At 55.2% G+C, this 60,355-nt stretch overlaps 4 protein-coding genes and 1 non-coding gene across 11 annotated transcripts; 3 read left to right on the top strand and 2 right to left on the bottom strand.

The window, feature by feature from the left end:
• Positions 1 to 2,713: 2,713 nt before the first annotated feature.
• On the bottom strand, positions 2,714 to 4,609 carry INSL3 (insulin like 3). Of its 2 annotated transcripts, XM_027038327.2 has the most exons (3): positions 4,382 to 4,609; positions 3,431 to 3,517; positions 2,714 to 3,273 (listed from the first exon to the last, which is right to left on the bottom strand). In XM_027038327.2, exons 1-3 carry the CDS (start codon positions 4,572 to 4,574, stop codon positions 3,071 to 3,073), a joined length of 483 nt encoding a protein of 160 aa, XP_026894128.1. In that variant the 5' UTR covers positions 4,575 to 4,609; the 3' UTR covers positions 2,714 to 3,070. The 2 variants fall into 2 exon arrangements, with proteins under 2 accessions (XP_026894128.1, XP_026894129.1); XM_027038328.2 differs by lacking the exon at positions 3,431 to 3,517 and having other exon boundaries at positions 4,382 to 4,608.
• Positions 4,610 to 8,136: 3,527 nt separating this feature from the next.
• On the bottom strand, positions 8,137 to 23,606 carry JAK3 (Janus kinase 3). Of its 3 annotated transcripts, none has more exons than XM_027038330.2 (24): positions 23,239 to 23,596; positions 20,816 to 21,008; positions 20,242 to 20,365; positions 19,297 to 19,408; positions 18,958 to 19,103; positions 18,314 to 18,608; positions 17,617 to 17,739; positions 17,359 to 17,516; positions 16,798 to 16,909; positions 16,356 to 16,542; positions 15,490 to 15,617; positions 15,190 to 15,321; positions 14,381 to 14,465; positions 13,837 to 13,964; positions 13,052 to 13,184; positions 12,825 to 12,976; positions 12,555 to 12,705; positions 11,806 to 11,945; positions 11,545 to 11,734; positions 11,147 to 11,271; positions 10,709 to 10,881; positions 10,166 to 10,283; positions 9,739 to 9,849; positions 8,137 to 8,838 (listed from the first exon to the last, which is right to left on the bottom strand). In XM_027038330.2, the coding sequence occupies exons 2-24, from the start codon at positions 20,997 to 20,999 to the stop codon at positions 8,725 to 8,727; spliced, it is 3,321 nt and encodes a 1,106-aa protein (XP_026894131.1). In that variant the 5' UTR covers positions 21,000 to 21,008; positions 23,239 to 23,596; the 3' UTR covers positions 8,137 to 8,724. The 3 variants fall into 3 exon arrangements, 2 of the variants coding, with proteins under 2 accessions (XP_026894131.1, XP_026894130.1); XM_027038329.2 differs by having other exon boundaries at positions 20,816 to 21,012; positions 23,239 to 23,594; XR_003413698.2 differs by lacking the exons at positions 8,137 to 8,838; positions 9,739 to 9,849; positions 10,166 to 10,283 and having other exon boundaries at positions 10,744 to 10,881; positions 11,147 to 11,291; positions 20,816 to 21,012; positions 23,239 to 23,606.
• Positions 23,607 to 34,345: 10,739 nt separating this feature from the next.
• Positions 34,346 to 37,793, top strand: RPL18A (ribosomal protein L18a). The gene is made up of 5 exons (XM_015065591.3): positions 34,346 to 34,503; positions 35,800 to 35,979; positions 36,601 to 36,730; positions 37,307 to 37,416; positions 37,636 to 37,793. The coding sequence occupies exons 1-5, from the start codon at positions 34,486 to 34,488 to the stop codon at positions 37,726 to 37,728; spliced, it is 531 nt and encodes a 176-aa protein (XP_014921077.1). The 5' UTR covers positions 34,346 to 34,485; the 3' UTR covers positions 37,729 to 37,793.
• LOC113593622 (small nucleolar RNA SNORA68) lies at positions 37,073 to 37,205 on the top strand. The gene has a single exon (XR_003413900.1). It is a non-coding gene; the product is annotated as a small nucleolar RNA SNORA68 (small nucleolar RNA).
• A 3,993-nt stretch (positions 37,794 to 41,786) lies between the features above and the next one.
• Positions 41,787 to 56,817, top strand: SLC5A5 (solute carrier family 5 member 5). 4 transcript variants are annotated; one of them, XM_027038333.2, is made up of 15 exons: positions 41,787 to 43,816; positions 44,622 to 44,687; positions 45,076 to 45,127; positions 45,319 to 45,386; positions 45,955 to 46,070; positions 46,444 to 46,584; positions 46,666 to 46,795; positions 47,678 to 47,766; positions 48,369 to 48,481; positions 48,576 to 48,646; positions 49,078 to 49,164; positions 49,241 to 49,434; positions 52,986 to 53,110; positions 53,846 to 53,961; positions 55,083 to 56,817. In XM_027038333.2, the coding sequence occupies exons 1-15, from the start codon at positions 42,785 to 42,787 to the stop codon at positions 55,245 to 55,247; spliced, it is 2,565 nt and encodes an 854-aa protein (XP_026894134.1). In that variant the 5' UTR covers positions 41,787 to 42,784; the 3' UTR covers positions 55,248 to 56,817. The 4 variants fall into 4 exon arrangements, with proteins under 4 accessions (XP_026894134.1, XP_026894136.1, XP_026894132.1 ...); XM_027038331.2 differs by having other exon boundaries at positions 41,789 to 43,816; positions 45,916 to 46,070; XM_027038335.2 differs by lacking the exon at positions 53,846 to 53,961 and having other exon boundaries at positions 45,916 to 46,070; positions 55,083 to 55,213.
• Positions 56,818 to 60,355: the final 3,538 nt, after the last annotated feature.

Raw genomic sequence — 60,355 nt, 5'->3', positions numbered from 1 at the left:
CAAGCCCTTGGATGTCTCTGAGCTCTGGGGACCCAAGACCGGCCCCCACCCCAGTATGTTGGATTGGGGAGATCCAAGCAGAAGAGTGATACCCCCCCACCCCAGCCCTGCTGGCTCTGGGCAGATGTCGGGGGGCTTGGACTTTGTAGGCTGCGGAGCTGTGCTTGGGAGGGAGGAAGGGGGTACCTCGGCAGAGTGAGGACTGGGGAGTGGGCCCTCCGGGAATAAAATGTTTTGTGAGGACCTGAGTTTTAGGGGTTTTGTTGTTTTTAAAGCGGTTTGCAAGTTTTAACTGAGACCAGTCTACGATCTGTACAAGTCACGTTTGCAGTAGAAAACACACCAGCAAAAATGACTTGGATGAACAGGAGCTCCTGTCAACAGGTCTGACGTCATCCTGCTCCTGCTCACGTACCCTTGATGGTTCCCTATCACCCTCAGCTCATGTCACCCCACCCAGACTGGATCTCACCGCCAGCTGGACAGCACGCTCGGGGGCGGGGGGGGGGGGGGAGGCACAGGGGTGAGACTGCTCCTGGCTGCGGGCCTCCTGCTTCCGGCAAGGCTCTTTCCAAACACCACCCAGCCCCTCTCCTCCCCAGACGCCCCTCCCACTAGGATCGTGGCTCCGCTGTCCTCTGTCCCACTTCCTGCTCTCCCTTCTTTAAGGATTTGTGCGCCTCCTGTATGCTGCACACCTTGCCCTATATTCCTGCTGCCGGTGCTGTGTTGGCAGATACCCACCCTGTAGTGAGAAAACAAACCTGTGAACAAATAGGAAGTTACCGGAAGTGGTAGGAACTTGGAGAAGTCAAGCAGGTGGACACACAGGGATGGGAAAGAGTATTAGCTGAGAGATCAGGAGACTGGAGCTGGGACCTGCGGAAGGAGGACATGGCCCTGGGAGGAACCGGGAGAAGGGTGTTCTAGGCAGAGGGCACAGCATGTGCAAAGGCCCTGCGGTGGGACAATCCGGAAATGTTCAAGTTGCAGCGAAAAGGCTGTGGCTAGAGGTAGGTGAGTAAGGACGATATGGAGTAAGGAGGGACGCGAAGTCACGGGCTGGCCACATGGGGACTCGTGGGCTGGGGTGAGGAGAGAGGGTGTTGTTTTGAGAGTGATGGTACCTTTGAGCAATGAAAGGACATGATTGTTTTTTAAGTTTTAAGAAGCCCTATGGCTGCCATAGGGACTGCTGGGAAGGGGGGTGACAGTACCATCCAGGCAAGGGAAGGCAGGCCCGGATGACACAGGGACTGCAGGGATTTCTAACCTGTAGGTCAGACCTCATCCTGCCCCTGCTCACACACCTGTGGCTCCCCATTGCCCCCGGGAGAGAGTCCTGCTCCCCTGCTGCCCCGGATTGAGCAGGATACAGCCCCCCGGAACCTTAGAATATGGCCTTTTTTGGAAATAGGGTCTTTGCAGATATAATTAAGGTAAGGATCAAGGTAAGATCATCCTGGATTAGGAATGGGGTGGGTCCCAAATCCAATGAAGGTGTTTTTATAAGAGAAATGAACACAGACATGGAAAAGAAGGCCACGTGAAGACAGAGACAGAGGGGCTCCTGGGGGGCTCAGTCAGTTAACCGTCCGACTCTTGATCTCAGCTCAGGTCGTGATCTCACAGTTCATGAGTTCAAGCCCCACATCGGGCTCTGGGCTGGCAGTGCAGAGCCTGCTTGGGATTCTCTCTCCCTTTCTCTCTGCCCCTCCCCTTCTCTCTCTCAAATAAAAATAAACATCGTTTTTTAAAAAGACAGAGGGGCACCTGGGTGACTCAAGTGTCCCACTTCAGCTCAGGTCACGGTCTCAAGGTTCATGGGTTCCAGCCTCGCACTGGGCTCTGTGCTGACGGCTCAGAGCCCGGAGCCTGCTTCGGATTCTGTGTCTCCTCTCTCTGCCCCTCCTCCGCTCGTTCTCTCTCTCTCTCTCTCTCTCTCTCTCTCTCAAAACTAAATAAACCGAACAGAAACCACCCGGCCACACCTCGACTGCTGTCTCTGGCTCCTAGAACCATGAAGGAAGAAATTTCTACTATTTTAAGACTCCCGGTTTCTGCTAATTTGTTATGGCAGATGTAGGGAAGTAAGACACATGCGACAACTGGATCGCGTAGTCAAATGCTTGGTCGTTTTCACTCCGGAGGCCTATCGTACTATTTCCATCTCAGGGTGACTGGAGGTTGCAGGTGAGAAAAATGGTCAGAGTCGGATCAGTCAGTGGCCACTGTGACTCATTCCGGCGTCCATATGTTTGTCCGCTCTTAAGTGGACGCTAGGTGACATGAAGCCCGCCCCCCTCACGGGTCTTGACAGATAACCTGGATTCAAATCCTGCTCTTGGCCACTGCCTCTGTGTCTGATCTTGGCAAACAGCCATCTCCCCCGGGCCTCAGTTTTCCCTTTTTTTTTTTTTTTTTTTTACTGTTTATTTATTTTGAGAGAGAGAGAGAGCGCATGCGTGCATCTCAGGGCTGATTCTACCAACCTGACCCAAAATCAGGGGTCGGATGCTTAGCCCACGAGCCACCCAGGTGCCCCTTGTTTTCCCACTTCGCATTGTGATGATTCACAAGTTGCTGTCACGCTCCTGAAAGTGATGGGTGGGTCCCCGTGGGTCCCCGGCTGCCGGGGTACGACCCACCCACGCAAGGGCTGACCCAGGCTTGTCCCTTTTTCCTTGAGAAAAATGCAAAAGGCTGCTTCGGATTCTGCAGGAGCTTCATTTATTTACTATTAGGGAGACAACAACGAGGGTCGGTGTCACAGATACGGGGTGGGTGGTGCCTGGGGCTCCTCAGAGGTGAGAACATTTGGCCCTCAGAGTCTGGCATCCCCGTGAAACCAAGGACCCTCCAGGCCAGGGTTGAGGTGCGATCTTTTTTTTTTTCTTTTTTTTTTTTTTTTGCAGTTGGTCCCCCAGAGGAAGGTGGCCCGGGGGAGGCGGTGAGTGCTGGGAGGTGATCCGCCCCGTCCTCCCAGATGGGGCTTTATGGTGCTCCAGGGCCCCGCCAGACCTGACCCCAGGGGGGTCTCTGGATCCTCTGAGGCCACACCCAGGCGGGTTCAGTGAGGACACAGGGTCAACAGGTGCTGCCGGGTGCAGCCACTGAGGCAGCAGAAATGTGCAGGGTTGGCGGCGGCTGCCCGGCGGGGGCGGTGACGGCGAGAGGCCTGGGGCAGGGGCTGTGGCACGACAACCAGCGTGGGGTCCCCATCGGCCGCCAGCCCGTGGAGATGTCGTCCTTCCAGCCACTGCAGCAGCTCACCTGGGGACGGAACAGAATTCAGCACGGACAGGGGACCCTAGAGGACCCCTCCTCAATACGTGCAGACAGCTGCACGCTCACGTTGTGCCGTGACCCACCAGACACTCAGGATGTGCACAATTAGAAAGGGAGCGACTGTTAAGTGCCTACTGTATACCGAGCACGGACATAATCCCCCATCCAGGTGTGCGCACTCTCGAGCCGCGCTCACGGGTCCCCGGTTGTGCACGTTTCCACGAGCCACCTACCACACAGACGCGCAGACGCTTCACAAAGCCGAAGACAGCAGAGGTGACATGTGACATAGACGTGTGCACCTGTGTGCAGGCTCACATGGACACACGCACACACGGGCACACAGCCTCGTACCCCTTCCCAGTCTCCCCCTATGGGTGCCCGCCTGCATCTGGGTCGCAAAGACGCACACATCAGGACACACACGTGTGACGCACATGGGCACACAAATCTGTTTTCCACCCTCCGCACCAGGGCCCCCAGTAGGATGAGAAGAGCGAGCGCTGGCCTCAGTGCGCAATTCAAGCGGGAGCCTAAACACTCAACAATGAAGATCAATCCTCTTTTAATGCACTGTTTTTAAAAAACCTAGGGGCGCCTGGGTGGCTCAGTCGGTTAAGCGGCCGACTTCGGCTCGGGTCATGATCTCGCAGTCCGTGAGTTCGAGCCCCGCGTGGGGCTCTGGGCTGACCGCTCAGAGCCTGGAGCCTATTTCGGATTCTGTGTCTCCCTCTCTCTCTGACCCTCCCCCATTCATGCTCTGTCTCTCTCTGTCTCAAAAATAAATAAACGTTAAAAAAATAATAATAAAAAAACCTCAAGTAACGCCCCAAATCGCGAAGATCAAAACGCTGGGATTGTAAATAAGGCAGGCTCTGACCGTGCGCTTGTAAGACTCCGCCTCGCTCGCATCGCACTGATTCCTGCCCGGCAGGGGACGCATCCTTGGCGAATTTGCACACACCGGTGGGCAAGTGGACCCCCGGGACGCGCGTTGCAAACCACCCGCCTGCCCCCGCCCCGACGCCAGCGCCCGCGTGCACCTGCCCCAGCTAGAAACCCCGGAGCGCAATCGTCGCGCGGCTCCACTCACGGTCCCCGCCAGCCACTCGCCGCCCGTCTTCGGAGGACCAGCGCGGGCCGCCACACACCCGCACCAGCGCGCGCACCAAGTGGTGGCCGCACAGCTTCTCTGGGGCTTCCGGAGCAGGCGCGGGGCCCAGCGCGAGCGCCAGACCGGTGCCCAGCAGCACCAGTGCCCAGGTGAGTGGGCGGCGGGGGTCCATGGCGGCAGGAGTCCGGCCTCAGCGGGGATCCCTTCTTATAGGCGGCCAGCCAGCCCCAGCTGGGGGACCTTGGATGGGGGACAGAACGTTCCGCGGGATGGCTCAGGGAGAAGGTCAAGGGTGGGGTGAGTGCAAGTGTAGTGTAAGCCCCAGCAGGTGTGTCCCTCCTCCACTCCCCCCCCCCACCCCAGTAATCTCTATGCCCCAAGTGGGGCTCCAACTCAAGACCCAGAGATCAAGAGTCACGTGCTCCACCGCCTGAGCCAGGCTTTGGTATAGTATCTGACTTAAACTTTTGATGGCCCATCTTCAAAGGTGGCTATCTGGGGGCGCCTGGGTGGCTCAGTCGGTTAAGTGACTTCAGCTCAGGTCATGATCTCACAGTTGGTGGGTTCCAGCCCTGCGTGAGGCTCTGTGCTGACAGCTCAGAGCCTGGAGCCTGCTTTGGATTCTGTGTCTCCCTCTCTCTCTCTCTCTGCCCCTCCCCAGCTTGTGCACATGCTCACTCTCTCCCTCTCTCTCTCAAAAATAAACTTAAAAAAAAAAAATGATGGCTCTCTGGAATAAACCGATTTGCCAGCCACCCGACTAGAGAAAGAACCAGGCTGCCTCCCCCCCCCCCCCCGCCCCGTTTCTTCCCCTCCTGGGGCTTTAAATTCCCACTCGTATGTTTTGTTTTGTTTTTTAATTTCTTTTTAAAAGTTTATTTATTTTTGAGAGACAAAGAGCGCAAGCCAGAGAGGGGCAGAGAGAGAGGGAGAGACAGAACCCGAAGCAGGCTCCGGGCTCTGAGCTGTTAGCACAGAGCCCGACACGGGGCTTGAACTCACAGACTGCGAGATCACGACCTGGGCCGAAATCAAGAGTCAGACACTTAACCGACTGAGCCACCCAGGCACCACCCCACCCCTGCCCCCGCACCCCCCACTACTCGTATGTTTTAAGTTTACCAAGAAACAATGGGCCCTGGAAACCCTGGGCTCCCATCCTGGACCCAATAAGAGCAGAGGCCCAGCCAGTGAACAAGCAGCTCTCAGTCCCCCCTTGCCCCTCTCATTATGTGGCCCTGGGCGCCCTGGGTGATCTCCAGGTCTGGTAAGTGAGAAACCTTTATTTTTTTTCAGTTTCCCGATGGGTGTCCGGAGGAAGGGCGTCTTGTAAGCAGAACCACAAAGGCCAGTCCAACCACGACACTAGTCATCGATCAGCTGAGCCCTAACTAGTGCAAAACACCCCCTCATTTCCTATGCGTGAGCCCCACTCCCCTTCGTGATGGTGTCTGGAGGGGGTCGCTTCGGGAGGGGGTTAGGTCGCGGAGGCCAGGGGGGTGGGGGTCCCATCCCGGGGTTGGTGCTGCCGAAGGAGGGGCCGTGAGAGGATGTGCCCCCACGCCCCCTCCCTGTCCACGCGGGGACACAGCCAGAAGGCAGCCATCTGGAAGCCGGAGGGCCCGCCCTCGGCCGACCCCTGGCACCCTGATGCACCCTGGTCTCAACCGTCCAGCCTCCGGAGCTGCGGGAAGGAAGCGTCTGTCGGGGAAGCCGCCTGGTATTGTGCCACAGCAGCCTGGACGCGCCGAGCTGGGGCCCGAGACGGCCGGAGGAAGGAGTCTGTACCAGGACACCTACGCGGCCACGCACAGGGACTCAGGCCGCCATGTGGGGGGAAGCGAGCCCTGTGCTCCGAACATTAAACTCCCGCTCTCTGTCTTAAATCCACCCAGAAAGAGTGAGCCGGGGAAACCCTAGGCCCCCAGCCTGGACCCCAGTGACAGCAGAGCCCTAAGCCTGAGTTTGCACTCTGTTCCTACAGGTGACCTCCATGTGTGGCCTGAGGCCGTGTACCATGGGTGTTGCCGAAGGGCATCTCGCCATTGTAGGAAGAACCCCAAGAGTGGTTGTAACCTCCACACTGGTTACCGATCAGCTGGATCTGCATGAGACAGTGAGGGGCCCTCCCCCTGGGCCAGGGCCGTGGGCGTAGCTCCCCCAGGAGGAGCAATGGGGGAGCAGTCTTTTTAAACACAACCACCACCACCACCATTTTATTTATTTAAAGAAAAAAAATTTTTTAATGTTTATTTTTGAGAGAGAGAGAGCGTGAGTGGGGCAGGGGCAGAGAGAGACGGAGACACAGAATCCGAAGCAGGCTCCAGGCTCTGAGCTGTCAGCCCAGAGCCCAACACAGGGCTCGAATGCACGAACTTCGAGATCATGACCTGAGCCGAAGTCAGACGCTTAACTGAGCCACTCAGGCGCCCCTTTATTACTGTATAAATAAGGACCCCGAGGCTCAGAGAGGGGACCGCCACACTTGCCCATGGTCATAGGAGGCTGGGCCTGGGGCTGGGGCTGTTGGCCGGCTCTGTCTCTCCCTTTGGGCTGGGCAGGGACTGGTGGGCCCAGAATGAAGTTGGCTGTGTTTGCTCGCCATCTGCTTGGTGGCAGCCTGGTGCCCAGGAGGACTTAGGACCGCGTTTTACCAAGGAGGGCAAAGAAGCAGAGACAGAAGAGGGCCCGGGCTGAGAACCATATCTTGCTTGAGCCCAAGCAGATGGCTTTCCCGGGGCTAAGACAGCAGGTGAGACAGAGAGAGAGAGAGACAGAAGAGAGACACTGTGTCTCTCCTGCCCTTTCTGAGTCTGTCTCTCTCTCTCTCCTTCTCTCTGTGCCTCTTCATATCTCCCGGTAGTCCCGACGGAGACTTGCTTGGCCCCCACTGATGTTAGACCCCCTCCTCATAGCCTAGCCCTCCCAGCCCAACCTTGCCCTCTGACCCCCCCACCCAGAGCAAACTGTTCTCTCCACCAGGAGGCCGTAATCAGCTTCTCAGGACAGAGCCAAGGCCAGCAGCTGGAGCTTTCCATCCCCCAGCCCTAACCACATTCCTCCCCAGCTTACAGCCTCCCATAACGCCCCATCACCCCAAGTCCAGCAACTAAACCATTCTTCTCACTGAACTTTATTCATTCAACAAACATTCCCAGAATCCCCTTTGTGGCTCCCCCCCCCCCCCCCCCGCCCAACAGCCCAGCCCCCAGGGAGCCTCTGGGTGAGAGGACACAGATCTGGACAGACACCCCAGCCCTAGGATCAGAGGGAGAGTGATCGGCCGGTGAGAAGTGGTGGGAACATATGCCAGGGAAGGCTGCAGGGAGGGGATAGCTGGGGTTTTGAGAGATAAATACGTTTTCCAGGGGGCAAAAGTGGCAGAAAAGACTGCAGGCAGGGGAGAAGTGGGGGTGGGGGCGGGGGTTACTTAGCCTGCCCAAGATGCTTTCTCACAAGGCTCTGGAAACCGTACAGCAGGAGGCCAGCACCATTAATCTTCCCATTATACAGGAGACCCAGAAAGGGGAGGCAACTTGCCTGCCATCACACAGCAAGTGAGTGGCAGAACCGTGGGCTCTTAACCTCTGTCCTCTGAGCCTCCTCACTCTCACCATGTTGTTCCCTCTGCCGAGAATACCTTTCCTTCCCTTAGCTGCTGCAAGTCTCCAGGATCATCAACTGTGTGACCCTCCGGTCAGGACAGAAAGGGCCCCGGTGTGCAAGTGGGCCAAAAAAGGGCCCCAGTGTGCAAGTGGGCCAACATGAAACCTGACACGCTCTGGTACATTTAGGGTGGACTGTGATCCCAGCCTTCCTGGCCCCCAAAAGCAAATTTCCAACCAGGGCAGCTGCTCTTGTCTGTGGCTCGCTCCAGCACAAGAGGGAGGGGGGACAGAAGCCTGGGATCATATATTTAAAGCTATGCCACGTCCTCGCTGCGCCAGGAAGCCCAGGACCAAATCCGAGAGGGTAGGGAGATGGGAGGGGCTTCAGTCTGGTTCCTCAATTCCCGTGGCAAGGCACAGCCGGCCACGCCCCCAACCGAGGGATTCATCTTGAACCTTTTCAAGTTGCTGAGGCCACAAGACGGTTGTTGCCCCCCAACAGGGGTGGGTAGCCCTCCCAAAGGCAAAGTCATTGCCCCGTGGGGATCTCTGTGAAGCAGGAAGCCCAGAGAGTGGCAACTTCCTGCCGAAGGTCACACGGCCAATCCACAAAGACCAGAACCCAGAGGTGTGCATGCAGCGTGCCGGAGAGAGAAAAAGGAAATGCGTGGGGCTCTCCCTGCGGACAAGCAGGGCAGGCATGAGTCTCACGCTCTATGCTACCCCCCGGCTTCCACTCCACAGTGTATCCAGCTGGGGGCCCAGGGCACTGAATGTTGGCCGGTCTTGCGGGCTCGGGGCCCAGCACAGCTTCATGAGCTCATGAACCTGAGGGGGTGCGAGGAGACAACAGGATCATACATGCAACTCCTATTCACCGTTTTAAAATGTAAATTCACCTCCATCCCTCCTCTGCTCCAAAGCCTCCCATGTCTCCCTACAGAACTTCGAACAAAATCTCATCCCCTCCCCTGTCTCCCTCCATCACCTGGTCTCTTGTTTCCTGCAGCCGCATCTGCCCCCATCTCGTTATTTAAATGCACCAAACTCATTCCCACCTCAGGGCCTTTGTGCCTGCTGTGTCCTCCACCGATAATGCCCTCTCCCGGCTCTCCCCAGGGGTGGGCTCCTCCTCCTCCTCTTTCAGGATCGCCCCCTCTAAGAGGCCCTCCCGGACTTATCACCCACCCTCATGTCCCCCTGTTCCTCTTTCCAGACACTGATAACCACCAGAATGTTCTTGTTAGCCTCTGCTGGTTACCAAGAGGACAGGGTAGTATCTGTTCTGTCCTCTGCTGGGTCCCCAGCACCCCAGCACAAAGCCCAGCACACAGTCAGCACTCAGTAAACATTTGGGGCCTGGGCAGATCAATTTACGGATGACCAGCCTCACGTCATACACTTCCGCAAAAGTTGTGATGATCAACTGTAAGAGTCATTAACGTTTATGGACTCTAAACTGAGTACGGGAGAGGTGTTGACTTGCTTGACCTTCCCCCACCCCATAAGGCATTGTTACTCCCGTTTTGGAGATAGGTAAACTGAGGATCTGAGAGTATTTGTGACTTGGCATACAGCCACAGAACAGCCAGAATCCCCTTCAGCTTCAGGCCCCAGGGTATGCGCTCAATCAAAAGGCAGCCATGGGTGGGGAAGTCCAAAGGGGCCAGCTGGCTGGTCCGGGGAAAATCTAGAGTGGGAAACTGAGGCAGGCCCTCCAGCGCTCACCTCACCGGGGCAGGCAGGAGGCACGGGCAGCCTCTGGCCCTCAGCCAGCAGCTCCAGGAGGCGGCAGAGGGCGGGGACGTCTCGCTCCCATCCCATCATCCGGAGGAACTCCTAGGGCCAAAGGGAGCACCCGTGGTGGGGGAGGAGCCGCCCGAGACTGGGGCCAAGGGGCAGCCATAGTGAAGGCAGGGAGAGAATCACCCTCTCTCCCTCTGTAAGGGAGAAGGAAGGGTCATCTGTGATGGAGGCAGAGGGGGCTGCCAGTGGTAGTGGGGGTCAGCCATAGTGGAGACGTCCTCCCCATTATAGACGGCCTATATAACGCTGGGACCAGTGACTGAGCAAATAGGGCACAAACAGGGCAGGGACGGGCCAGGAAGGGATGAGGGAGAGGAGAGTTACTGGGGATCCAGGGGCGCTGACTCACGGCTGAGGGGCTGCAATTCTTGTTGCCGTAGGTGAAAAGCTCATACAGGACGACCCCGAAGCTCCAGACGTCCGACTGACGCGAGAAGATGTTGTCAGAGAGGGACTCTGGGGCGTACCTGGAGCGGGGGGACAAGGAGGTCTTGGGATGCGAGAGTGAGGCAGAGGACGGGAGAGGGGACAGCCTTGGGCTAGGGGAGCTGGTCAGTTGTAGGCGGGGTCATTCCCCCCCCCCCCCCCGCAATGTAGGAGGTCATTCCCGGCTCCGGGGGGAGGAGCCAGGACGGTGGGAGGGGCGGGGCCAGGACTGTGAAAACCCCGGAGGGATCAGGGGAGAGGGAGAAGCGGGAGGCCTGGGCGGGGTCAGGACGGGGCCCAGGCTCCAGGGGGAGGGGCGGGGCCGATGCCGAGGGGGCGGGCCGGTGCGCTAGGAGGAGGGGCCAGGACGGCGGCAAGGGCGGGGCCGCGGCCGGCCCCCGAAGGCCGGAGCGAGGTGGGGGCCAGAGCAGTAGGGAGGAGAGGTAGGCCGGGGCGGGATCCCCACCAGAAGATGGGGCTCTGGCCGGGCTCGCGGACCACGTAGTAGTCTTTGTCGAGCGGCAGCAGCTTGGCGAGGCCAAAGTCGGCGATCTTGACGTGCGTCTCGCTCTCCACCAGGATGTTACGGGCCGCCAGGTCGCGGTGCACGCAGCGGCGGGAGCCCAGGTACTCCATGCCCTGCGGGCGACCACGAGGTGCGGACCCCAGCATAAGCCGCAGGGGCCCCAAGCCTGACCTGGGATCCAATCCCGCAGACCCCAAGCCTGACCCTACCCTGGACCCATCCTGCACTCCAGCGCTGACCCTAGCCCTAACTCAACCGCTTCTCCGACCGGACCTGGGCTGCAAACTTCAACCTGCAGCCTTCCCCGCGACTCCACGCACACCCCCACCCGGGCCTAGCCACCTCAGGCCCCAGGTCCCCCCAGGCACGGCCCCGCACCTTGCAGATCTGCGAGGCGTAGAGGAGCAGGCGGCTGGCGTCGAGGCGCGCGCGGTGTCGCTGCAGGAAGTCGCGCAGGCAGCCGCTGGGCAGGTACTCCATCACCAGCCGCAGGCTCTGGCGGCCTGGGTGAAGCGGGGAGAGGCTGGGGGGAGTCACCACAGGGCCCAACTCTGTCCACCCCCCCTCTCCATTCTTCCTCCCCGGTCAGAGTATGACCCCGGGCCCCTCCCAGCCTCGGGATTGCTTTCTATACAATGGGAACCCCAACAACGACGCCTTTCATGGCCAATGGCTCTTGAGTACTTTCTACAATATACATTGATTCCCTTAAACCTCATAATGGCCCATTTTTCGGGTGTGGAAATGGAAGCTTCCACGTTTGGGAAGTGGCTCACCCGGGCCATAGCTGACACCGCGGTACTTGACAATGAAGTCGCTGTGGAGGGCTTTGAGGATCTGGATCTCCCGCTGGAAGTCCCTCTGCTGGTCTGGCCCGCTGTGCTGAAGCTGCTTCACAGCCACTAGGGCCCCCGTGTTGTCGCCCAGCGGGTCATAGCGGCACAGCTCCACGCTGCCAAAGTTGCCCTGGGGGACAGCGGGGCTGGTGTCCACGTGCAGGGGTGCTTCCCCGCCCAGCCCAGCCCAGCCCACCTCACCTTGCCCAGCTGTGAGATGTACTTGAGATGTCTCTCCTCAAAAATGGTAGGGTCCTGGCAGGCGTAGAGCTGGGCGCCATTCCACAGCCCATCACGGGGCGCCAAGGCACCAGGTGTGGGGTCTGAGAGGAGCTCATAATCTGCAGGGCACAGGTAAAATGACCAGCACATTGAGTCCTGGGTCCCGCTCCTAAGCTGACTTGCTGTGGGACTTCGATCCGCCTGCTTACCCTCTCTGTGCATTATGGCAGGGCCACCGCAAGCCTAAGGGTACTTTGTGGGGGCTGGAAAAAGATGCCCGCTGGGCAAAGGCAGCCCCCTTAGGTGCCATGCAAGCTGTGCAACTACCCATAGCTCCGGGGCACAGGTAAAGCGCTGGAGAAGCACTGGGTGCTCCTTCAGGCCTGGCCTATGGAAACCCAACATGGGGACCCTCCACAGTCTCCCTCTTGTCTGCAAAGGATCCGGCACGGGATGCATGGAGCCACACAGAGGGAGAGGTGCCTGTTGACCCGGACACCCTCATTGAATGAAAAGTAAATATCCATCACATTCAACCTAGAGCTGAGGCGGGGAGGGGTCTGTTTGTTACAGCAGCTGTTGAGGCTCATGCTGACTGTTACAGTCACCAACCACTCCAACCTTGCCAAGCACATAGGGCAGGCTCTGCGGGCAAATCTCCCTTCTTCCCTGCTCTGGGCGCGATATGACCTGCCAGCCCTGCCCACCCTGCCCGGCCCAGCGGGCACCTGAAGTGATGAGGCTGTTCAGGTCACGGATGATGGCGCGGAAGGAGGGCCTCTGGCCTGGCTCATAGGCCATGCACTGTTGGATCAGTGTGGCCAGCTCCATCCACTTGGGGGCAGGAAGGTGCTGCCGTTCCTCGTAAAACTGGAGCTTCTGAGGGTGGGTAGAGTGGCTGGTCATTGCCAGCGCACCCTCAGGAGGCCCCTCCAGACCAGCCCATCCTCCCCAAGCTGCCAAATAGGGGCTTTGGAGGCCACCACTGGTGCTCTGACCTTGGCAGGATCCAGGGTACTGATGGGCATCGGGATCCCGCTGAACACTTCCCAGACTGTGGCACCGAAACCCCACTTGTCAGCTTCCAAGCCAAGGGTCCGGGCCTCCTGGAGACACTCAGGGGCCACCCAGGGGATCCTGTCAGTGAGCACTGGGGAGCGGGGCTGGGGTCAGGGATCTGCTCCGCGGCCCCACGAGGCCCCTCCCTCCACCCTTCCACACTTACTCTCCAGGCTCAGCACAGTGGGGCTGACACCAGGGTCACTCAACTTGATGAAGGGCAGGTTCCCGTCAGCCCCCTCCCGAGCCAAGAGCACCTTCCGGGCTGAGACATTGCCATGGGGGAGGCCTTTGTCTTCCTAAGGGGGCCGGACACAGAGAAACGCCAGGGAGGGTTTGATGGATGGATAGTCTGGCTGGAGGACTACCACGCATCCTTCAAAGCCCACCTGTTACTGCTGAGACCACTCCCTGGACTACTGGTAGGTCCTCCCCTTCTCAAACCCACCCTGTGGCTCCCCGTTGCCTTCAGGGTAAGGTCAGAGGTTCTCAGCCTAGCCTTCAAGGCCCTTTGAGATACTTGCTCACTGTCCCTATGAGATTCTTCCACACCCCTACCCTGGTCTCCTGCCAGCTGAACTGTCTGATTCACGCCAGGACATGCAATACACCTTCTAATCTGCAGACCTTGGCCCAGGCTGTGTCCTTGGCCTGACATGCCCTCCTTCTTTCCTCCCCTTAAGCTACTGTGCAACCTTCAAAACCCAGCTCCGGCCCTCTTCTGGCCTCCTGCCCAGGCTCATTGCTCCCTACGCCCCGGAGACCCACCAATGACCAGCTGTTCTTCCCTCCTCCTGCTCTTACACCTCTGAGCCTGTACGTAGGCTGTTCCCGCAGTCTCAAATGCCCCTCCTGGCCTCCTTGCCACACTCCTACGCATACCACAGAGCCCGCGCTCCATTCCCCCTCCATTCCATGAATGGAGGGTAGAGCGGGCAGAGGAACACTCACCAGATAGTTGAGGGCATAGGCCAGCTGTTTGATCACCTGCAGCTTCCAGCTGGCTGGTACCAGGTGGCCAGACTTGCGCAGATATGTATCCAGGGCTCCCAGGCGCACAAATTCCTGCACCATGACACCTGGTGGCAGCAGGGCGGGGCGGGGCTGGGAGGCGGGACTGCATCAGGGGTCCCGCGGGCTCTCAGTTCGGACTGTTCCCTCCATCCTTACTCGACGCACCCGTCCTCCTCCTTACTTCCCATGAGAGCACTATGCCCGCAATGCCTGGAAGGCGGTGAGCTCTCTCCAGAGCTCACTTCCGGCCTTTGTGTGTTCCGCCGGGAACATGCCCCTTCCTCCTCTCCCCTCGTCCCTACTTACCCTTGCCTTCTCTGCCTCGAACTTACCCAGAATCACCGTCTAACCTCCAAGGCGGGCTAGCGGCCTCTGACCACCCACAGGGTGCCGCCCCCAACACACATGATCCCGTATCCCCCTGTCATGTTCCCCGCTATGCGCCCCGTGGGCAGGGGTGGGGACGAGGGTGGTGTCTCACTGTCTCCAGCCATGCACACGCCGTGGAGCAACACGAGGTGCTGATACGACACTTGGCTCATCAGGCTCGCTGCTTCCAGGAAGGACTGGGGAGAGGAGAAGGGAGAGAAGGCCCATGGGTTCCTCCCGCTCCAGGGTCACACCGAGGACCCCATACTCGCTGCTCGCAAATCGGCCTCAGGAAGAGACCTCGTCCCAAGCCTCCTTTGACCTTGGAGTCTGTCACCGGGGTACACAGCACTCTATCAAGGTTTTCTGGCGGGGGCTGGAAGTCCCTGCTGCAAAATCTGCGTTGGGTCTCTCACACGGAAGTGGGACATTTGGGGTTGAAAGCAGGCTCAAGCCTTCCCTGGGTGGCCCAGTCCCTGCTGATACTTCCATCTACCTCACTCCCCTCTTCTCTATCCACTGGCCTCTTCACAGTTCCTTTTTTTCTTTTTTTTTTTTTTTTCCCCAGTTGTATTTATTTAAGTCACGTCTACACCCCACGTGGGGCTCAAACTCATGACCCCCAAGATCGAGAGTCACATGTTCTTCCAACTGAGCCAGCCAGGTGCCCCCTCCTCACTGTTCCTTAAACATGCCGGGCACATCCCTGCCTCAGCACCTTTGCACTGGCCGTTTCTTCTGTTTGGTGTACTCTTTCTGTTTGCGTCTAAATCCCCTGACCCCTTCTGTATTTCCTGGTTTGGAGATGCCGTGGCTACATTTCTGTCGTTTTAAGACCTGTGTGTGTTTAAATTTCTCTGCATCTACAACGCTCTCTCCAGCCAGTCCTGACCCCACACTCATGGTCCCCATCACCCTCACCTCCATGCAGTTTCTGTGCTTGGCATCCATCACTTTGAGTAGCACCTCTGTCTCCCGGGCTTCCCCGTCCACAGCCTCATGGCGACAACCTCGGTAAATCTTGGTGAAGGACCCATGACCCAGGTTCTCATGCTGGAAGAATAAGGGGGGTTCCTGGTGGGACCCTGGCCTCATTTTACACATAGTGAAACAGAGGCACAAGGAGGTCATGTCACATGCTTGAGGCCACACAGCAGAGGGGGTAGACAGGATGTGGACCCCAAATGAGGCTCCCCCCCTCCACTCTCGGGGGCCACTTACCCACTCCAGGCTGTCAGCAGGGATCTTGTGAAACGTCATCTGACTCAGCTGGCACTGGGATTGGGGCCAAACAAGGGATGATGTGGGAGTGCTACAACCTCTCCGCACCACGATCAGGTTGGACTTTTCTACGGGGCGGAGGCAGTGGGGGAACAACCAAAGGCCAGAGGTGAAAGACCCCCTAAGGTTGGGTCACACCCTGTCTTAGTCTGGGGTCTCCCCCAGAAGCCAACCCTGAGGTCAGGACTCGAGTACATGATTTCTTTGAAAGGAGGCTCCAGGGGCCACCTGGGTGGCTCGGTTGGTTAAGTGTCTGACTTGAGCTCAGGTCACGATCTCACTCGGTTCGTGAGTTCGAGCCTCCCATCTGGCTCACTGCTATCAGCGTGGAGCCTGCTTTGGATCCTCTGCCCCTCCCCCCCTCTGCCCCTCCCCCGCGCTCTCTCTCTCTCTCAAAAATAAATTTTAAAAACCTTTAAGAAAAAAATGAAAGGAGACTCCAGGAAGCCCCAGTGGGGGGGGGGGGAGGTGACCCTGTGAACCACCTAGTCTCAGTCCTGCTAGAGATTCTGGAAGACTCCGAAGAACCCACACCTCCAGTTGTCCCCGCCAAGGGGTTTGTCTGAGAGTGAAAGTCACCCAGAGGAAGAGGCAAGAGATGGACGGAGAGAGACTCCGCGCCAGTGACATCTCTCAGATCCCGCCGCGTCTGGACCTAGTGGTGCCTGAAAGTAACATCCATTCCACAGGCCAAGAAGTCACCTTTTCTTCCCTAACCCATGTTGACGGGCAATCTCTGCCGCTTGCCACACACGAGGCAGGGCCCCGGGGTCAACTGCGCGGCCCAGGGGAGGGGGCGGGCTCACCTTTGGGTCTGGGGGCGCAGCAGGAGGTGAGGTTCAGCGCAACCCCATCCACGTGCAGCCCAGCATCCCAGCAGGCTGCCAAGAGCTCTCGAAGACTGCTGTGGGGCCGGCCGAGGCCAGCCAGGGAGAAGGTTCCCGTGGGGTCACACCGGATGAGGCAGCCCTTGTAATCAGGACCCAGGGGGGTCTGCAAGGAGGAGTGGTCCCTCCGTGAAAGCGGGCAGCACCTTCCTCCCCCTCACCCCCTCTCCCTCGAGCACCACTGGCTCATTTCCAAGCCCCAAGCCTTTGCATATGCTGTTCCCTTCTGGGAAGGCCTCCACTCCCCGCCCCCCCCCCCTTCTTCGAGGAGCAAATACTGACTCTATTTTGGGTCTCAGCTCAAATGTCGTTTCCTTCGGGAAGCCCTCCCTGCCCACCTGGCTCCCGGTGGCGGACCGACCTGGACGCAGACAGTGAGGAGGAAGCTGTCGAAATCCTGGGGGCTGCGGCGGAGAACATAGGATCCGGGAAGGGAGCCCCCAGTCTTGAGCTTGTTGATGGCAAAATCCAGGCTGTAGAGAAAAGGTGGGAGGAAAAGACGGCGGGAAACATAGAGTTGGAGGCAGAGAAACCGAAGCCAGACCTCGGTTCTAACCCTGGTCCCTCGGAAGCCCTGGGACCCTCAAGAGCTAACATCCCCTGTCTCCTTCCTATTTATAAAATGTGCCAAAAGTTGGGGCTTCTACTAGGGGATTAAAGGGGAGGCTGCAGGTGGACCCTGGTGCCATGCATCCCCAGGAATGGGCGCTGGGGCCCTGAGGAATCAGAGAGAGGGACGCCGCTGCCCCGGACAGCAGAAGGGGGACCCCAACCTCCCTGAGCGCCAACCATGCCCCAGGCGCTGTTCCAGCCTTGTCCAAGGCTCCCGGGAGGGAAGGGCACGAGGCACCGAGAAGGGGAGTGGCCGAGAGTCGAACCGAGTTCTAGCTGCGGAGGGCGGGCATGCGGGGCGGCCCCTTACGTGATGGGACCGTGGCACTGCTCGGCCACCTCCTCCAGCAGCCGCGGCGGCGCAACCTCCTTGCAGAAGAAGTGCCTGGAGTCGGAAGTCAGCCGGAAGTAGCCGTCCACGAGCGCCACGAAGGACAGGGCCGCGGGCAGCCCCGGGAATTCGGCCTCCTGTGAGGATCCGCGTCAGCGCCCCCCCGCGGCCCGGACGCGACGGTCCCGCGGCCCCGCGGTCGGGGTAAGGCGGGAGGGGGGAGGGTCCAGCACCCACCAGGATCTGGTTGTCCGCCCTGGTGACGGTGACCAGGCGGTGCTCCCCGGCGGGGCCAACACGAGGAGCCTGCTTGATGCTGATGTCCACAATTTCTGGAAAGTCGCAGAAGGGCTGGAGGGCCTGGGAACGAGGGGGAGGGCTGAAGCTGGGGGTCCTGTCCCCTCGGAGCCCCCGATCCTTCTTGGAAGCCTGGACCCCACAAACCCACACCATAAGCCCCGACCCTCTCGGCCTCCCCCAGCCGCACCCCCTTCCCACCTGGCGCCTGTCAAGCCCAGGCCCCTTTTATCAATCACACCCCTTTCAACCCCCCCATCCCCAAAGTCTCCCACCCCACCTCTGCTAAACCTCACCTCCCTCTGTCGGTGGGTCCCCTCCCTGAGCCGCGCCCCCTCTCAGCTCCACACTCCAACTCCCAGTCTCTCTTGGAACACCGGGAGCCCCGCCCCTTCTCAGTCCTGCCCCCTCCCCTCCCTCCAATTAGCCCCGCCCCATCTCTGCCCACCCAACCAGTCCCCTTCCTCTAAGCCCCGCCCGTTTTTTTCATTCCCGCCCACTCGCTCAGCCCCACCCCTCGCAACGGGCCCCTCTCGGAGCTCTCCCAGGCCTTCCACGCCTTCACCCCACCCACTCTCCCGCCCCTCCTTCCTAGGCTCCTCCCCTGCCGTCGGTCCCGCCCTGCGGCCTCCCACACCTCGTGTCCTCCCGGACTCCAGTGGATGCCGCTGTCACCAGCCACTCGGAGCAGCCCCGGAGCATCCTGACCACCAGCAGCCCCGGGGAGGCTCACGACGAAGGTCTCGGCGGCCCTGGCCGGGTCCAGCCTCTCCAGGTCCATGATGTACTTGGCCATGAGCGAGTGCCTGTCAGCCTGGCAGGCGGTCACGCGGCCCAGGGCCCGGCGCACAGTCCTCCGGATACGCTTCCGCGTCACGAAGCTCAGGCCCTGGATCAGGTCGCGCAGATCGGGGGGCAGGCAGGCCTTGTAGCTACGAGTGGGGGGTAGCAGGTCGTCACTGGGGGGAGGGATCTCCACAGGTATGGACAGGGACACGCACAAACCCAATTTTAGTTGAGGGGCTGGCGTGTGGCCTCAGTTGGAGGGCACGACGCACACACGGGGGGTGGGGGGGTGGGGGGAGGACGTCAGGGTGGGCAGGGCTGTAGGCTGGGGCTGGGGCTGGGTTGGTGGGGTCCTGAGTCACATGAACACACTGCAGACTTGTAGGTGGGAGGCCTCGGGAGGCCTCGGGAGCCCGGGCTCTGGCAATGCCCTGGTGGAACCACGTTTTCTGACTCCCAGGCAGAGGCTGGGTATCACAGCCTGGAAGCCCTCACCTGACGGTCTTCAGCAGCTCCTCAGGCTGCTGAGCCTGCTCACGGGCCATCCGAGCCAGGTCCAGCACTGCCAGGCTGAGGCATTCACCCTGCTCCTTGAGACTGAGGCCCACGGCGAGGCGGCCGCTCATCAGGTCATTTCGGTGCTGGGGGCCGGTCACAGCCCGACTGTGAGCCCTGATGTTGCCCTACAGACCCCCACCCTTGGGCCGACTCCCACCCCGGGGCTGCTTCAGAGAGGGTCAGCCAAAGCCACCCCACCGGGACCCTTGATGTTGCCCTGTGGATCCCCCCCACCCCCCCCCCCTACTCTGGGCTCAGCCCCATGCGGACCCCTACCTGGGCGAAGAGATGCTCCAGGACTGGCAAGTCAAGGATGGCACTGGCCAAGTCCTTCCGTAGCCCGAAGCGGTGGCATTTCCCCAACCCAAACCAGTTGGGGAAGTAAAAGCTGTTGGGGAAGGGGAAGAAGCCTGGAGTAGGAGTATAGAGGTCTGGAGGACGGTGCCAAGACCTCACAGAGCCCAGGTGGTGCCACTGACTTGCTACGTGCCCTTGGACAAGGAACCTACACTCTCTGGCCTGAGTTCCTCATCTGCGAGATGAGTGAGTGATCACATCCTCCCTGGGGCACCCACCGGGAAGCGCAGGGAGATGAGAAGGTTGTAGGATAGCTGTCGCTTGATTTGAGTTTTGAAATTTCTTTCACGTTTACTTATTTTTGAAAGAGAGAGAGTCAGAGCGTGAGCGGGGGAGGGGGCAGAGAAAGAGGGAGACACAGAATCCGAAGCGGGTTCCAGGCTCTGAGTTGTTAGCACAGAGCCCGACGCGGGGCTGGAACTCGTGAGTCATGAGATCATGACCTGAGCTGAAGTCGGACCCTCAACAGACTGAGCCACCCAGGTACCTCTGATCACTGTTGTTTTCAACTCCTCATGCCCTTTGGGGCACCTGGGTGGCTCTGATTTCGACTCAGGTCATGATCTCACCGCTCACAAGATGAACCCTTGCACTGAGCCTGCACTGACAGACAGAGCATGCTTGAGATTCTCTCTCTCTCCCTCTCTCTTGGCCCCTTCCCTGCTGATTCTCTCTCTCTCTCTCTCTCTCTCTCTCTCTCTCTCTCTCTCTCTGTCTCTCTGTCTCTCTCTCTCTCTCAAAATAAATAAATAAACATAAAAAAGAAAACAAAAACAAAAGCAACTCCCTGTGCCCTCGACCAAAGTCACCCCCTCCTGGTAATTTAGCCCACCCCTGCGGGGGTCAGGGTGATGTGTTTCCTACCGGAGCCTGTAGAGCAGGACTTGGGTGCTTGCATCCTCCACGGAGAAGATGTGGCTCGGGGGGTACCAGTAAGACAGGTCCTCCGTGGCCAGAGCAAAGAGGGAGTGGTACACAGGCAGGATGCCTGAGGGGATGCCCCCATCAGCACCCTCTTAAGCTTCCCCCTCTATCCCCTGCAGGGCTGGCATGGTTACCTAACCCCATGCAGCCCTACAGGGCTCTTTTCCCACCTTCAGCTCTGACACTGCGTCCCACCCCTGCCCACACACACTCCAGAGCTCCCTATCGCCCTTAGGAGAGAATCCACACACAACCTACTGCCCGCCCCTCTCCCCAGAGGGCCTCCTCCCGCTGTACATTTTACCTCAAGGGATGACCAACTGTTTCCGCTCATGTGCCTCTGGGTCTTTGCACAGCCTTTCCCTGTGCACCTTCTTCCATTTCCAAACCCTTCCTCATCCCTCAAAGCCCCAGCTCCAATGCTGACTCCACTTGGTAGCTATTCCAGCTTCCAGTCTGGGCCCCCCACAGCCCCACCCCGCTCTTTGGCCCAGCCATCTAAGGACCGACTCACCACTGGCCTTAGCAGCCCAAACACATAGCTCTTCAGCTGAATGGTCCCCAAAGGAGAAGGACAGGCGTTGTGGGGGTCCGGGGCCCCGAGGGGGCAGCAGCACGTGCAGGGCACCAGCTTCTGAAGACGAGAGGCTGCAGGAACGCTGAGGGATCAGGGGCGTCTCCTCACTTGGAGGCGCCATGGGTGTAGCCTGTCTGGACACAGAGAGAGGCAGCCACTCAGGTCTGGCCACAGGGAAAAAGACTACAAAGCTTCTTGGGGTGTGGGGGAGATGGAGATGCTGCTGGGTGAGGTAGGGTTGAAGCCGGTGAAAGAGGGAGAGAGGAACAGAGAGACAGAAAGAGAAAGACAGAGATGGAGAAAGAGAGGTGGGGAGCTGAGTGTGCAAGGAGGGTGAGGAGTCAGAGATCCCCAGGCAAGGGCTATGCTGGGGGCTGGAAGATACTCTACACCCTATGAATTCTTTTTTTTTTTTTCTTTTTTCTTTTTTCTTTTTTTTTTAGTATAGTTAACACACATAATAGGTGTGAATTCTTGTCAGTGGCCAGGGCAGACATCTCCAATCAATCTATAGTCTCCACATATACCTTAGGGCAGAATCCCTGCCCCTGGCAGGCATGAGCAATCAATCACAGATGCACAGATTTGCTGACCAGGGAAACTGATGGATACTGGCTTGTGTCTATGGGGATTTAAGGCGACCGTGATGGACCATCACTTCCTATGGATCTAGGAACCTCAAGCACTTCTGGGGCTGGGGCTGGAAGTGTTTGCATATGATGCAATGCCTGATGGCATGCATCAGATCCAGACTGATGTTGACTCAGTCGATAGGGACTGCCCACCACCACTACCACCCCTGTCCCCTTTATCACTCCCACTATTCCTCCCCGGAATGGGCCCAGGAGGAAACTGCCCCTCATCCCTTATTCCCAAAGCTCAGGACCCCTGGCTAGGCAGAGGGAATGGCTGGGCTTTGGGTCCTGTGAGAAAAGGGGAAGTAGATGGACAAGATCCATTTATATTATTGACTCGAATAAAGGAGACACAAAGAGAATATTGGGTAAAAAAAACCAAAAAAACAAAAAAAAAAACAAAACACAAAATTATGTACCAGAATAATAGTGGGGGGGGGAGGGCAGCATTAATGAGCTTTTAACACACCCAGCATATAAGCCTAGAGCTGGAATAGGTGAAGACCCTAAGCTCTGGGTTCAAATCCCAACCCCACCATATCCAAGCTTTGTAACCCTGCCAGGGTTCCCATTGCTAGGACTCTACTTTCTTAGGTATGAAATGGGCTGACTCCCTGCCTGCCTTGGTTTGCTGAGCTGAGCCCCAAAGTCTCAACATTTTTGATTCTCACTAACTGGCACAATCCTTAGCAACATGCCGAGGGAGCAGTTAACAAAAGTCAGCTAAACCAGACAGGAAGGTCCCGTGGCAGGGCGGCTTAGTGGTTCCTATGGGGGAAGGAGGGCATGAGGGGAAAGAGATCTTTCCTGTAGGGACACCCCAGTGTCACTAGCTTCCAGACCTGGAATCAGGACTTTCCCAGTCACTCTCCCCAGAGGGGATCAGGAATCAGGACTTTCCCAGGCCCAGGAGCCCTGGAGCCCCGGTCACTCTCCCCAGAGGGGATCACTTCCTATTTCTTTTTTTTGAAACGTTTGTTTATTTATTTATGTATTTATTTGAGCGAGACAAAGTGCGAGTGGGGGAGGGGCAGAGAGCAAGGGAGACAGAATCCGAAGCAGGCTCCAGGCCCTGAGCTGTCAGCACAACGCCCGCCCGAGGCGGGACCTGAACCCACGAACCGTGAGATCATGACCTGAGCCTAAGTCGGAAGCTCAACCGACTGAGCCACCCAGGCAGCCCCCACCCCCCTTTCTTTTTTGATCACTTCCTAACAGCGACTTAATTGTGGTCTTCGTGGTCTTTCATGTAAACAGAATCAGGCAGTGTATCTTTCGTTTCAAATAAATCTTAAAGATACAGCCACATTTTAAATATTGAAGGTAAAAAAAGAAAAAGCCAGAGGGGGTGCTTGAGACCCGGAAAAATGCCCTTGTTTTAACTCCAAAAGTCCCATAGCCCCCGCAGTGGGTTGGTCACCCAAAGCTCTGGCCTGGGGCCTGGGAGGGTGGAGGCTGGGAACTGTCCCTCCAGGGACGATGAACTCCAGGCTCGAGGCACAGTGATACATTCAGGTCCAGAGAGCTTGGAATTTGGGGTCTCATGTTATGCCGAACAAAGCTGAGGCCCAGAGAGGAGAGCGTTTGTCACAAGCCACAGAGCCAGCCCTCCCAGCTGTCTGTCTGGCAGCTTTCCTCAGAGGCCTTTCCTTTGTCCCCAGCCACAGCCATTCACACACTCCCCCCAACCCCCACCCCAGAGCCATGTGGCTCGCCAGCTCTTACCTGGCAGCGGGGGACCCTGGGCCAAGGACCGGAGGGCAGAGCCGGGAGGGAGGCAGCAGGAGGAAAGTCCCACCGGGCTCCTTCCTGTGTGGGCCCCTCGGCTTCCTGAGCTGCTGTCACTTACTGAAAGTCACGGCCATGTGGGGGATGGGGACGGGGAGGCAAGAGGGCTTGGCCAGGGAGGGGCAGACAGTTCCAGAAGCCTCCACAGCCCGGTGGCCCTCCTCAGACAGGCTGTTGGAGACCCTAGACCTAAAGGAAGGAGCGACAGGACAGAGAAGGGCCCCGGTCACAGAGAGGCTCTCAGCTGGCTCCGGACTCACTCACCGTGGGGCCCTGGAAATGCCCCAGCTCCTAGGCCCTCAGTTTACCCATCCGTAGCACGATGGGGTGGGGTATGCAACAGGACTAATTCTGCACCCAGGAAGGAAACAGGGAAGTTGCCCCAGATAAATGTCAAGTTCTTCTTCAGGGTACTTTCCCCATGAGACCCTAGGAGGAATAATGGGCCCCTTCCGTGCACCACGCTTTCTGCACAACGCTGTTTGCTCTGTGCACAACCCTAGAAACAGCTCTAACCAGGCAGACCAGGCCTGCCTTCAGGCTCACCTCACCCTCTGGTCGGTCAAGAAGACGATTACTAATTACAGATAACGAAGAAAACCAGGGTGGGGCACCCGAGTGGCTCCGTGGTTCCGGTTAAGTTCCTCTGTTGGAAACCAAGGTCTCAGTTGGAAACCAAGGTCTCAGCTCAAGTCGTGAACTCTCGGTTTGTGAGTTCAGGCCCCCATGTTGGGCTCTGTGTTGGCCGTGTGAAGCCTGCTTAGAATTCTCTCTCCCTCTCTCTCTGCCCCTCCCTGGCTCTGCTCTCTCTGTCTCTCTCTCTCTCAAAATAAATAAATAAAACTTAAAAAAAGAATAAAAGAAAGAAAAAAAAAAAAAACCAGGGTGATGAGACAGGCACAGGGTGGAGCTGGGGGCAGGGAAGTGCCTTTTGCGCAGAGGCCACGATTAATTGACCTGCGATGTGAAGCAGGACAGAGAAAGGGCACTCCTGGTGGGGGCACTGTAAGTGCAAAGGCCCTGAGGTGGAATGAGGTGAGCAGTCCGAGGACCAGAGAGGAGGCAAGAATGGCAGGAAGAGGTAAGAACGGAGGGGGAGGCACAATGGTGAGCAGGGGTCAGATCTGACTTACTTTTTTTTTTTTATTTGAAAAATGTTTTTAACGCCCTGGAAGCTGTCATGAGTGGAGGAGGCAGGAGGCTAGGGCAGCATCCTTGGGGAGACCCCAGAAAATAGAGTTTTGGGGATAGACTTTAGAGGACTCTTTCTATAATTCCATCACATATCCTGGCACAAAAAACGGCTTTGGTATGTATGTATTTTGTTGACTTTAGTTCAATCACCCACGGACACTTACCAGGCACCTCCTGTGTGTAGGGCACTGGGGACACATCGGGGGACAGAACGAACCCAGTCTCTGCCTGGTGGAGCCGACCATGGCGGGGGGGGGGGGGGGGGGACATGATATTAAACTGTTACACAATAATTGTTTCAGTTGCCCTCGGGGCTGGGCTGGTAGGAGACACCCGGAGTCTGCAGGGCTTCCTGGAAGAAATGACTTTGATGCTGAAATCCAAGGGCAAGTGGGATTGGCCAAAGAGTGGTCTGGAAGTGTGGGGAGTTCCTGCAGAGGGAACAGCCCAGGCAGAGGCCGGGTCACAGCATTTCTGAGAAGAGCAGGATGTCAAGGGCAGAGGGCTCGGAGACTTGCTAGGAAGCATCAGTGGGGCCTTGCGGGTGGAGGGACGGGTAGGAGGGTGGCCTCAGTGGCAGGAGCCCCAGCAGGCTAATGGCAGGAAGTGCTGCTGGGGGTGGGGGGGCTTAGCTGTGGTATTTTTCATTTACTTCCTGGGTGGCTTTGGCAGAAACGAATGTAAGCATACTCCCATCCCTGGCCCTGAGACAGAGGCTCCAGTCCTCCAGGAAAGACGGTGAGTCTCTAGGGCCCTGAAAACTTCAGTGTGACGGTCACTGTGGTATTTTGAGAGTGAGCAGGAAGGGAACAGGGGTGGGACAAAGGTGACATCCTCAGCCCCAGAGAGGGCTGTGTGAAGGGGGAGGAAGTTTCAAGGAGGCAGAGCCCAGACCTTGCTCAAGAATAAATTGGAGGGCGCCTGGGTGGCTCAGTCGGTTAAGCGGCCGACTTCCGCTCGGGTCATGATGTCGCGGTCCGTAAGTTCGAGCCCCGCATCAGGCTCTGGGCTGATGGCTCGGAGCCTGGAGCCTGTTTCGGAATCTGTGTCTCCCTCTCTCTGACCCTCCCCTGTTCATGCTCTGTCTCTCTCTGTCTCAAAAATAAACAAATGTTAAAAATAATAATAAAAAAAAATTGGAAACTTTAGTGAGGCAAATATCTCAATTTTCCTGCTGCCAAAAACCTCACAAATACAGTCAAAGAATAAATAAGACTGGAAACAAACGTGAATTCATATTGTGGATAAAATCTCTTCATTATACAAGCACTTCCTGCGAAACAAGAAAACACCAAAGCTTAGCAGGATATGAACCCAGAAGTCACAGAAAATGAGGCACAAATGGCTCTTTTTTTTTTTATTATTATTATTTTTTTATAAATGGCTCTTAAACCCGGGAAAAGATGCTCAGCTTCACTCATAATAGGAAATGCGCAAATTTAAAATTTTTTTTAAGGTTTATTCATTTTTGAAAGACGGAGAGAGACAGGCTGCAAACAGGGGTGGGGTGAAGAGAGAGGGGGACACAGAATCCAAAGCAGGGCTCCAGGCTCCGAGCTGTCAGCACAGAGCCTGACGCGGAGCTCGAACTCATGAACCGCGAGATCACGACCTGAGCCCAAGGCAGACACTTAACCAACTGAACCACCCAGAACCTCCAGAAAGTGCAAATTTAGAGCACAGTGAAACCAGATGATCATTTCAATGGATGCGGGAGAGATTGGCCAACATTCAACACCTCTTCATAAAAACGTCTACCAAAGTAGGTGTAGATGAGAATGTCCTCCACCTGATAAGGAGTGTCTACAAAAAAAATCTATGGGTAATATTTTACTTAACGTGAAAGACCGAATTGTTTCCTCCTGAGACTGGAACAAAGACAAGGAGTCCATTTTCATCATTTCTATTTGATGTTCCTCCGGAGGTCAAAGTCGTTACAATGAGGGTAGAAAAACAAACACAAGGCATAAAGATCGGAAAGGAGGAAGTAAAACTCTTCCTATTTGCAGATGGTATGGTTATTTACAATGTAAAAAATCCAAGGGAATCTATGACAACTCCTGGAATTAGCAAGTTCACAGGTTAAAAAGTTAACGTACAAAAGTCAACCGAATTCTTATATACCATGTATTCTTATAGAAGACCACACAATTGGAAAATGAAATGTTTAAAAAATCCCATTTGCAGCAGCACCAAAAAAAAAAAAATTAAGTATCTAGAGATAAACCAAACAAAGGAAGTCTAAGACCTCAGCACTAAAAACTACAGGCATTACCGAGCAAAATTCATGAAGACTTAAAGAAATGGAAAAGTATACCATGTTCATAGATTGGCAGACTCAGTGTTGTTAAGATGTCAGTTCTCCCTAGACTGATTCATGAGTCAACGTAATTCCAATGTATGGGGCACCCGGGTGGCTCAGTCGGTTGAGCGGCCGACTTTGGCTCAGGTCATGATCTCACCATCTGTGGGTTCGAGCCCCGCGTCAGGCTCGGTGCTGACAGCTTGGAGCCTGGAGCCTGCTTCGGATTCTGTGTCTCCCTCTCTCTCTGACCCTCCCCCGTTCATGCTCTGTCTGTCTCTCTCTTTGTTAGAAATAAACATTAGAAAAAAATTAAAATTGGGGCGCCTGGGTGGCTCAGTCGGTTAAGCGTCCGACTTCGGCTCAGGTCATGATCTCGCGGTCCGTGAGTTCGAGCCCCGCGTCGGGCTCTGTGCTGATGACGGCTCAGAGCCTGGAGCCTGTTTCCGATTCTGTGTCTCCCTCTCTCTCTGCCCCTCCCCCGTTCATGCTCTGTCTCTCTCTGTCTCAAAAATAAATAAACGTTAAAAAAAAATTAAAAAAAAATAGAAAACTAAATTCATCAGGATTTTTTTTTTTTTTTTTTTTAGAAACTGGCACTGACTTTAAAATGTATATAGGGGCACCTGGGTGGCTCAGTCAGTTAAACATCTGATTTCAGCTCAGGTCACATTCTCATGGTTTGTCAGTTCAAGCCCCGCATCGAGCTCTCTGCCATCAGTGCAGAGCCCACTTCAGATCCTCTGTACCCCCCCTTTCTGCCCCTCCCCTGCTGGTTCTCTCTCTCTCTCTCTCAAAATAAATTAATCAATTAAAAAAATAATATGGAGGGCGCCTGGGTGGCTCAGTCGGTTAAGCACCCGACTTCGGCCCAGGTCATGATCTCGCGGTCCGTGGGTTCGAGCCCCGTGTCGAGCTCTGTGCTGACAGCTCAGAGCCCGGAGCCTGCTTCGGATTCTGTGTCTCCCTCTCTCTCTGCCCCTCCCCTGATCATGCTGTCTCTCCCTGTCTCTCAAAAATAAATAAATATTTAAAAAATAATAATAATATGGACAACAGATACGAATAGACGTTTCACCAAAGCCGACAAGCACATGAAAATATGCACAAAATCATTGGCCATAAGGTAAATGCAAACCTAAACCAAGGTGAGATAGCACTATACAGTCGGCAGGATGGGCAAAATTAAAACGACAGACAAGTGTTGACGATGTGGGACTGGTGGGGGGAATGCAAAAAAAAGGTGCAGACCCTGTGGTGAAGTTTAGCGGTTTCTGAAACCGTATGAGCCAGCCATTTTCCTCCTACGTGTTGAGAGAAGTTAGAGCATAAGCCCTTTATAAGGGCTTATAAACGCATGCGCTCGACAGCTTCATCCGTAATGGTTCTAAATTGAAAACAGCCCAGATGATCACTCACGTGAATAGATACACAACCAGTGGTCCAGCCATGCAGAGGAATACAACTTGGTTAAAAAAGAAAATAAAGTAATAAACTAGTGAAACACGCAACAATATGGGACAATCTCAGAATCATCAGTGATGATCAGTGAGTGAAAGGAGCCAAGCACAAGGCTTACACGCAAAATTCTGGCACGTCGTGCAAACTATTCTTAATGGCAGAAAGCCGATCAGGTTGCTGCCAATGAAGGTGCCCAGAGGAAGGCATCGTGAAGGGGTGCAGGACCCCGCTGGGGGTGATTTTTAAACATTCATTTTTGAGAGAGAGAAGGAGGGGCACCTGGGTGGCTCAGTCGGTTAAGCGTCCAACTTCGGCTCAGGTCATGATCTCACGGTCTGTGGGTTCGAGCCCCGTGTCGGGCTCCGTGCTGACAGCTTGGAGCCTGGAGCTTGCTTCGGATTCTGTGTCTCCCTCTCTCTCTGCCCCTTCCCTGCTTGCCCCCCCCCCTCAAAAATAAAAACATTAAAAATTTTTTTAATTAAAAAATGCATATCCCTTGCGGAGAAAGAGGATCTCTTTTGCATTGTTGGTGGGAATGCAAGCTGGTGCAGCCACTCTGGAAAACAGTATGGAGGTTCCTCAAAAAACTAAAAACAGAACTACCCTACGACCCAGCAATGGCACTACTAGGCATTTATCCACGGGATACAGGTGTGCTGTTTCGACGGGACACACGCACCCCCATGTTTATAGCAGCACCATCGACAATAGCCAAAGTATGGGAAGAGCCCAAATGTCCATCAATGGATGAATGGATAAAGAAGATGTGGGATATACATACAATGGAGTATTACTCAGCAATCAAAAAGAATGAAATCTTGCCATTTGCAATGACGTGGATGGAACTGGAGGGTATTATGCTAAGTGAAATTAGTCAGAGAAAGACAAAAATCGTATGACTTCACTCATATGAGGACTTTAAGAGACAAAACAGATGAACATAAGGGAAGGGAAACAAAAATAATATAAAAACAGGGAGGGGGACAAAACAGAAGAGACTCTTACATATGGGGAACAAACTGAGGGTTACTGGAGGGGTTGTGGGAGGGGGGAGGGGCTAAATGGGTCAGGGCCACTAAGGAATCTACTGCTGAAATCATTGTGGCACTAGATGCTAACTAATTTGGATGTAAATTTTGAACAGTAAAAAATAAAGTTTAAAAAAAGGTACATCCTTAAAAAAAAAGAAAGGAAACATTTAAGCACTTGGGATGGGAGAGGAAATAGTAACCAGAGCTGCTGTTCAGAGGTTGACCGTGAACCAACGCAATCATATTGATCATGAGAAGAGCAAACACAGCCAGCGCTCAGCAGTGCAGTCTGGCTTTGTTTGCTTACCTCCCCCCCTCCCCCAGCTCACAAGGCCCTAGGATCATCCTCCAATGAGGCTGAGAAAAGGGAAATGGGATCTGGCCTCTGGGTGGGGATGGGGGGGGGGTGGCGATACTTGCACGGAGCCTACAGAGACCCCCTTCCTGTTTATTTTTCTCCCTAGCACACATCGCACTGTGTTGTGGTGCCTATTATTTATCTTGTGCTTGTCCATTTCTCCCATTGGTATATCAGCTCTCAAAGGGCTGGAGTTGGTTGTCTTGATCACTGCTGTGTCCCCAGTGCCTGGCCCACAATAGGTACTGGAATTCATTCATCCATCCATTCATTCATCCATTCCTTCCTTCCTTCCCTCATCCATTCATTCATCCATCCCTTCCTTCCTTCCTTCCTTCCTTCCTTCCTTCCCTCATCCATTCATTCATTCCTTCATTCATTCATCCATTCCTTCCTTCCTTCATTCATCCATTCATCCATTCCTTCCTTCCTTCCTTCATTCATCCATTCCTTCCTTCCTTCCCTCATCCATTCATTCATCCATTCCTTCCTTCCCTCATCCATTCCTTCATTCCTTCATTCATCCATCCATTCATTCATCCATTCCTTCCTTCCCTCATCCATTCCTTCATTCCTTCATTCATCCATTCCTTCCTTCCCTCATCCATTCCTTCATCCATCCATTCCTTCCTTCCTTCCTTCCCTCATCCATTCATTCATTCCTTCATTCATTCATCCATTCCTTCATTCATCCATTCCTTCCTTCATTCATCCATTCCTTCCTTCATTCATTCATCCATTCATTCATCCATTCCTTCCTTCCTTCCCTCATCCATTCATTCATCCATTGCTTCCTTCCTTCATTCATTCATCCATTCCTTCCTTCCTTCCTTCATTCATCCATTCCTTCCTTTCTTCCCCCATCCATTCATTCATCCATTCCTTCCTTCCTTCCTTCCCTCATCCATTCATTCATTCCTTCATTCATTCATCCATTCCTTCCTTCCTTCCTTCATCCATTCATTCATTCATCCATTCATTCATCCATTCCTTCCTTCCTCCATCCATCCATCCATCCATCCATCCATTCATGAATTCGAAGAAAGAGCCTTAGGAGGGTTGGGAGCAGGAACAATTAGGGGCAGGAGACAAGGCGCAGGAGGCTGGGGCCTGAACCTTGTGGCATCTGGGTTCCATGGGAGTGAGTGGCTTGAGTCATTTGCAGGATAAAGTGACAGGAGCAGAATCTTGGGCCACTGCATGGAGCACTGGAAAGACGGAGGTGCTGGTGGCCCAGATGGAGAAGGGGGTGAGCTGGATGGGGAGCAGCTGAGGTGGTGACTGCCAGGACAGCTGAGGAAGGGTGATGATCCAAACTGGGGTGTGGCCAGAGTGTGGCTCAGGAGCCAGGATTAAAGCCTTCAAGGTCTCAAGGAGGAAGAAGGACTGTCAGGGAGGGGGCAGCCCAGGGGTGGCCCCGCCAACCAGGAAGTCAGCCAGGCCTAATTGAATGGTGGTAACAGAGAGGAAGGGATGCCTAGCCAGAACCAGTTGACCCAGCTGGGCTTCCCTGGGCGGGGGCTGCCAGGAACAGGAGCCACGAGATGGAGGGGGGTGGAAGGGCAGGAGGGAGGAGCAGGGGCTCAGAGGAGGGGCCAGGGCAGCATTCCACAATAGAGCCAAAAGGGGGGCAGGGAAGCTTAACAAACGTTAGGACACACCCCCTGCCCCCCCCCACCCCGCCCCGTTCCTCCTTCTGCTCCAGCTGAAGCGGTCACCCTGACCTACCTGGCTCCAAAGCCCTGCTGAGCCTGGGGCCTTTCCTTCCCATTCATTCTCCCCCTTCCCTTCTCACCTGTCCTCCCTGCTCCCCCTCCTCTGGCCCCTCTCTTGCTCTCCCAGCACTCATTTTCCAGGACTCCTTTCTACCTTCCCATTTCCTGCCCCCAGCCTGGGGAAACTGAGGCCCAGCGCATGGAGTTCACCCGTGCCCAAGGCGCACAGCTCCAGGGCTGGGGCTTCTGCCTCCCCAGTCCAAACATTCAACGCCATTTAAATCTCATAACCCCAGGAGCTGGGGACTATTATTAGCCTCATCTTACGGATGGGGGAACTGAGGCCCAGAGAGATGATGTTCCAAGGAACTATTAGTGGGATTTGAACCTGTTCCTGCCCCACCCACACCAACGTCCAGGCTCTTGGCCTCAGCCCGGTGGAGACAAAGCGAAAGGTCTGCTGCCACCTGGTGGACAGTCCAGGCAGCGCCGTTTGGATGGGGTCGTCTCTTCCAGAGAAAAGGGCCAGAGCCGGGAGGAGGCAGGCCTGGTCCCTTGACCACACTCCACCTCTCATGCTCCTTTCCCGCCAATTTTCCGAATTTTCAACACCTACGTGTCCATGAAAAAGGCACAGCCTAACCCATTTTCTGCTCACGACTTCTTTAAGTGCAGAAAGACCCTGGATGTCAATTCTAACACATGTGAAAAATGAAAGACCACAAAGACAATGCTGTGATTATAAAAAACAGCACAAATGCACTTTTTTGATCTCTTAACTGATTTGGAAAGCAATTGTAGGGGCGCCTGGGTGGCTCAGTCGGTTAAAATACCAAATTTGGCTTAAGTCATGATCTCCCGGTTGAGGAGTTCGTGCCCTGAATCGGGCTCTGTGACGGCAGTATGGAGCCTGCTTCAGATTCTCTCTTTCCGTCTCTCTCTCTCCGCCCCTCTCCCACTTAGATTCTCTCTCAAAATAAATAAGTGAAACTTAATAAAAAGCAATTGTATAAAAATTATATAAATTCCATCATTAGGTCTATAGCATGTAGGCATGTAATATATTTGACGATAATACAAAAGAGGTGAGTAAAGCCGTATAGGAATGAGGAAATGACACCAGGTAGTAATGCTAATCCACAAACACAAGTGGAGGGAACCAGAAATGCAAATGGAGAAAATTAATATAACAAAATTTATAAATACATACTTGTCCTCCTTTAATTTCTCATGATTCTTTAACAGACATACGGTTGTAAGTAACAATCATAGCAATGCGTTGTTAGGTTTGTAACACATAAGAGATGTAATATGTATAGCAGTAATAGCACAATAATAACAATAACTTGGGACAAAAGGGGGAAGAAGAAATGAGCTCTATAGGAGCTACTATAGGAGTAACATTTTGGCATCTGATTAAAATGAAGGCAGCATAAATCGTAAATAGATTGTAAATTAAGATGTACGTGTTAGGGGCGCCTGGGTGGCTCAGTTGGTTAAGCATCCTACTCTTGGTTTCAATTCGGGTCAAGATCTTGAGGTTCGTGAGTTTGAGCCCCATGTCAGGCTCTGTGCTGACAGTGTGGGGCCTGCTTGGGATTCTCTTGCTCTCTCCCTCTCTCTCCACTCCTCCCCTACTTTCACTCAAAATAAATAAATCAACTAAAAAACAAAAAAACAAGCAAACAAAACAACGATGGATGTGTGAAGCCCTAGAGCATCCACTAAGGAAATAACTTAAAAAATACAGTAGGCTTGAGGGTGCCTGGGTAGCTCAGTCCGTTAAGCATCCAGCTTCGGCTCAGGTCATGATCTCACGGTTTGTGGGTTTGAGCCCTGTGTCGGGCTCTGTGCTGACAGCTCAGAGCTTGGAACCTGCTTTCAGATTTGGATTCTGCTTCCCCCTCTTTCTCTGCCCCCCTCCCCTACTCATGCTCTCTCTCTCTGTCTCAAAAATAAATATATATAAATATATAAATAAATATATATACACATACACACACACACACACACACACACACAGTAGGCTTGGGGTGCCTGGGTGTCTCAGTTGGTTAAGTGTCTGACTCCTGGTTTCAGCTCAGGTCATGCGTGGTTAGTGAGTTTGAGCCCCACCTCAGACTCTGCGCTGCTGGTGTGGAGCCTGCTTGGGATTCTCTCTCTCTCTCTCTCTCTCTCTCTCTCTCTGCCCACCCTCCACCCCCGCTAGCTCGTGCTCTCTCTCTAAATAAACATGTAAACTTAAAAAAAAAGTTAAAAGGAAAATAAAAACAAAACAAAAATATACAGAGTACGTTCACGGTGCCTGCTTGCGAGTTAGAGCCCCACCTTGAGTATAGAGATTACTTAAAAAATAAAATCTTAGAAAAATAGTAAAAAATATTGTATAGTAAAAAAAAAAAAAAACAATTAAAAGAATTAAAATGTTACACTAGAAAAGTCACTTCACTGGGTGGCGCAGTCGGTTAAGCGTCCGACTTCAGCCAGGTCACGATCTCGCGGTCCGTGAGTTCGAGCCCCGCATCAGGCTCTGGGCTGATGGCTCAGAGCCTGGAGCCTGTTTCCGATTCTGTGTCTCCCTCTCTCTCTGCCCCTCCCCTGTTCATGCTTTGTCTCTCTCTGTCGCAAAAATAAATAAACGTTGAAAAAAAAAATTAAAAAAAAAAAAAAGAAAAGTCACTTCATGTAATATAAAGCAGTAAAGGCATAAATTCTAAAAACAAACGAATAAATAAATAAAGAAACAAACAAACAAAAATAAATTCCACACAAGAGCATCACGGTAAGTGGAACGCTCGGACTGCCACCCAGACACCCCTAGGCCGCCTACAACTCCCAGCGTGCCTGGCACTCCCAGGCTCCCTTACCGGTCAAGGCGGAAGGGGAGGGGCTAGTAGACCTACCTCCTGTGAGTTGTAGTCTAGCTGCGAACGAAGGCGGGGCTGTGTGAGGTTGGTGGATCCGGAGGCAATGAAAAAGCAGATCTGGTTGAGCGCCGGGCCGACAAACCAATGGGCGTGCGGCTTGCGGGAGGCGGGACTTCCGTCAACGAAGTCCTGGTGAGCGGCTGCGCGAGGGCGGCCACTTCCTTTCTTGGCTGGCGGCGAGAGCGGAGGGTGCGCCATGAAGGCCTCGGGCACGGTAAGGCGAGCGCGGTGGGGCAGGGGGCCGGGGAGTGCGGTGCGGAATGAATCCGGGGCCCCGGCAGGTGGCGTGGACCGGGTAGAGGGAGCGTGCGCCCGGCTTCGTCCCTCGCCACGCGCGCCACTGCCTTCAGGTGCAGCCAACATGGCGGCCATAGCGGGCGCCGCGTGGAGAGGCTAATGCCATGCTCCCGGCCCGCTTGGAAATCACGGGGCCCGAAGAGGCCGGGCCTTCTTTCCGGGGGAAGGGACAAGTTGCGCGACTTGGACGCTCGACCGACGGGACCTTGTTGAGCCTCCGAGCCTCAGTTTTCCCATTGGCGAAGAGGACCCAGTGGGAGGGTGCAATAATATTACTCCTCTCGGCGTGGCTGTGAGAAGTAGAAGAAAACTATAAACCCGAGCTGACTCCGGGAGTGCGAGCCTTATCTGTGACAAGTGCTAGGTGAAATCAGGGCGCTGTGGTGCAGAGATGGAAGAGCAAGTCCCCGGGACCAAGGGGGTCATGTACAGCTCTCCAGCCTCAGGCCAGCCGCATCGGTCCCTTCCTGAACGGGTGGTCCGTGGGGCTGAGGAGTCAGATTGAGAGGTGGGAGTATGAGCCGAGTTGGCGATACTTGGGGCTATTCTGTAAGTAAAACAGCAAGTCCGTGAGAGATACGTTCCTTTGTACTATATCGCAGAGTTTTGCCTTGGCCGACATACTTGTCTGTGCATCCGTGTGAACAGGGAGTTTCCACTGGGAAGTCCAAACCCCTTGGACTGCTGCTGGGAAAACTGAGGTAGCTGCAGGTCCCGTGGCAGCAGTGCTGAGAGTCCAGGGCTGGGGAGGGCACTGGATTTTTTTTTTTTTTTTCCTGGTTCTGCCTGGAGCGTGCTGTGGGATCCCAGGCTGGTCACTGTCTTTGGGCCCCCGAGTGGAAGAGAACTTTGGGAAGACGTAGTGAGCCGCAAAGATGCAACGGAGTTAGGAGGCTGCAGGCCTAGGCTTCAGCTTTTCCCAGGAATGTAAACGGAAGGAGGAAGGACAGTGAGATTGATAGCCCTGCCCAGCTTTCTGGAGCCGAGGCAAAGGGTACACAGGCACCTTAGTGAATCCTCCCTGCCCTCAACCCCTGTTGTGGAAAGGCTGGGACAGTGGCGTGGCTCCTTCATCAGGATTCCACACGGATGCCCTGGGAGGGGACAGTCTTCTCGGTCTCCTGCTCCGTATTGGGAAAGGGAACAGGGTCAATCTTCACGGTTGCCTCAGAGCTCTGGGTCAGGCCTCATCTCACCCCTGTCTCTCTTTCAGCTGCGAGAGTACAAGGTAGTGGGGCGCTGTCTGCCCACCCCCAAGTGCCGCACTCCACCGCTGTATCGCATGCGAATCTTTGCACCTAATCATGTTGTCGCCAAGTCCCGCTTCTGGTACTTTGTGTCTCAGCTGAAGAAGATGAAGAAGTCTTCAGGGGAAATTGTCTACTGTGGGCAGGTACGGGGCGTCTGAGACAGGGTGGGGTCTGGAGTGGGTTGTTTACACGTTCCTGTGGGGGCCTTAGAGTTCCCAGACTTCATAACCCCTGGTCTGTTCATATGTGCTGTTTAGGCCCTAGGTCAGGATGGGACGGATCCCTCAGTGCCCTTTTCCTAATGAAAGAGCCCAAGGCCCAGAAGGGTGTGGCTGGCATGCCGGGACACCTTGGCTGAGGCCCGCACCTTTGCTGGACCTCATCTACGAAGGTGCTGTCACTTAGGCATGTTTGCTGTGTTGGGCACTGGACTCTGCGTCATACGGCCGCACAGGGTGGCAGCTGGTTTTTGGTCTAGATAGACCTGGGTGAGTGGCGTTTGGGAGGAGCCTGGAGCTGGTGGTCCACATGGGGGGAATATCCAGGCCTGGACTGCTGTGTGCCCCCAGCTGTTACGGTGGGAATTTGTCCTAGGACAGCAGGTTTTCCTTGTGTACTTTAAAATTCAAAGACTGGGAAATAGGCTCGGGAGAGGCCTGGGGCTGGGCTGTCCTTGGAGCAGCAGGGGCAGATGATCAGCCAGGGTAGTAGAAGTTGGGCTCGAGCCCGCTCACTACGCTTGCCTCAGCCAGTTTCTTTGGCAGGTGTTCGAGAAATCCCCCTTGCGGGTGAAGAACTTCGGCATCTGGCTGCGCTACGACTCCCGCAGCGGCACCCACAACATGTACCGGGAGTACCGGGACCTGACGACCGCGGGCGCCGTCACCCAGTGCTGTAAGCTTCCAGTGGCCACAACCCGGTTTCTCCTTTAGACTCCCCTCGCAGGCGTCTGCAGCTCATCTGCCTGTGTCCTCCCCCTCCTTCAGACTGAGGCAGGACGGGGAGTGGGTGGTCCCAGGCATGGTGGTTGGGATGCAGAGGCTGAGGGGACAGGAGCGGAAAAGGATGTTCCGGGTGCATCTTTTTCTGGAGCCTGGCAGCAGGGGGACCCTTGGAGTTGATCACTCGTGTGGCGATAATTCCCACCCAGAATCTGGCCGGGGCCCTGTCCGTAACGGATGTGGTGCCAGTGGCCCCAAGTGCTCCCAGGGCAGGTTGCCTGCCGGGGCCAAAACCGAAGCACCTCAACCCAAGAACTGCTGTTTCTTGTAATAGCGGTTTAAACAGAGGTGCTGACAGCAAGTTGATCTCGTCGCCTTTGGGGGGCTGTGGCCGTGCTCCTTGAAGTGAATTGAGAGGTTCTACAACCCTGGTAGCCCACGCCTGTTGGGGTCTTTCCGGGTCAGTACTTGACGGGGGGTTTAAGGAGTGCGCGGACCCCCGGCACACGTTCACCTTCACCCTCTGCAGACCGAGACATGGGCGCCCGGCACCGTGCCCGGGCCCACTCGATCCAGATCATGAAGGTGGAGGAGATCGCAGCCAGCAAGTGCCGCCGCCCGGCAGTCAAGCAGTTCCACGTGAGTGCCCTGGGGGCCCTGCTGGGTGGGCTGGGCTGAGGGGGGGGTCTCCCCTGGAACATGGAGCTGGCCTAGCTGCTCCCCTGTCCCCCAGCCTTGGGAGCTGCCGGAGGCACTGGGTTTGACGCAGGAGCCCAGTGGGGGGTGGCCACACCTCAGTGGCCCCTGGAAGAAAGGTTAAGAGGCTTCGTCCCCCTCACCCATCTCTCCTTACCACAGGACTCCAAGATCAAGTTCCCGCTGCCCCACCGGGTCCTGCGTCGCCAGCACAAGCCACGCTTCACCACCAAGAGGCCCAACACCTTCTTTTAGATGCAGAGCCTCCCTGGCCCCAGGTCCGCCCAAATAAACTCCTTGGGAAAACCCGGGTGCTCAGACACGCTTGTATTCTTTGTACACCCTGCAGAGCTCAAAAGGGCGCAGCCAAGCTGTGAGTTCTCTGCTCCGGCAGGGGTCTTTCTCTCTTGAAATGGGACCCAGACACTTGATTTCTCCAGAAGGGGAGCTCTAGAAATGAGAAGGCCACACCCCCTGGGACTTCATCCAGCAAGGGGCTGTCATGGGCCGGGTCCTAGAGCCAGAGGGCCCATTTTTCAGCCCCATCGACTGGCCCTCTGCTGTGAGCTTTGTAGCGTGTTGCAGGCCAAAAGGTTTGGCCCCTAAACCTGTTCCACCTGCCTTGTGAGGCACAGGCCTCCACTCTCCCCTCGTCTGTGGTAAGCTGTGGCACTTGGATGCCTGGAAGGAATCGGGATGTTAGGGTTGGTTCATTCCACCTACGAGTTTTCCCTTCCAGGCTTAGAACCCTAGTCTCTGGTTCCGGGATCCTCAGAGCAGACGTGAGGGGGCACCTGAGAGGGCTGTGAGCTGTGGTAGTTTGTCCTTCACTGGCTTGGGGGCCCCTCAAAGGACACCCTAATCCTGCCCAAGGAGGTGAAGGACTCACTGGGTATCTGTCTCCAGGCAACCGCTTACAGCCTGGGGAATTCTAGGCATGAAGCTAATCCCACCCTGGCTGAGCCCGTCAGGAGGCCGACACAGCCAGGAAGGAGCAAGGATCTTGGGAGGCATCTGTCCTTGGTGTGTGACCTTGAGCAGCCCCGGCCCTTTGAGCCTTGATGTTCTCAGAAGATGAGGGCATGGAGCAGATTTAATTTACTCGGTTGACAGTACTGGGCAGAGTCGCAACTACGGGCACCGGGGGCAAAGGTCAGTCAGGATCGCCTTCTATTCCGGGGAGCCGGGGAGTGAGAAGAAGGCAGGGCAAGTCCGTGTGGAGTGGGGTGTGGGGAGCAGTCTGCGCTGGAGTGTCCCAGGCAAGGGTACAGCCTCCCCTCTCCCACTTGGGGGGAGGGGGCTAGTTGGCATGATCAGTCTGAGTGGTTTCCGGAAAACCAGGTCCTTTCAAACTCCACCTATGCTTGGAGCGGCACCCAAGCCAGGGTTTGTGCACAGCCAGCCGTTGTCATAGGAAAGACCCCCGAGGATGGGGTGCCAGGCTTCCGAGACTTTCGCGGCTGCCCTGCCTGCTGTTCTCGAGTGGTTCTTTCCCATCTCCAGGCCTTTGCGCTTTGATGGCTGAAGAAAAATCACTTCTTAGGATTTGAATTTGCTATTTTCTTAGGAGGTGGGCACTTTTCTTTAAGTAAAAATACTTGTGTGGTCTCGGCTCATTTCTCTACGGGGCTGCGGGTCATTTTTTAAGTTACTGTTTTGTAAAGGTCTTTATGTATGTAGGTGGAAGATGTGAAAAATACATGTTTTTCCCCATAGATGGTACAAATACTTTTCTAGGGCACTTCATGTTTCTTAAGGTATGTTTTGGGAGCCAGGCTAGAGGTTTTGAACTTTTTGCTTTGTTGATTTCATTAATCTTTTGGGATTTTGGGCAGAAACCCCTCCTCCTTCCTCAGTAATTGGATCTCTGTATCTAGATGCCCCCTACAAAGAAAAAATCATTTCCCAGTCTTCTCATCTAGGAGTAATCATGTGATACTAGCAGTGGTGATGTCTGCCATTTCCAGGATGTCCCCATCTGGCTGGAATAGAGGCAGGATGGCCGGTGCGCCAGCAGCCCTCTTTGGCCATCGAGAAGCCACACTTGAGCAACAAAGTGGAAGGGCCTCGGACACCTGACCCTGTGTCTGCAAGATTAGAACATGGAGAAGGAGCCTCAGTCCTGCTTGGACTGGAATCTGGAGCTCTTCAGTCAATCGTGACTTGGTCTTGAGGTGGCCCTGATGGTTGTGCCTGGGGCTAGTCACTACCCACTCAGCTTTTGTTCTGTGTGAAGTGGGGGTGGGGATAGTTCAGGTGAGCTAGAGACTGGATGCATCACTGGGAAAGTGGAAGGCCAGGGCCTCGACAAACTATCCATGTCACAGCCTGGGGGCTGGCTGGGAGGGCTCTGCCCAAATCGGCCAAATGGTGGGGTCGGTCCCACTATTGAGGGACCTTTGAACAGATGACGAGTGCACCCCCCCGCCCCGGCCATCTACTCATTCTTGCCTGCAGACCCCTCTACTGTGTCCCCACCCCACGGACCCTGCACAGAGCAGCTGGCAGGAGGTGGAGACCGCTGAACTGGGCCCTCAGTCTCCAGAGGTAGGTGAGGTGCTGGAACCACGCAGAGCGAAAGCCCAGAGTAGGTGGCGATGGGCCCTTCCTTGTAAGGCCCATGAGATAGGGCTGGCCTCTTGGACTTTTAACCCTCTGGCTGGCTGGGGTCCAGGGAGGGGAAGGTTCTTTTGGGATCACCCAACCAGCTCAGGTGGACAAGAGTGTGGAACCCGCAAGGCCCTGGTGGGCCTCTCCTGCTTCCGGTGCTGAGACTCCCAGGTCCTGTCCCTGGCTTTGTGCAGGTGCCAAGTGTCATTCCTGGGCTGGGAGCCCTGGCGGAGAGACCTCACGAGCTGCCCCTCACTCCTGAGTCAGGGACCATCAGGGACAAGGGTGGGCACCAAGGCAAAAGTGGGACAAGTGGGGGTCCCAGAAGACCTGACCCAGATCCTGAAACCAAGAGAGACCGAGAATTGTGGAATCCTAGAACCCAGTTGGGGTCCTCAGGATGTAGGAATCGTGGAATCTCAGAGCACGCAGCACCGTTAGTAAAAAAAAGTTTGCTTTTACTGAGTGCAAGGTAGAAGTTCAAAGAGCCAGCCAGAAGGTCATGCTGGAGCCACAGTAGCTCGTAACCAGGGAGCTGTGGGAGCACTGTGGATGCCTGGGCAGCAGGCAGGGTTGGGGACAACAGATACGCGTGCGACAGCCCCTTGTGCGCTCAGACTGCAGCTGCCCAGCCTTCAGAGTCTCCCTGCCCCTCCTCCTTCACCGGGCTGTGTCCTGCTTGCCCCCTCCCTGTTCTGTGATGGGAACTGGGCAGTCCGGGAAGGTAAATCTCACCACCCTGCTCCCTGTACCCCCCTAACCCCTGAGAAGATGGTCCTACACACCTCTTCAGGGTTCCCAGAACACGTTCCCATCCACCCATCTCTCCCCGCCACACAGCCACTGCCTTGATTGGACATGGCGGTGGGCTTTTCAGAATCTACAAATCTCACTAGGTCCCTCTGGCTCCAAACTCTCCAGTGCCCACGATCCCTCCCCTCCCCACCGCCAGCGCCCTCAGAGTAAATTCCACACACTTCACCAAGGCTCGAGGTCCCTCGTGGCTTTCCCTGTCTTCACTCTGCTCATTCCACTTGTTCCACCTCAGGGCCTTCGCACTGGCTGTTCCCCCTGCCCCAAGTGCCCTTCCCCCCCACCCCCCAAGCTTGGCTCGTTCCCCGCCTTCAGGTCTGCAATCACCTCAGAGAGCTCCCCTCCCCGAAGCCCCACATAAAGTCGCCCCCCAGGCCGGCTCCGTCTCCGACTTGACTTCACGCTTGTCACCCGTCAGCTTCTGAAATGTGCGGTCGTCTGCTGGCTGGGTCAGTGCCCTATGCCGGTGAGCGGTAGGGGTCCGCCTGGATCCTGCTGCGCCCCCAGCAGCCGGGGCATGGTTCTGCACACAGTAGGCACTCAATGAATGCGCCTCAGCCCGAGCGTCAGTCTGTAGCCTCCCACCTCACAGTAGAGAAAGTAGAGAAAGGCCGGCAGGGGCTGGTAACCGCTCCCGGGACCCCCCCTGGCGATGAGGACTAGTTGGCCTGCTCTGCAAAGGTTTGCATATATTTGCATCCGTTTGCACGGCTTTTGGGGACGGGGATCCCCACCCGGATTTCCTCTTTCCCACCAGATTTTCCAGGAGGGTGCAGCGAGGCCGGGCCTGGAAAGCATGAACGCGGAGGAAGGAAAGGAACTCGGTGTCCTCCCCACCCTCCTGGCCCGCGTTGAGGAGTGCATGACAGCGGGCAACAGTGTGGCAGCCGCAGAATGGGAGTCCCGTGGGGCGGGGTGCAGGTCCGCTCCGCACCGCTCGTCGAGAGGGAGCGAGAAGGCAGTCCCCCCTCTCCCCCCCCCCTCCCCCGCCGGACACGAAGGGATGAAGGGGGGGGAGATGCTGGACCAAGCGAGAGTGGCGTGTGTCGACCAGAGGAGACCACCAGGGGGCGGCAGAGGCTTGGGGAGGACTCCGGTACCCCGTGGTTTTGATCCCTCCCGCTTTTGCAAGGAGGGAACCCAGTTTGGGGAGACCAAGTCAGGACTCAAGCACAGAGGTCCGAGCCTCCAGTGGCCAAAGTCCCTCTGGTCCACCAGCGAAGGGCCCCAAGACGACAGCGTCTGCGTCCTTTGATGGCACGACCCCAGGCAACGGGCTTCGCCTCCCCAAACTGGGTCTGCTCATCTGTGCCATAGGGACGTGTCAGATACTACCTCCCAAGTAGTCGTGGTCCTCCATTTATTCTGGCTCATGGCCACGGACAGCCCCTCCCCCATGACCTCCATTATACATACACTTAATGCCTGGCACAGGACAGTCGCTCCTTGCCGGTGCCGTGCTGGAAACCACAGATGAATAAAGAGTGAATGAGGTGCTTACTCTGTGCCGGGCTTGTATTATGCAAGTTCAATTTATTTCTCCGAGGCAGGGGCTGTTATATGCCCATTTACAGATGGCGAAACTGAGGCCCAATGACAAAGATTCCCCCAAATGTGTGCATTTAAGCCCTGAACCCCAATGTTTCCCACTCAGCTTAGCCCGAGGTTGGGGCTTGGTGATGCCCTCCCACTGGGCTCCGGAGAAAGGGAGTGGGTCCAGATGCCAGTTGGGGGAGGGGTTCAAGCGGCAGGACAACCCAGAAAGTGAACCCCTGTCCCGTGGGAGAGTGAGCTCCCCTCAGCCTAAGGCACAGAGGGAAGCACAGCGGCGAGCTGAATGCGGAGGCCACTGCTCCCAGCTGTGTGGCCGGCCTCAGGTGAGTGACATATGCCATCTCGGAGCCTCAGTTTCTCCACCTGTCGACGCGAGACATCATCAGCTCGTGGTGAGAGGAAACCGTCACACAAAGTAAGAGGGGCGTTTGGGAGCCTCCCCCAGCAGCCACCCACGTGGCCGGTCATGGGCCTTTCTGACCCAGTCCTGCGCGGAAAGGGTGCGGGTCCTGCCCGCCCCCGAGTCCAGGGGCGGAGTTTCGCGCACCCGGGGAGGCCAATAAATTCACAGCCGGTCGCCGCGAGCTGCCCCTTTAAGCCCCACGGAGGCCACCGGTGGTCAGCGCTGAGCCCAGCCCCCAGGGAGAGGGACCGACGGCCGCTGGGCGGGGGACACGCCGCTGCGCTGGGCAGCCCCGGGCCGAGAGGGGGAGGCGAGGTGGACGGACAGACAGACGGCAGACGCGTAGACTCCGAGGAGGGACGGGGAGGCAGACGACCGCCGCGAGGATCCACAGATCCCTTGCCCAGGGAGCTCCTGCCCGAGTCCCTGTCGCTGCCTCCCTCCAGGGAGCGACGGAGACAGGCGTGCGGCCTCGCTGCGGGGGCCGAGCATCATCCCGCCTCCACGCGGCCCTGCCTCCTCGGCCGCTGCGGGTTTCCCTTCCCCGGGGCACGCGGGGTGGCTAGAAGGGCAGAGGACGCGCTTGGCCCCCCGCACCTGCGCGTCATGGCCGCCGTCCAGGGCGAGGCGCGGGCCGCGTTTGGACCCTGGGACTACGGGGTCTTCGCCCTCATGCTGCTGGTGTCCACGGGCATCGGGCTGTGGGTCGGGCTGGCGCGGGGCGGGCAGCGCAGCGCCGAGGACTTCTTCACCGGCGGCCGGCGCCTGGCGGCCCTGCCCGTCGGCCTCTCGCTGGCCGCCAGCTTCATGTCGGCGGTGCAGGTGCTGGGCGTGCCGGCCGAGGCCTACCGCTACGGCCTCAAGTTCATCTGGATGTGCCTGGGCCAGTTGCTCAACTCCCTGCTCACCGCGGTGCTCTTCCTGCCGGTCTTCTACCGCCTGGGCCTCACCAGCACCTACCAGGTACCGGGCGGAGGCCCGGAGGCAGGACCCGCCCGGCTGAGGACGCAGGGATGCGGCGGGGAGGCCCTGGGACTTTGAAGCGCTGCCCAGGGGGCCGCAGGCGGGCTCTCGGGTGCTTTAATGGGGAGAGGAAGGGGGCAGGCAGCCCTACGAGAGGGTTCTGGGAAGTCGCCCCAGGCAGTGGGGGGAGGGTCAGGAAGGAGGAAGAGGAGCCGCCGTCCCGGTTCTCCTCGGTGGAAGCCCGCGAAAGGCGGAGCCAGATGTGCACGGAGTGTGGGAAGGCTCATACCTGCCCCCCACATGCCTGGGCGTGCGCACGCCCGAGCCGTCGCCGGACAGCGGGCGCAGGGTTCGAAACCTGACTTGCCTCCTCCCTCGGCCCGGGTTTCCCAAGTGTCAGACGGGGCTGATTAGGGGACCTCCCTTCAGGGCAGCAGGTAAAGGGATTAAAATCGTGACCGGTCCACAGTGGGAGACCGACGAGAGTTGGCCACAGGCGCTGGGCAGTTCGCGTGTTTGTTCAGAGCGGCGCCGCCCCGGGGGCCAGTTAGCCGCCAGTGGGGGGCGGAGGGACGTGAGCACTTCGGATGGATCGGGCTTCCCGGGCACACGCCTTGCGCACAGGTTGTCTGCAGACCGGTCGGAATGTGTGCGCTTGGCGGGGGCCCCCGCGGGGACGAGCGGAGAGCAGAAAGGCCTCCGGAGGGAGGGCAGAAGCCTGGAGGGCGGGCGAAGCACCCCAGAGGCCTCGATCTCCTGGGTAGGACCTGCCCAGGTGACCACGAGCCTCGGCTCCTCCTTGCAGTACCTGGAGCTGCGCTTCAGCCGCGCTGTGCGGCTCTGCGGGACCCTGCAGTACCTGGTGGCCACAGTGAGTGGCCTCGGTCCTGCCCTCGCCCGCAGGGTCCCGCTCCGGTCCCGCTGGGGTCCCGGTCTTCGTCGGCCCCGCCCACAGCACGCCCCCCGCCCCACCCCCCACCCCCCACCCCCCATCCATCACTACCGGGTCGCGCGGGTCCCACCCCGATCCTGGAAGGCCCCGCCCAGGCCCGGCCGCAAACGCTGGCCCCGCCCCTTCGCGCCCGGCCCGGCCCCGCCCCCGCCCGGCCCGGCCCCGCCCCTCCGCCCTCACGCCTCCCCTCCCCACCTGCTGATCCCCTGCTGTCCCGACGCCGCCAGCTCCGGCACCGCTCTCCTCCTCGCCTGCTCCTTCCCCCTCCTCTCCGTGGGCCTCACCCGGCCCCGCTCTCTACTTGCAGATGATGTATACTGGCATCGTGATCTACGCCCCCGCGCTCATCCTGAATCAAGGTTTGATTCTAGGAGGTCAGGGGAGGGTGACGGGGAGGGCGCAAGGGCTTCAAGACTAGACCAAAGCAAAGGGGAGGAGCAGCCCAGGAGACCCTTGGAAGGAAAGAATCCTGGAGAGAGGAGGGGCCTAGGCCCTGGGGCCAAGTCCGCCCCCTGCCCGGAGGCCTAATGGGGGGGGGTTCCTTGCACAGTGACTGGGTTGGACATCTGGGCATCGCTCCTGTCCACCGGAGCCATCTGTACCTTCTACACGACTGTGGTGAGTGCCCCCCTCCCCGCCGCCATCCCCACCCCACGTAGGGGCTCCATGCCCGCTGGGTGGGGGACACCCTGAGGGCATCCTCCCCTCCCTCCTTTTCCTTCCTGCCAAGGAAGCCTGCATCCCAGCTGGGCCTCAGTTTCCTCATCTTAATAGTGAAAAGTAATTTGAAAGGCTTATTGCGGAGAGTTCAGGGATACGCCAGCTTCGGGACGGGCTGGATCCGGGGGCTACAACAGGATCCCCTGGGTCCCTCTCCCATCTCTTGGGGTCGCATCAGCTAGGAGTTGTCACAATAATAATGGCAGCCATCACTCATTCACGCACGGAACACTTGTGTGCGCCAGGTGTTATTCCAAATATTTTCCTCAGATTAACTAATTAAATCCTCCTAACAACACCGTTTTACCGATGAGGAAACAGGCAGAGAGGGGGCATCGGTCCCAGCCCCTGCTGGTGGCCAGACTGGGTTTGGCTTCAGGCAGATCCCCGTCTGACCCCCTGTCTCCCACTCTGTCACATCTTGCAGGGCGGCATGAAGGCTGTGGTCTGGACCGATGTGTTTCAGGTCGTGGTGATGCTCACCGGCTTCTGGGTTGTCCTGGCCCGCGGCACCGTGCTGGTGGGTGGGCCCAGGCATGTGCTTGACATCGCCCAGAACCACTCCCGGATCAACCTGATGGAGTGAGTAAAACGGTGGATGCCTCCTGCTCCCCTCCCCAGACTCCCCACAGGCAAACCCTTTGTTTCCCCTCTCTATACTCCCCCAGCCCCCATCCCTCCATCTGTCCCACCACGTCCCCCAGCCCAGAATGGAGACTCCAGGCTCTCGGAGGCCCCAGCTGGGCACAGGGAGAATGGTTTTTGAATGCGTACGTGGTCGACTTAATAAACAAACGAATAAATTTTCAATCTGGCAAACTCCTACTCACACTTCAAAACCCATCCCGCAAATCCCCTTAAGGCCCATAAGGTCCGGAGTGTCGATCTGGGGCCCTTGAGAGGGTGAAGTCAGTATGGCATTCCCTTATGGCTGTCCTGCCCTGCCCTTCTCCAGCTTTAACCCGGACCCACGGAGCCGCTACACGTTCTGGACTTTTGTGGTGGGTGGCACATTGGTGTGGCTCTCGATGTATGGTGTCAACCAAGCACAGGTGCAGCGCTATGTGGCCTGTCGCACAGAGAAGCAGGCCAAGCTGTGAGTGTTTCGGAGGGGCCGAGTGGGGGCGTCAGGGCCGCGCTGCCCACCTCCTCTGCCTGAGGCTGCCCCTCCCCACAGGGCCCTGCTCATCAACCAGCTGGGCCTGATCCTGATCGTGTTCAGTGCTGCTGGCTGTGGCGTGATCATGTTCACGATCTATATAGACTGCGACCCTCTCCTTGCAGGGCGGATCTCTGCCCCAGACCAGGTAAGTCCGGCCCGGGCTCCTAGGCCACTCCTACCCTCCCCACCCCCACTCTGAATTTCTACACTCTGGGGGGTGAGGGTAGAAGAGAGAAGAGCCTGCACAGAAGCCCAGGGGCAGGAAAGAGGATCTGGAAGGATTAGGGAAGATGAGGCAGTGTGGAGCTTTGGGGGGAGGGGCGGGGGGAGGGTGTGAGTAGGGGAGGGGCGCATTCAGATTTACAGTCAGACTCCCTGAGGGATATCAAGGGGATAGGACCGTGGTCCAGCACGAAATGACGGTGTTGAGATTAATAATAATCACCAGCTCTCGTGTCCCAAGCACCTACTCTGTGCCTCATGCTGTTCCCTTCACAAGCAGTTGGTCTCCCATAAAATCCTTCAACATGCGATGAGGCCAAGGCTGTCACGGCCCCCACTTTATAGATGGGGAAACTGAGGCTGGAGTAGGCGGGCAGCAACTGCCCAAGGTCCACAGGCAAGTCAGGGGCAGCACCAGGGCCAGGACCCATGCCTGGTTCAGAGTCCGTTCAGCATGAGCAGAAGGTGGAAGGCTGTCCCACCTGCTGTCCTCCCCTGGGGTCAGATCCTGGACTGTGCCTGACTGTGCAACCGCAGGCAAGGACTGCACCTGTCAGCTTTACTGTCCTTGTCAATAAAATGGAGATGACACGGGACTCTGCCTCACTGGGATCCCAGGGCTCTGTGCGCGGTGGGGGCTCAGTGACTATCCTCGGGTGTATGCAGTCAATCAGCAAACACACACCAAGTGCCCGCTGTGAGCCTGGGCTGCACTGGGCCCTGGGGACATGCAGTGTGAAGACAGACAGAATCCCCTGTCCTTGGGGTGCTGCTGTCCTGGAGGTCGACCCCTGCCTCCCCCCAGTACATGCCCCTGCTGGTGCTGGACATCTTCAAGGACATGCCAGGAGTCCCCGGGCTCTTTCTTGCCTGTGCCTACAGTGGTACCCTCAGGTGAGCAGTCCTGAGCAACCCCGGCCACATTTGAGCCCCCGTGGGATAGAATGTTCTGGGCGTGTCCTTCATTTACAGCTCCTGCTTGGTCCCCAGTGGGCAGCTCAGGGCCCCACCTGAGTCCCCTCTCCCTTCCTTCTTTCCTTCCTTCTTCCCCCAAACACATGTTGATTGAGCACCTGCTATGTGCTACTGCTGTTCTAAATCCCAGGGCACGGCCGTGACCATGTGGTCCCCTGCTCCTGCCCTCAGGGGGCCTCACGTTCTGGTGTTTTCAAATATTGCATGACTTCTGTCACACCCCTGCTCCACGCACCCGTTCTCTGTGCCCCAATTTTGATGGCTCTGTAACGATAACTCGTGTCCTTCGTGTCTTTGGTCAAGGGTATCCTTGCGCCCGTGGGGGTGTCTCAGGTCTGGGGGCGGGGATGGTGGGACGGTAGACACCTCCCCCACTCTTGGGGTATTCTGTCACCCAGGCCTCTGTCCTTGGGCTGGGTGGGGTCCTGGGAAGTCAGATGGCCTGAGCAGCCGGGGCCTCCCCCAGGGGGTGTGTGGCCAGTCCCTCGATGGGACCTGATGACCACCCTCCCCGCCCCCAGCACCGCATCCACCAGCATCAATGCCATGGCCGCAGTCACCGTGGAGGACCTCATCAAGCCTCGGCTGCCGAGCATCACACCCCGGAGACTCGTGATGATCTCCAAGGGGCTCTGTGAGTTCCGGGGTGGGGGGTGTGCAGGGGGGAGACTCAGGGGCGGGGCAGGGGGGCATCTCCCTGCTGAGGGTGACATCCCCATCTGCTACAGCGCTCATCTATGGCTCAGCCTGTCTCACCGTGGCGGCTCTGTCCTCACTGCTGGGGGGAGGCGTCCTCCAGGTGAGCCCCCCCTCCCGGGCCCAGCCCCATCCCCGCAAGGAGGGGGCCATCACCTGCATTGAACTGAAGTCCGCAGAGGGCCCTAGCTTTTTTTTGTGGCGGAACTGGGTTCTGTCTGATGCCACGGGCCTGATGCATTCTGCAGCCAGCCACCTGGCTGGTGGCACCTTGAGGTGGGAGGTGGGCGGTGGGTGGCTTGGAGGCGGGACCGGAATTTGTCAGGACAGAGAATCAGCGGTCTTTGCCTCCCACGCAGGGGACAGAGGCAGGAACGGGGAGTCCCCTCCCCTTTGGGGAAACTGAAGCCGGGAGGGGTCTCTCGAGGCCCGCAGTGGGATTCCTCAGGTCTGGCTTTCCCAGCGGGGTGACTGACGCCAGGAGAGGTGGGGTGGCGCTGCCCTCAGCTCCCCCGCCCCCACCCACTGTCCCAGGGCTCCTTCACCGTAATGGGAGTCATCAGCGGCCCCCTCCTTGGAGCCTTCATCCTGGGAATGTTTCTCCCTGCCTGCAACACTCCGGTGAGTGGGGGCGGGCGGGGCACAGGGTTGGGAGGGGGAGAGGCTTCTCTCCCCTGACGTAGGCTCTGCCCCCAAGGGTGTCCTCTCCGGGCTGGCCACCGGCTTGGCGCTCTCGCTGTGGGTGGCGGTGGGCGCCACTCTGTACCCGCCCGGCGCTCAGTCCTTGGGAGTCCTGCCGTCATCGGCCGCCGGCTGTGCGGTGCCCTCCGCCAACACCTCCGGCCTCCAGGGCCTGCTCGGGGCCACCAACACCTCCAGCAAGAGCCCCAGGTGAGCGGGTTGGTCTGAAGGGTGGGCGTGGCCTGAGAGGGTGTGCCTGGGGGCGGGGCTCTTAATGAGTTACCGAATGAGAAGGAGGAATGTGTTGGGGCGTCCGGGTGGGTGGCTCGGGGCGGTTGAGCGTCTGACTCCGGCTCAGGTGATGATCTCACAGTTGGTGGGTTCCAGCCCCGCTTCGGGCTCTGTGCTGACAGCTCAGAGCCTGGAGCCTGCTTTTGGATTCTGTGTCTCCCTATCTCTCTGCTCCTCCCCTGTTCGCACACTCTCTCTCAAAAATAAATAAGCATTTAAAAAAAAAAAAAAGAATCTTCTTGGGAAGAGGTGAGGGAAGGACATTCCCAGTGGAGAGAGGGAAAGTGCAAAGGCCCTGAGGCCACCTCAGTTTAGTGCCTTCCTACTATGGTGAGGTTTGGTGAGGTTGGGGGGGTATTTAGTGGGAGGAGAAAGGTTAGGAGATGAGGTCCAGATGAAGAATTTGGTCTGATTCTTTATTATAAATATTATTGAGGTGTAATTAAAATCAACCACTTAAAAGTGGTTTTTAGTAGATTCACAAGGTTATACGACCGTCACTATTAAGTCAAGAACATCTTCATCACCTCAAATGGAAGCCCCCTACCCATTAGCAGTCACTCCCCATTTCCCCCTCCCTCCAGCCCCTGGCCACCCCTAATCTGCTCCTTTTTGCTACGGACCTGCCTTTTTTGGATATTTCTCATACATGGAATTATCCAACATAGGGCCTGTTTTGTCTGGCTACTTTGGTGTTTTCAAGTTGTTGTTTTTTTGTTTTTTGTTCTTGTTTGTTTTTATGTTTCCAAGGTTTATCCACATGGTAGCACATATCAGGGCTTGATTCCTTTTTATGGCTGAATAATATTCCCTGTACGGATGGACCCCATTTTGTTTAACCACCCATCCCTTGGGCATCTGGGTTGTCTACACTTTTTGGCTACTGCGAACAGTGCTTCTGTGAACATTTGTGTGCAAGTCTTGGTGTGGACATGTGTTTTCATTTCTCTTGGTTTATACCTAGTAGTGGAATTGCTGGATCATATAGTAATTCTTTTGTTTTTGTTTTGCTTTTTAAATGTTTATTTAAGTAATCTCTATGCCCAAGGTGGGGCTCGAACTCACGACCCTGAGATCAAGAGTTGCATGGTCTTCTGGCTTAGCCAGCCAGGTGCCCTCCCCCAACCCCACATAGTAATTCTACGTTTGACTTTTCAAGGAACCACCAGACTGTTTCCCACAGCGGCTGCGTGAGGGTTCCAATTCCTCTGCATCCTTGAGAAGACGTGTTATTTTCCATTCTTTAAAATCCTGGGGTGATTGGGTGGCTCCGTCAGTTGGGCACCTGCCTTCAGCTCGGAGCGTGATCTCACGGTTCGTGAGTTCGAGCCCCGCATCGGGCTCTCCGCTGTCAGTGTAGAGCTGGCCTCAGATCCTCTGTCCCCGCCCCCCCCCCGCCCCTGCGCCTCCCCCACTCACGCTCTCTTTCACTCAAAAATAAATAAACATTAAAAAATAATAATAAATTGGGGCGCCTGGGTGGCGCAGTCGGTTAAGCGTCCGACTTCAGCTCAGGTCACGATCTCGCAGTCCGTGAGTTCGAGCCCCGCGTCAGGCTCTGGGCTGATGGCTGGAGCCTGGAGCCTGTTTCCGATTCTGTGTCTCCCTCTCTCTCTGCCCCTCCCCCATTCATGCTCTGTCTCTCTCTGTCCCAAAAATAAATAAACGTTGAAAAAAAAAATTTTTTTTTAAATAATTAAATTCTAGCCATCCTGGTGAGTGTGAAATGACATCTCATTGTAGGAGTTTTTTGGTCAGTTTTTAACCTTTATTTCATCTTTCATAAAGAACACAGAAGAGCAGATATGCAGTATCATTTAACGATGACTTTTATTTTTTTAACAGGTTTTTTTTTTTAAGATTTTATTTGTAAGTCATCTCTACACCCAACACGGGGCTCGCACTCACAACCTTGAGATCAAGAGTCACATGTTCTACTGGCTGAGACAGCCAGGCGCCCCCCTAATGAATATTTTTAAACTGCCGAAGTTTAGGGGCATGTCTGGCTGGCTCCGTTCGTGATGTGAGCAACTCTTGACCTTGGGGTCATGAGTTCAAGCCCCATGTTGGGCATAGAGATTACTTAAAAATAAAATCTGGGGGTGCCTGGGTGGCTCAGTTGGTTAAGCGTCCGACTCTTGATCTCAGCTCAGGTCACGATCTCATGGTTCATGAGACTGAGCCCCACTTTGGGCTCTGTGCTGACTGCACAGGGCCTGCTTGGGATTCTCTCTCTTCTCTCTCTGCCCCTCCACACCTGGTGCTGTCTCTCTCTCTCTCTCTCTCAAAAAATAAATAAATACGCTTTAAAAACTTTGTTTTAGATAATAAAATCTCTAAAAAGTAAATTAAAAACATAAACTATAGAAGTTTAGATTATAAGTCAAAACTTTCTTTTACCTAAAACATAATAGTTATTTTCCTAATATTACTCACTAATATAGGGCTGTATAAACATTGACATATAATTCAAATACCATAAAATTCACCCTTTTAAAGTGTACAACTCGGGGCACCTGGGTGCCGCAGGTCCCAGGGTCATGGGCTCGAACCCCGTGATGTGGAGCCTGCTTGAGATTTTCTCTCTCTCTCTGTCTCTTTCTCCCTGTGCCCTTCTCCCCTGCTCATGTGCTTTCTCTCTCTCTCTCTCTCTCTCTCTCTCTCTCTCTCTCTCTCTCTCTTCTTAAAGCAAAAATGAAAGCCAAACCAAACCAAAACAAAACAAAAAGTGTACATCTCAGTGGTTTTTAATATACTGGAAGCCTGTACCTCCCTCTCCCCTCCACCTGTTTCGCTCATCTCTCCGCCCCCTAATCATTGTCATTTTGATTTGCATTTCCCTAATGACTAATGATCGACCATATTTTCATGCGCTTATTAGCCATTTTTACATCTTGTTTTGAGAAATGCCTATTCGAACCCTTTGCCTGTTTTTTAAGTGGGTCATTTCTTTTTTATGGTCAGGTGGTAATTTGTATGTTCTTTAAATCTGTACGTAGTCGGGACACTAGATCCTTATCAGATGTATGATTTGCAAATATTTTCTTCCACTCTGTGGGCTGTCTTTCCATCCTCTTGATGGACAAAAGTTTCTGGGTTCGATGAAGTCCAGTTTATCTACGTTTTCGTGGGTTGCTTGTGCTTTGGGTGTCAGAGCTAAGAAACGATGACCTGATCCAGGGTCACAAAGATGCACACACCTATGTTTTCTTCTAAGCGTTTAATTTGGGTAGATTCTGAGGGTCCTAGGGAGCCACAGAGGGTGGGGAGCAGTAGCGGGAGGTGATCTGAGTTACCTTTTAGTAACGCTCCCTCTGGCTGTGTGTAGAGAACACCCGTGGGTGGCAGTGCGTTAGCAGGAGGGAAAGAGAAGTGAGCACTGCACACATCTGAGTGGGCAGTAATGGAAGACTGGGCTAGAACAGATTGGGAGTGGCTTTTGGACTCATGCCTGCCTCTCACACCCCCAGCCCCGGAATGGACCCCGGTCGACCCGCCTTAGCTGACAGCTTCTACGCCATTTCCTATCTTTATTATGGTGCCCTGGGAACGCTGAGCACTGTGCTGTTTGGAGCCCTCGTCAGCTGCTTGACAGGTAAGCAAGGTGTATGCCCTTCTCCGAGATCACCTTGCGCATCCCTCTGCCTCCAGGACCCCACCGGGCAGGGAGAAGAGGAAGGACATTCCTGTCAGCCAAATGGCCACCGCGTGCTGGATGCATCTGCAGCCTTTATGCTGTGGCGTCTTCGGGACAACCCCGCACTTCGCAGGGCTTGTCCCATTTTGCAAAGGCAGAAACTGGGGCACCCCCTCCCCCCTTCTACCTGACTCTAGTCCCTCCTCTGCCTCCAAAACTAAGTCTTTGCTAGAGGTCGTGGGGTGGAGCTTGAGACGCTGTCCATTGTGCTGAAATCTCTTCTCATCAGGGCCTTGGCGACTCCGTGTCCCTCCTGGAATTCTGAATGCCACTGAGAAGTGGAGAGAGATCAAGAGAAATCAATAGTGATCACAGTACCTGTTCTTGCTTCCTGTGTCTCAGACTTGACACTCACCTGGGCTTTACTGAGCCCTTTCCTGTGCCAGGCGTCATTCTAGATGCTGGGGAAATAGTGAACCATACACTGGACCTGCCCAGCCACCCACTGATGTATTACATCCCCTCACTGTAGATGAGAAAACTGAAGCCCAGAGAAGGGCAGAGGCTTGCCAGGGCACCCAGTGGGTCATTACTGAGCCCGAGATTGGGACCCATCAGTGTCTCCCTTCCCTCTCCCTGTGCTTGGTCTCCAGTTCCCATTGCCCTGTCACTAAATACCCCCATTTCCCTCAGGCCCCACCAAGCGCAGTGCCTTGGGTCCTGGGCTGCTGTGGTGGGACCTTGCACGACAGACAGCATCGGTGGCCCCCAAGGAAGAAGTGGCTACCTTGGATGACAGCTTGGGGAAGGTCAGTCACAGGGCTGGCTCCCAGAGCAGGGGGAAGGGCAGTGAAATGACTTTGGGTGCTCTGGGCATGGCCATAATTCAGGGGAGGGACATGGTGAGTCACTTTCTCAACCTCTTGTTACCTCCAGTGGAAAGCCTCCACTGAGAGTTGATGTGTCTTCAACACTTTTTATTATTCCCTTAGCAAAGACTGAGCAGAATTTCATACTGTTCATTTCCTTGTATCATTTTTACAATTATTTTCAATCTATGGCAGGTGAAACTGGTTTGCCTTTAGGGTGTTGATGTAAAGTCCCTCCTGTAAATAAAATTACATAATTCAAAAGTGAGTCAACTTGGAGAAAATCTTACATAAGAAACACAACAGGGAGTAGACCAACTTCAGCCAAAGCCATGTGGTTACTATGTGAATGCCCTGAATTTGGAACATGCTGTCCCTGATCCAGACCTGCCCCTGCTTTGGACTCCCTGTTTCATTTTCTCATTTCTTACGCACTTGCTGTGTCCCCAGGCCTATTCTGGGCTGGGGTTCGAGTCCACTGTCTAGGAGCAGCAGGGGAAAGCTGAAGTGAGAAATGAGTAGGATCTCAGCAGGTAATGAGGACAATAAAACAGGGTCCTGTGATGAGGGTGGCCTCTTGGAAGAGGTAAGAGCTAGAGCCCACAGGGAGGAGGAGCCAGCCTGCAGAAGATCTGGGGGGAGGGCACTGTTGATGGAGAGCACAGCAGGTGCAAAGGCTGAGGCTAGAAGCTTGAAAGGGGGAGGTATGGAGAGGGAAGGGATTTGGCTGGAGTGTTTTGAAAGCTTCTTCCAGCTGCTGAAGGGAAATATTTATTTTCTTGAAAGGAGAGCAGGCAGAAAGTCAGAGAGAGAGAGGGAGGTATGCATCCGTGCAAGCTTTAACGGCCTGGACTATAGGTCACCTGGGCATTGGGGGAGAGAAGTGGATGGGGACTTTGGAGGCAGAAGGGACAGGACTGGCTGATGCACTGACCAAGGGGACAATTGTGCAACCCTCCCCAAGTCTGTCCTTCTAGGCCCTCAGTGATCCCATCTGTGGGATGAGCTGACACAGAGCAGAATGGGGTCTCTGAATGGGATTTCTTCTCTCTCCCCTCCAGGGTGCTGAGGAGCTGCCCCCTGGAGCCAAGAGGCCTCCTGACTTCTTGCCCAGTGATGAGGACCATCCGCTCTTCCTGGGGCAGAAGGAGGTGGAGGGAGCTGACTCCCAGACCCCCAGCAGTGGACATGACCATGGCCAGGACCTTCGGGAGACCCACCTCTGAGCCAGCAGGCGACTGACCACTGAACCCCTCAGGTTCCTGGGATGGAACCTCAGGGTGGGCCACTCCCAGGCCACAGGAGCATAGCCTCGGGCTCCGATTGGCTGGACTGTGTCCTATGCAAATGAGTTTGGGACTGAATGTCCCGCCCTACGGAAAGAGGGGAAGCCCTGCCTTTAGGAGGTCATTTTATCCAGCCCCCTTCTTCCAGCCAGTCCCTAGTCTTAGGTGCTGCACCCTTGCCTGCTCCCCCAAAATGAAGCCAGATTTTTCTCCACGTTCAATGGAAAGATGTTGGAGTCCCCTCTGGACAACACGGGAAAACTCCAGGCCCAAGATGAGGGTCTGAGAAAGTCTCCAGGGCTCTCTGGAACATGTCTGAACCTTAGCAAGGATTTTGAAGGTCCTCAGGCACAACCCCCTGCACCCCATTTCACAGATGGGGAAACTGAGGTCTGGAAGGGGACAACAACTTGACCAAGGTCACAGAGCAAACTAGAGATTCATTGAGAGTTGGGCACCAGCTCTTCCTCCTTCACCTCTCTGTTTTCCTCCCTTTGAAGGGTCAGACATCATATGGCCCTTGACCTTGGGAGCAAGAAGGGAGGATAAAAGAGAAATAGTGTTTTCAATCTTCTACTTTGCACTTGGACACTCTCCATCGCATCTACTAAGAACCATGAGCCCCCTTCCCAGAGGAATACACTAAGGCTTAGTGGGGTTTCCTGAGGTCACACAGCAAGTTGGGTCTGGGCAGGGACAGGCCTGGGAGCTGCGTGACGCTGACGCTCCATTGCCAACATGTCACCGGTGAACAGGGTCACTTAGGTTGGGCAAACCCACATCCTGGGGATGCTCTTGACTTTGGTTAGAGACTTACTCCATGCACATCAAATAAATGGACTTTGACGCTTGATGTTCTGTGCTCTCTGAAAAATCATTCTGGCTGTTGCCTCCGCTGTCCTCCGTCAGATCTGAGTGTGAATCTCAGGGTCTCTTGACCCAAGCCTGTGAATGAATAAACCCGAGTATTTAAAGCAACAGAGCAAGGTAATAATTGCCACATCGGGGTGCATTGTGCTGCCCTTCCTGACCCCTAGCTTCTCTCCCCTTCTGACTTGCTCTTGAAGCACCCCTTCCTCACCGCTCTTTGTGCCTGGACCCTGCCAGTCTCCACACTGTCCTTGCACCTGCGCCTTGGGGTGGCTGTGGCCTCTTGAAAGCTGGCTGCACTCACCTCTGCCCACACAACTGCTGTGGCTCCTTTGGTCCCCAAGGGAGCATCCCCGGCTCGTTTCCATAGGGTGTCCCCAAAATTCAAGACCCAGAACCTCAGAACGTGAGCCTATTTGAAAACAGAGTCTTGGCAAGTGTACCTAGTTAGATTAGGACAAGGTCGTACTGGATTAGGGTGGGCCTTCAGTCCAGTGTCTGCGTCCTTATAAGAGGAGAAGAGGCACATAGGGAGAAAGCCACGTGGACACCGAGGCAGAGATGGACACAGAAATGGACACATCTACCAGGCAAGGGACACTAAGGTTTGCTGGAACCACCGGAAGCCAGGGAAAAGGTAAGAGAGGGATTCTCTCCTAGAGTCTTCCGAGGGAGCACAGGCTGCCAACATCTTGATTTTGGACTTCTGGCCCCCAGAACCGTGAGAGAATAAATGTCTATTATTTTAAGCTATGACAGCCACAGGAAATTAACACACGCTTCCAGATCTGGTCTCTCTCCACCCCTCAGAGACCTGGCCCTCTGTACAGGCTGTTTTCCGGGGACCTTTGGATTTGGACTTAAAAGGGACTGTTACGAATTTCAAACCGATGACTGAGCAGCACGGGAAGCGGACTTTCCACCGGTCGGGGGTGTTCGCTCAGAGCACAGCCCAACGTGGGGGTGAAAGAGGCATGAGGGGCTAAGACAGAACAAGCTGGTCTGAGGTTTTCAAGATCCAGCCAGGCTGGATGTATCAGGAGTTCGTTCCTTCTCATTTTGCTGAAGCTCAAACCACAGCTCGTTCATCCATTCACCGTGTCAGCCTTGAAGACAAAGCAGTCCGTTATTTTACCGGCAGAATGGGCTTATTTGGGAACGGCAGAGGAATTGCAATTCGGGACTCGCAAGCTGTGGCCGAGTCTAGAAGACAAAGGAGCGGAACATTACTTTGTAGAGAAAAAGAAGGACGTGGGGAGGGGTTGGGGAAAAGTGAGGGTTCAGGGTGGTGATGGTTTCTCACTGGCGGTTCCTCCTGCAGGGGTAGTAAAGTAAGCTCCTTCCTGCTGGAAAATGCAAGGTGGCTTCTTCCCCTTGAAGGGCCGCCCGCCGTTGACAAAGAGTTGGTAAGGCGTCAGAGCGCCCTCTTCTGGCCTCCCAACTATTTTAAACGCAGTTTCCCTTTCTGTTTCACATGCGGTTAATGAACACTTGGGTTGTTTCCATCTGGGGACTGTGACAGATAAAGTTGCTGTGAACATTCACATACGTGCCTTCGTGTGGACCCTGCTTTCATCACTCTTGGTTAAATACCCAGGAGTGAAATGGCCAGAGTCTACGGTGAGCGTGTGTGAAAGAAACTGCTGAACTGCCAACAACGTGGAAAGAGTTCCAACTGTTCCATATCTTCACCAGCACTTAGTATGGTTCATCCTTCTAATTTTGGTCATTCTCGCAGGTGGTCTACAACCACGGTCTTGATTTATATTTCTCTAATGACTAATGGTGTTGAGCATCTTTTCATGTGCTTGTTGCTTATCCATGTGTTTTTGGCCAAGCGGCTATTCAAACCTTTTGCCCATTTTTTAACTGCGTTGTTTATTCTCTTATTATTGTAAGGATTCCGTTTATATTTTGAATACAAGTCCTTTGTTAGCCATGTGCATTGCCAACATTTTCTCCCAGCTTGTGTCTTGCCTCTTCAGTCACTAAAGATGACCTTTGGCAGAACAGAATTTGTAGTTTTGATTTATCAAAATTATACATTAACATTTTTTTAATGTTTATTTATTTTTGACAGAGAGAGAGACAGAGCACGAGTGGGGGACGGGCGGGGAGTGAGGGAGACACAGAATCCGAAGCAGGCTCCAGGCTCTGAGCTGTCAGCACAGAGCCCAACGTGGGGCTCGAACTCACGGACTGCGAGATATGACCTGAGCCAAAGTCAGACACTCAACCGACTGAGCCACCCAGGCACCCCAATCAAAATTATACATTAAAAAAAATTTTTTTAATGCTTATTATTATTTTTTTTTGAGAGAGAGAGAGAGAAAGAGAGAGAAACAGAGTACGAGCAGGGGAGGGGCAGAGAGAGAGAGGGAGACACAGGATCCCAAGCAGGCTCCAGGCTCTGAGCTGTTAGCACAGAGCCTGACGTGGGGCTTGAACTCACAGACTGTGAGATCATGACCTGAACTGAAGTTGGACGCTTAACTGACTGAGCCACACAGGCATCCCACTTTTCTTTTTTTTTTGTGGTAAAATATAGACAACGTAAAAAATTAACGTTTTAGGGACGCCTCGGTGGCTCAGTAGGTTAAGCGTCCAACTGTGGCTCAGCTCACAATCTCGCTGTTCGTGAGTTCAAGTCTTGCGCTGTCGGGCTCTGCTGACAGCTCAGAGCCTGGAGCCTGCTTCGAATTCTATGTCTCCCTCTCTCTCTGCCCCTCCCCCACTCACACTCTGTCTCTCTCTCTCTCAAAAATAAATAAACATTAAAAAAAATATATATATATATTTTGGTTATCTGAATGACTATATATATACACACATATATATATGTATATATGTGTGTGTGTGTGTATATATATATATATATAATAAATCTCAATATCACAATGTCTATTATATTGTTTGGGGGTCCCTTGAGATTCCATATGAAATTAATGATAATTTTTTTTTAATTTAGATTTTTCTACTTCTTAAAAAAAACACTACTGGAACTTGATAGGGATTCCATTGGCTCTGTAGATCACTTTGGGTAGTATTGATATTTTAACAAGTTTAAGTCTCCCAGTGCATGAACGTGGGACATCTATTTGTTTTTAAATTTCTTTCAGGAACATTTTGTAGTTTTTAGTGTACAAGTCTTTCACTTCCTTGGCTAAGTTTTTCCTAATATTTTATTCTTTTTTTTTTTTTTTTTTTTAGAGAGAGAAAAAAGAGAGAATGTGTGCACATTTGTGCATGCAAGTGGGGGAGGGGCAGAGGGAGAGGGAGGGAGAGAATCCCAAGCAGGCTCCATGCCGAGCACAGAGCCCAAGGTGGGGCTCGATCTCATGACCGAGAGATCATGACCTGAGCCATCAAGAGCTGGATGCTTAACCTACAGAGCCACCCGGGCGCCCCTCTTCTTTTTAATGTTATTGTAAATGAAATTGCTTTCTCAATTTTTTTTTCCATAATGTTCATTATTAGTACATCAAAATGCAGCTGAATTTGGGGCCCCTGAGTGGCTCAGTCAATTAAACGCCCAACTCTTGACTTTGGCTCAGCATGATCCCAGCGTCGTGAGATCAAGCCGTGTCAGGTTCCACGCTGAGCATAGAGTCTGCTTGAGATTCTGTCTCCCTCTGCCCCTCTCCCCTGCTCTCTCTCTCTAAAATAAAAATTAAAAAATCAAGTGTCACTGAGATTTAAAGAAAAAAAAAGTCACTCAGAATTTCTCAGCCATGGCACTGTTGACGTTTCGTGCTGAATAGTCCTCTATTGTGGGTGCCATCTTGTGGGTTGTAGGGTGTTGAGAAGAATTTCCTGGCTTCCACCCACTGTCCCTCCCCCTAAGCTGGGATAACCAGAGATGTCTTCAGACATTGCCAGTGTCCCCAGGGGAGCAGAATTATTTCCGGTAGAACACGACTATTCTATGTTCAAAAAGAGTCAAGATGGGGGCGCCTGGGAGGCTCGGTTGGTTGAGCATCTGACTCTTGATTTCAGCTTGGGACATGATCTCAAGGTTCGTGGGATCGAGCCATGTGTCCAGCTCTGTGCTGACAAAAAGGGGCCTGCTTGGGATTCTCGCTCTCCCTCTCTCTCTGCCCCTCCCACCACTCTATCAAAATAAACTAAAAACAAAAAGCAAAAACAAAAAAGAATATCTCTAAAAAAAAAAAGTCAAG

Source organism: Acinonyx jubatus, chromosome A2 (genome assembly GCF_027475565.1).
Source record: "Acinonyx jubatus isolate Ajub_Pintada_27869175 chromosome A2, VMU_Ajub_asm_v1.0, whole genome shotgun sequence".
NCBI lineage: Eukaryota > Metazoa > Chordata > Mammalia > Carnivora > Felidae > Acinonyx > Acinonyx jubatus.
The sequence above is the reverse complement of the archived record's forward strand: the minus strand, read 5'-3'. Positions and strand labels throughout refer to the sequence as shown.

Bases quoted from the DNA above. Each gene is read 5' to 3' on its own strand.
- INSL3 (XM_027038327.2), bottom strand. From the start codon at position 4,574: ATGGACCCCCGCCGCCCACTCACCTGGGCACTGGTGCTGCTGGGCACC. The intron at 3,518-4,381 runs GTGAGTGGAGCC...TCTGTGTGGTAG, and splicing joins GCGAGTGGCTGGCGGGGACC to GTGGCTCGTGGAAACGTGCA. The intron at 3,274-3,430 runs GTATACAGTAGG...TTCCGTCCCCAG, and splicing joins GGGGATTATGTCCGTGCTCG to GTGAGCTGCTGCAGTGGCTG.
- JAK3 (XM_027038330.2), bottom strand. From the start codon at position 20,999: ATGGCGCCTCCAAGTGAGGAGACGCCCCTGATCCCTCAGCGTTCCTGC. The intron at 15,618-16,355 runs GTGAGCCCGCCC...TCCGCCCCGTAG, and splicing joins CTGCGCCCCCAGACCCAAAG to AAAAGTCCAACCTGATCGTG. The intron at 11,946-12,554 runs GTGCCCGCTGGG...TGTGCCCTGCAG, and splicing joins GAACAGCCTCATCACTTCAG to ATTATGAGCTCCTCTCAGAC.
- RPL18A (XM_015065591.3), top strand. The intron at 36,731-37,306 runs GTAAGCTTCCAG...CACCCTCTGCAG, and splicing joins GGGCGCCGTCACCCAGTGCT to ACCGAGACATGGGCGCCCGG. The intron at 37,417-37,635 runs GTGAGTGCCCTG...TCCTTACCACAG, and splicing joins CGGCAGTCAAGCAGTTCCAC to GACTCCAAGATCAAGTTCCC.
- SLC5A5 (XM_027038331.2), top strand. From the start codon at position 42,785: ATGCCATCTCGGAGCCTCAGTTTCTCCACCTGTCGACGCGAGACATCA. The intron at 48,482-48,575 runs GTGAGTTCCGGG...CATCTGCTACAG, and splicing joins GATGATCTCCAAGGGGCTCT to CGCTCATCTATGGCTCAGCC. The intron at 48,647-49,077 runs GTGAGCCCCCCC...CCACTGTCCCAG, and splicing joins TGGGGGGAGGCGTCCTCCAG to GGCTCCTTCACCGTAATGGG.